This window comes from Pelecanus crispus, chromosome W (genome assembly GCF_030463565.1).
Source record: "Pelecanus crispus isolate bPelCri1 chromosome W, bPelCri1.pri, whole genome shotgun sequence".
NCBI lineage: Eukaryota > Metazoa > Chordata > Aves > Pelecaniformes > Pelecanidae > Pelecanus > Pelecanus crispus.
This window is the reverse complement of record NC_134675.1, coordinates 12,770,570-12,842,658: the sequence shown is the minus strand read 5'-3', so window position 1 is coordinate 12,842,658 and position 72,089 is coordinate 12,770,570. Positions and strand designations below refer to the sequence as shown.

Genomic DNA, 72,089 nt, shown 5'->3' with positions numbered 1-72,089 from the left:
CACTCAACAACTTCTTTGCCTCAGTCTTCACCGGCAACTTCTCTCCTCACCCCTCCCGAATCGATGGACCGCAAGATGGGGACCAGGGGGGTAAAGCCCCTCCCACTGTAAGGGAAGATCAGGTTCGAGACCACCTGAGGAACCTCAATGTACACAAGTCTATGGGACCTGACGAGATGCACCCCAGAGTCCTGAGGGAATTGGCTGATGTAGTTGCCAAGGCACTCTCCATGATATTTGAAAAGTCATGGCAGTCAGGTGAAGTCCCTGCTCACTGGAAGAAGGGGAATGTTGTGCCCATTATTAAAAAGGGAAGAAAGGAGGACCCTGGGAACTACCGACCTGTCAGCCTCACCTCTGTGCCTGGGAAGATCATGGAACAGATCCCCCTAGAAGCTATGCTCAAGCACATGGAGGACAGGGAGGTGGTTCGAGACAGCCAGCACGGCTTCACCAAGGGCAAGTCCTGCCTGACCACCCTAGTGGCTTTCTATGAAGGAGTGACTGCATCAGTGGACAAGGGAAAAGCAATGGATGTCATCTACTTGGATTTCTGTAAAGCGTTCGACACAGTCCCCCACAACATCCTTCTCTCTAAATTGGAGAGATATGGGTTTGATGGGTGGACTGTTTGATGGATAAGGAATTGGCTGGATGGTCGCATCCAGAGGGTCGTGGTCAATGGCTCGATGTCCACATGGAGACCGGTGACAAGTGGGGTCCCTCAGGGGTCCGTACTGGGACCGGTGCTATTTAACATCTTCATCAATGACATAGACAGTGGGATCGAGTGCACCCTCAGCAAGTTTGCAGATGACACCAAGCTGAGTGGTGCCGTTGACACACCAGGAGGACAAGATGTCATCCAGAGGGACCTGGACAAGCTGGAGAGGTGGGCCTCTGTGAACCTCATGAGGTTCAACAAGGCCAAGTGTAAGGTCCTGCACCTGGGATGGGGCAACCCCCGATATCAGTACAGGTTGGGGGATGAAGGGATTGCGAGCAGCCCTGTGGAGAAGGACTTGGGGTTACTGGTGGATGAAAAGCTGGACATGAGCTGGCAATGTGTGCTTGCAGCCCAGAAAGCCAACTGTATCCTGGGCTGCATCAAAAGAAGCATGGACAGCAGGTCGAGGGAGGTGATTCTGCCCCTCTACTCTGCTCTGGTAACACCTCATCTGGACTACTGCGTCCAGCTCTGGGGCCCTCAGCACAAGAAGGACATGGACCTGCTGGAGCGGGTCCAGAAGAGGGCCACCAAAATGATCCGAGGGCTGGAACACCTGTCCTATGAGGCCAGGCTGAGAGAGTTGGGGTTGTTCAGCCTGGAGAAGAGAAGCCTGTGAGGAGACCTTATTGTGACCTTCCAGTACTTTAAGGGGGCCTACAGGAAAGATGGGGAGAATCTTTTTAACAAGGCCTGTTGTGACAGGACAAGGAATAACGGATTTAAACTAAAGAAGAATAGATGTAGACTAGACATTAGAAAGAAGTTTTTTACAATGAGGGTGGTCAAGCATTGGAACAGGTTGCCCAGAGAGGTGGTAGAGGCCCCATCCCCGGCAACATTCAAGGTCAGGTTGGATGGGGCTCTGAGCAACCTGATCTAGTTAAAGCTGTCCCTGCTCACTGCAGGGGGGTTGGGCTAGATGACCTCTAAAGGTCCCTTCCAACCCAAACCATTCTATGATTCTATGATTCTGTGATTGAATTTTTTGTCACAGGTAACACATCCATGGATGTGCAGTATGCACATAAATGCAAAGTAGCAGTGAACTTCATTTCTGTCCCCCACATCACATGGATTCTGTGATTATTTTAAGAGCACCATTTGTTTTTCCTTATTTCCATTGTTTAATTGGAACAAAAACAACCTGCAGCCTCATCACAAAAATCATAAATCTCCCAGTTCAGTAGTCTGTTCAGTCAAATTGTGTTTGAGCTCCTGGGCAGTATGAGAACTCAGGCAGTCCAGGAAGTGTTTATACAGATAAGAGATTTGCAGAGAGAGGGGGGAAAAAAAGTGCATGATTCATGTGGGATTTCAGTTATTCAGCAGCTCAGAGGGACAACAAGCACAGTGGGGATTGCAAAGAAGGCTGTGGGTATGATAGCACCATGTAACCTCAGCCCTCTTTTACGGGCTTTCTCCTGCTCGATATACCAGGCAGATACACTGAGTAACAGGCTGGGAAGGTTTGGTCTCATGTGCATGTCCAGACTTGAGACTGAGAGGCTCACTGCAGAGCCATTCACCTGCAGGCAGATTAACAGCAGCTGTAGTGAGCATCACATCAAAAATGATGAACAGGCAATTTGAGCAAACATGAGCACCTTTCACTTTGCCCAGAAAGCTTGTGATGAAAGAGTTAAAGAAATGCGCAGCGCATCGCATGGCTTACAAACAAAAGCCAAAATAAACAAAAAGCAATAACTTATCCATCAGAAGTCATCGATTTCCCCTATTCTCACACCGAGCACTGCAGCACCAGGAATCTGTGTCTGCAGCCAACACCAGGAAATCCTGACTCCCGGGGTCTAAAGCTCAAAGGGATTATTGAAAGCAGCAGAATAGCACATAGGCAGGAGCATGGCTGGGAACGAGACACACAGGAACCTCATGTGGACAGAAGGAACCCTATAAAACGGACAATAAATAAAAGAGGGCATCAAGCTATTCCTCTGCTGCTTTCACACTAGGAAAGTGAGCCACAGCTTCAGAGGGCAACAGGCAGAGGTGTCAGGAGAGAAATGTGAAATAATGCATCAAGGTGCTGAGAGCTTGAATTTTGGGGCATTGGTTTTATGTAGTTATATGCAGCAGAGAAAAAAGGACACTTTTTAAACTGCTAAAATATAGAAGGAAAACTTAAAGGATTCTTAACTAATTAAAGGAATAATCCACCAAAGTCTCTAAATGAAGTTGCTCTGTAAAGCTTTTTGAAGTTGCTGAATCCTATGTAAGAGCACAGGAGTCCGGTGACAGGGGCTGCCTTCCTACTTGCATGCGATGAGCAAGTAATTTAATTAAATGCAAGTAATTTAATTAAATGCAAGTAATACAGGAAGTTTCCTTAACCCAGCCAGGGGACACGTGATCCTGAAAAGGAAGGTGCTGAAGGAGAACAAAAATTGCATAAATTCTTGATTTCATTGTTCCTGTAAAAGTTGTTAAGAGCTAGGTAAACAAACTTATTTTTCCAGTAGCATGAATATAGTGGGAAGTAAAAGGATTAGTTTGATTTAACTTGTGACAAAACACTTACAAACCATGCTAAGGGCTTAGGCCATGCAGATGGGGTGTTTTTCAAAGCATAGCTCCTGTAGCCATGTTGCCTTGGCTGATCAAAACTGAAAGTTTTTAAGGGCATTGCAGGATATGTGGTTGAAACGCCTGCCTGGAGATTTGCAGCTGTCACACAAGTAAAGCTGCCTGATGCCTTTCAAGAGTGAAGGCTGAAGTCAGTGTTGGTTGAATTATGTAGATTAACAGAGAGGATGTGGAGATGAAATGAGAGTACCAAAGGACAGAACAGAATCACTAGGAAGTCCTGGCCTCTTGATTTGTGTAACTAAATAGCACAAATGCAAAAGCAAGTTTTCCAGGTCTGCTATTTAGACTTAGCAAATCTCTACTCAGATACAAAAGAATGCAAGAGTCTATCCAAGTATTTGGACCAAGCAGCTATCAAACATAGTCTAGAAGAGATAACTGGGGGACAATAAGGCTAGAAGCAAAAATCCACAATAGAAAATAGAAAATACACATTTAAAATGCAGGTGCTGTATCTGATTGACCAGGGACATAGATTGACTTACTATAGACAAAGTCCTTAATTAAATGTACAGCTGCAGACAAGAGCTGCTTTTGAGCTGATATCAAAATATTACAATTTTATAGTTAAAGAGACAGGTTTCAAATTGATCAATTTAAAATATGCTTTTAGGGGTCCTCATGCTGTGAATCCCATGTTATGGCTTTCCCAGATCTGCCTCACTATAGTTGGCTCCTTTATTTATACAGCTCAAATGAAATGTCCTGGTCATCCAGGACACCCTCCCAAGGTCCACCATGAGCTCCTGGATTGCTTCGGATCTGCCTGTGACTTTGAGGTGACAGCTTGCAGAGCTGTCTATGCACAGACAGGCCCCATTTTGCATGGCCAGAAAAAGGGGTGATAAAAAGCCAGGCTCTTAATCAGAGTTTATAGTAGACCCTCATCTTCTCTAGACTGGCTACAGGGACAAGGGCAAATGCACACAGATCATTAGACTACGTGCATATAGGTTCTGCATATGCCCCAAGAGCAAGGCAGAGTGCTGGTGGTTATACTCCACCACCAGATTTTCCCAGCCTTTGCCTTGCCTTGTGGAGGAACCAGATGCACTGGGAATTAGCAGACATGATTCCCTATCCCCTTCATGCTGCTCCTCTCTACTAGCTGTGTGCAACAGGGCACCCAAACCCTGCCCTCACCTTCATCCGTTTCTCCTACTTCAGTTCAAGTTGGTATCTTCCTTCCAAACTCTCCCAGGTAGGTCCTGATGAAGCTAGGAGTCAGCTCCTTGCTCCTCAGCTGAACTGCAGCTACATCTAATGTACAGATCACCTAGGGCCATGTTTCCTCTTCTGCTTTCTGTTTTTGAAAGTCTCCAACTCGGAGCAGCGAGCGTTACAAGACACTATCAGACACACATACCTACGCTTGAGGTCCCACAGCCTGTGACCTGCTGTGGCAGAGTTGCTGACTCCTTGCTGCTGTCTCTGGCTACTTTTCTCTGTGTCCACCTTAGAGCTGGGGTGGGGAGGGGGGTGTTTGCTTTGCTCTGTTTACAGAGCAGCCAGCATAGCTGTGCTTCCTTACCCCACTTGCAGAACAGGAAATCACACAGCGTCTCACTGCAGTGGAGACAGAAGTCAGTGTTTGTCCAGTGCTTAGAGAGGCTGGAGAGGATTGACAGCAATGCCACAGCACTTCCATGGTGCTCTCGATAAACCAGAGTCTGGCAGCTGAGCCCAGCAGAACAAGTCATGTCATTTGTGTGTTAAAGAGCCTTCAGCCTGAATATCCAGGCAGCAACATGCTACTCCTACCACTAACATCACCCTGCAAACGACTGTGTTCATTGGCATGCTTGCCTGTTTATTTAGGTGTGTGATGGGCTTACGTTGTTATTTGGAACAGACCTGCCTCATTATGTTCATTCCAAGCATTGCTTGCGTGCTGTTTTGTAGACATCTCCTAGACATGCAGGGCACCAAGGGGATTAATAACATTCATCCAAATGTTCTCCCAGAGGTTGGTGCGAGAAAGAAATATTCATATTGACCTTGCAGACTTGGGATACAGATAAAGATGCATTCAGAATGTGGATGGACTTAAGGCTTGATGCGACGGAGGGAGAATATTACACTCCACAGGATTTCAAGCTGGTTTTCTTTTCTCAAAACTTGATATTATTCCCTCTAATGCAGAACCTCAGGAGAGAACTGCTCTGTGCAGTTTGCAGCTTACAAAGAAGGATGGTTGAGCACTGCAGAAAAGCAGCCTATGTGCGATGAGTCTCTTCAGAATATTACCTTACCATCATCTCTGATATGCAGACTGTCCAGTTCTGCTTATCTTTAATCTATGCTTAGCATCTGCGACACCCTGGGTAATAATACTGACACAGCTCTCTTTGGGAACTCAGTGTTCAAGAGCTTGCAGCAGCTATAGTAGGAACAGCAACAACAGGTCTTAATTATCTGGAACCAAAAAGGACATCACTTAGTTGCTCACTAATAAGAACCTGTGTTGGCACTCATAATAATGTCAAGTCTTTAATAAAAATAGTAAACTAACTTTGGAGGTTAGAACTGAAGAAAGAGGAAGATGTATCTGCAAGGCTTCAGCTGGGCTTCCAAGCACCATCAGGACCTTCCAGGAGCTGCTGTATTTCAGGACAAATCTTTTAAAAGGGCAGTTACATTTACTGGTGATTGGGTTCCCAACACATGAACACATTTCAGGCTAGTGTTTGTATTCTCAAACATCAGCCCTTTCATTGCCACTATTCCCAAATGCTAAAGGCAGTCAGTCTTCCTGACCCTGAGCATTACACAGCATGGTGCTCATAGAACAGAGATGCCTCCGATTGACCCCATGAAGCCCACCTTTGGGGAGTTCCTGAGGGAAAAGTCTAGGTTTTGCACAGCTCCATAGCTGTCTCAAGAAGTGACCCGCTGATGGGGACATGGGCAGACCTGCTGGCTCCCTGCCTCCTGCAGCTGGGGACTACTGCCTCATGGACAAGCCACCACTCATTTAGAGCCACTTGTGGCTTCAGAGCCATGGAATTGCCACAATGTGTGCCACAGAGGCCATTCCCAAGCAATGACTCAGTTATAGCCAAACTCCCTTTTCCTGACCTGCTTCCCCTTTTCAGACCTAATCAGCTGCTTTGCTTTGCCTAAGTTCCTTTCTCTCCCTCCCAAATAAACAACCTACCCTGCTTTAAACTTTCCCCTTTGGTCCTAGCTTTACTTATTTTACACTCTTATTTTTAATTTTGGCCTTGGTCAGCAACTCCACTCTGCTTTTACCATCTTTCAGCATTCTTTACCTAAGTGAGCTCCCAATGCCTCCTTTCACATCTTTTGTCTAAAAGTTTCACCCACTATTGTTTTATTAATTTAACCCCAGGTTGGGTTGGTTAAGTGCTTGCCCTCATGTCCAGCAGTTTCCCTCATTGCTACCTTGTTATTTACCCTCCTGTGGATTCTCCATCCATGGAGGTTTTCAAGATTCACCTAGACAGATACATAGAAATAAGATTTATTGTTGGCAATAGTCCTGATCTAAGCAGGAGGCTGGGCTAGATCTTTGAATTGCAGGACCTCCATAGGTCTCTCCCCACCACTGTTTCTGTGATACCTGCATGACATAGCATCTGTAAGGATGCTTTCTGTCTGTTGCTCTGCATTTGGGACCTCTGAACTATAACTTCATATAGTCTTTGAACTATAACTTTGTATAGCCTTTCTGCTGTCTTAGGCGTACTTGTTCATGCTCGGAACAAGACTGCACAGGGACTAAAAAAATCTAAGATTTTAATGAAAAAAGAAGTTCTATAAAAATTGGTAGCTCCACCAGTCTAATGCAAATATGACATGCCTTCAGATTAAGCTGCTCCTTACACTGACAACCTGTCTGCCAGGGAATAGACTTAACAACATTCTTCAATCATTGTATCACACGATTCAAAACTTCCAACAGGCTGTGTCCCTTCCTGCCACCACATACTTATTTTGTTGTCGGTTCCAGGCTGGAGAGCTGGTGGAAAGCATTCTTGCAAAGCCTAATCTTAAAACCATTGAGATTTGTACAAAGTATTGGATCAGTCCTGCATTCCAGAACCAGACAGATGGCAGAAAGTGAAGTGTATTCTAAGAGAACATATTGGAATGTCATAAGAAGCAATAATGAGTAAAATTTGTTTTCATAGTGAAACATTTAATATGCATGACATACACTATACAATTACTCACATTCTTAAAATGAAATGGATAAATGTTTCCAGCAGGTGTCATCTTCTAACAATTCTTTCAAGTTGATGCCAAAGGAAAAAAAATAGCAGCTAGTAAAATTTCTGTACAGAACATACCAATATTGTCTCCAAAGCTATCAGACATGTTTTCAAGAAAATTAAAGTCAGGTTAAAAGAGAGGCATCCAAAATATATTTTTCCTAAGGGTGGGGATAAGTGAATCACGTAAGACCACTGTTTCACATGAGACATTCTGTTTCCATTAGAGAAGGGCTGTGGATGAGAGCTTCCAAACCATATTTATCTGTATTTACAATTCCAATAAATATTTAGCTTAGGCTAGTTTCAGATCTGATCAAATGTCCCATAAGATGTGATCCCAAATGGCTGACTGCTTGCAGAGGAGTGTAAAAGCTTGAATGGTGTATCCTATTAGTGTAGCTGGCAACACCAAAATCTGTCCACATTTAGAAAATGTGCTTACCTCCCAGCTTTATAGAACCAAACGCAAAAAAGCTGACCATCTCCTTTCTGATCATATTTATATTGCTGGTCACATCCTTCTTACAGACATCACACTTGAAGCCATCCCCAACACTCTGTAATCCGTTAGCCTCCCCATCTTTCCAGGCTCCTTTGTCTGTCTCTTCAGCCACTACCTCTGCACCTCTTTTCATGTAGTTTTAGAAAATTCACTCCAATCTTTCTGCTTTAAGAGGCTTGTGCTAACTTTACACTGAAATAATCTGTTGTTATTCTCCCACCCTTGCAGCTGTCTGCTGCTCTGTCTAACCATGCAAAAAAATTTATCATTTCTTGCTTGTCTATAAAATGCCTGGCATGTGGCAGACACTGACACAAATTAATAATAATGTTCTGTTTGCAGGCTGGGAGCATATCTAGGTTTTACAAGTGAAAACAAGTCTTTAGCTATCACCCACTATTACTACATCTATTTCTGAGCAGCAGCAGTGATGCACCTTGGCTATATTTCAAATGCCTGGACCAGGAACCTTCAAAACGTGGGCATGCAATTGACAAAGCGGTAACTGCAGGTAGGGCACAACTGAGCAGCAGTTAGCAGCCAAGAGAAAAACAGACCATCTAACGAACCAGCTGCCTTGAACACACACACAACTATGCAAAACTAGGTAGTGATGTGCAATCCCATCCCCTGGGCAGGTCTTGGGAAGCTGGAGACTGCAGGACTTGCTGCAGATTCAACCCTTACATTCATGTATCCAAAGTGTTCACAGGTTCTTTGTTCTCCTCACTTTTATAGGTTTTTTTGAGACTTCTGTTTGAGGCTGGTAATGTTTTTGTTTACTTCAGCAGTTGTTTTTCCTCCCCCAACTGCTATATCACTGTGTATTTTTCCAAAGATGCTTTCCTCTCCTTTTCTGTCTTTTCCATTTACATAGTCTTAATTTACTCAGTCTTTCCATCATTTGGGGTATCAGTTGTGGTTGCTACCTATTGATCGCGGCAGTGATAAGTTGCTTGCCTATGCTTCTAAGTGAACACAAGTAATGTGGAATTAAACCATCTTTGCTCCATCCACTGGCTTTTCCATGTGGAAGAGATGGACACTGAAATGGCTGCAGTTTCAATTGCTTTGTCCTACATTTCTTCCCTTGAGGGAGCACCTCTCATGGGTAGCAGCAAGTTTACAGCTTGCCATGGAGGTCAAGTGTAAGCGATCTGGACAGATGTAGTGACACGTCTGGTTCTGCCACACACAAGTGAATACTAAAGCTATTAGCATGTGTCATACATGGGGCCTCGTATGATACCTCAAACCCTATTTAGGAGCAATTAGTAGGATAGTATGTTGCTGGGGTCAATAATTAGAAAGTGTTGTGGTTTAACCCAGCAAGCAGCTAAACACCACACAGCCGTTCGCTCACTCCCCACCCTCCCCAGTGGGATGGGGGAGAGAATCGGGGGGAAAAAAAAAGCAAAATTCATGGGTTAATGTCGCAAATACAGATTTGTGGATCTTGCCGACTACGCCAATTTGTTGCGAATATGATTTTTTTACATGGCTTTGGTTTAGCAGCAATTTAAGATTTATTAATATTTTTGAGATAGATCACAGTATTAGGTTGTATAATTCTTAACAGCACTTAAGCATCAGCCAATTTAAAACAGCAATTTGATAGAATTTGTTACAATCAAGATAGCGACTTAGTTAAAGATTCGAGAATGGCAAGGTTCACTCTATTACTTACATGGAAGAAGTGCACAAAGGAAAATTCAGTTACACTCAAGTTAGAATGATTCACAGAGAGATCATGGGTGCAGGGGATAAGGAGGACCCTCCTGTTGAGTCATGAGATTCAGAATAGACCCCCTTGCTTTCTAAACTCCTTTCAGAGAGGAATCTAGGTGCAGCTAGGTCCAATCTTAGTCTCAGACTTGGACAACAGTTTATGTGAATAAGGATAATATATATGTATATATAGTCAAATTGCACACACACACCCCAAGGTTAACCTGTGATTAAAATTTCCCCTTTTGTGAGTTTCATGAATTACTCACTTTTATGTGCTGGCATTCATCAACGCATGGTTGGTGAACCTCGCAAAATTAGTCCTTTAAGTCCTCGCGAAATTGTCGATGGACAATCCTTCAGTCCTCGCAAAATCTACCCTGAGAGGCGTCCCAGCTCAGGGGGAGATACTGGGTCACATAGCCCACTGCAGTCCCAGAGAGCTCAAAAAGGTCTCCCTCTTGGATCACTATTTATAGGATCTCGAGATGATTGGCTTTGGTCAGTATTTTACATTCTGGCCACAATTCGTGCTGTCATTCTGGTACACAATTCAGGGAGCAGATGGCCCAGGTGTGGACAGGGAGTGCTTGACGCCCAAGTTGTTATGACCAAGATAACAGCACAATAGGGCTTATCCTGGGATCTCAGAGTGGCCTGGGGGGGGGGGGGGGGGGGGGGGGCTGCACCACCACAGATAATAATAATAACAATGATGATAAAAGAACATGGAAAATAAGTGATGCACAATGCAATTGCTCACCACCTGCTGACCGATACCCAGCCAGTTCCCAAGCAGCAGTGTCCCCCCGCGGACAACTCCCCCCAGTTTATATACTGAGCATGATGTCATATGATATGGAATATCCCTTTGGCCAGGGATATTCTAACTGAAACATCAGTGTGTTACAAACATTCTTCTCATACTAAATCCAAAACACAGCACTATGCCAGCTACTAGGAAAAAAAAATTAACTCTATCCCAGCCGAAACCAGGACAGAAGGAGACATCGTCCTTGATACTAAATCATGGTAAAAGAGCATTATCTCATGCGATTGATAGGACAAGAGGAAATGGCCTCAAGCTGCGCCAGGGGAGGTTTAGATTGGATATTAGGAAAAATTTCTTTACTGAAAGAGTGGTCAAGCATTGGAACAGGCTGCCCAGAGAGGTGGTGGAGTCACCATCCCTGGAAGTGTTCAAGAAACAGGTAGATGTGGCACTTTGGGACATGGTTTAGTAGGCATGGTGGTGTTGGGTTGACGGCTGGACTGATGATCTTAGAGGTCCTTTCCAACCTTAATGATTCTATTCTAGTTTCACTTTCATTAAAAAATAATCCAGCCACCAAGCCAGGAAACATGAAATTAATTATTACTGCCCTTAATTGGTTTAGTGGTAGACTTGGTAGTGTTAGGTTAATGGTTGGACTGGATGATCTTAAAGGTCTTTTCCAACCTAAACAATTCTATGATTCTATAAACAATTGGGCCAGACAATCCACCAGACTGGGCCTTTCTAGCCTTGTTAGTACAATTCTCAGTGTGGCTAATGACATGCCAACAATGTTGGAGGAATGAAGTGTCTATAATTTCCCTTCAGCTTTTCTCACTGTAAAAATGTCACATAACATTTCTGCAGTGTTTTCTGTTGCTGAGATGACTTGTTATACACTAAATTGCCATGTAAGTAACTGTCTGTGAAACGCTGACCCACTCTGTTTTTACTGCATGTCATCCAGTCATGTTACCTACAAAGGATTATAATTGTAACATCTCCCTGACCTACACTGTTCATTAAGACAAATGGTCTGAGCTGCTGCAGTTCATCCCTAATTGCTCACAGAAAGAGCAGCAAAATGTCTAGAATCAAATAGTAATTGACAGTCTCTGCTGAAAACCAGCTCACTAGTTCATCGTTAAAAGGTTCAGAGTTAATTTTAAAAAATACATGCAAAAAAGCTGGTAAAGCAGAAACTATCTAGTAAAGGTTGCCAAGTGGTAAGAGGCAAAATAATTGGAAATAGTTAAACTCACCGAATTTTAGATCACTTTGATTATAACCCAATGCAGAAGGGTGTTATAAAAGAAAATGTCCCCCCATTGCCATCCAGCTGAGGTGTGCAAAGCCAGTGCAGACTTCAATTTAGTCTTTGAAACTCTGTTCCCAAACACAGCCATATAGGTCACAATTAATACAAGGGTTTGTGATTGTTTATTAGTTATGGTGTGCATTCATAGATCCATACGTGTGCCCTTGGTCTTGAGAATGCATTTATGGCAGGGATGGGCAAATTAGTATTCAGGTTTCCCTCCTCAGGAAAACTGCCTGTTTGTGAAGAAAACTAGAGAAATAAGAAAAAAAGAGGGTTATAACACAGTTCATTTAACACCTGCAGATCCTCTTCACATCCTTTCTGGATCACATTGATGTCCCTTAGCCATGCTGGCCAAGAGAGTGTGTGCAGGGTGGCCAGGCTCCCTCATCCCTCTGCATGCAAGCATTTGAATCCATCCTCCCTGATAGAGATTTGGCTGGAACAAGGGGCAAAGGGAGGAACACTCTCCTTGCTGAATCTGTGACTGGTATCAAAGGACACTTCCAGGTCACATATGGCAGTGCCTGATAATTTTAGGCACTTGCAGAGTCAAGCAACTACTAAAAAAGGCTTTTGGGGATTTGAACTTTTCTCTTAGGCACCTATGGTCAACCTGTTTCAGACCTCTGCATCTTTTTCTGGATCCTTAACTCTTCTTCCCTGCATGTTCTCTCCTTTACTCAGTCCAAAATTCTTCAGACAGGGACTGTCTTTTATTTCATGTAAGGAATGTGTCCACTGTGCCCTCAGCCCACCATCTAGCTTGAGGCCTCTAGACATAAAGAAATAAAAATATTATTACTACTACTAATAATGAGTTGTCCTTAGAAACCTCATTAATGCCATATGACCCACTGTGTGTCCTGCTTTTGTCCCCTCCTTTTGACCGATGACTGGGCATATGAGAGAAGATGCTTGATTCAGGGTTACCCTGCAGAGACTGGTTTGCTATTCTAACCAAGTTCTGGGAATACCAGTACATTTTTCAACTTGGAGAAATGAGATACAATAATAAAGAATATTAATCAAATATTGTATTGTGTTCTCATCTTTGTTGAGTCTGAAACCATTTTCCACACTAAAAGAAAAAAATTAATAAAGATTTTTTTTTGTAAAGGAACACAAGCTGAAAAGCATCCTATAAAGTTAGAAAGTAAAATGCAGTGAATTTTTATAACGACCCATAAAATTTTTATAAATATTGTTTATTTTCAGTACCATGGACCACTGAACATGCAATAGATGGCAAGGCAGTATCTGATTCATTTTTATAGACAGATGTATATATATTTATTAGATATTCATCCAAGCATGCCACATGCCAGTTCTTCTCTGTTTGTCATAGTAACTACAGCTGAATGCCATCTCAGCTGAAGCGGTGTCCTACAAAGACTGGAATGTATCATTCAACTCAAAACATAAGGGATTGTATCATTCAACTCAAAACATAAGGGTTGGCAGTGATGAGGTTGCAGAGAGAAGTCCTAAAGCGATCAAAAGAGACTTCAGGGCACTGGGGTGACTGGTTGCAGGATCGGGAGCACAGGTAGTGTTTTCCTCAATCCTGTCAGTAGCAGGGAAGAATGCTAAATGGAACGGGAAAACTCACCTGGTTAAGAAGTGGCTCAGAGGCTGGTGCCGTCAGTGGAATTTTGTGTTTTTTTGATCATGGGGAGGTTTACATGGCACCAGGCCTGCTGGCAGCAGATGGAGATCAGCTGTCTCGAAAGGGGAAAAGGATCCTCGCCCATGAGTTGGCAGGGCTCATCGAGAGGGCTTTAAACTAGGTTTGAAGGGGGAAGGGGATATAACCAGGCTCACTAGAGAGGAGCCCATGGGCGGCATGGCAACGTTGGGGGTGAAATCGATAGCCCGGCTCAAGTGCATCTACACCAATGCACGCAGCATGGGCAACAAACAGGAGGAGCTGGAAACCCTTGTGCAGCAGGATGGCTATGACATAGTCGCCATCACAGAAACGTGGTGGGACGACTCTCATGACTGGAGTGCTGCACTGGATGGCTATAAGCTCTTCAGAAGGGATTGGCAAGGAAGGAGAGGCAGTGGGGTGGCTCTGTATGTTAGGGAGTGTTTTGACTGTATGGAGCTCGACAGTGGAGATGACAAGGTCAAGTGCTTATGGGTAAGGATGAGGGGGAAGGCCAGCAAGGCGGATGTCCTGTTGGGAGTCTGCTACAGACCACCCAACCAGGATGTAGAGATAGATGAAGCGTTCTACAAGCGGCTGGCAGAAGTCTTGCAATCGCCAGCCCTTGTTCTCATGGGGGACTTCAATTTGCCAGACATCTGCTGGAAATACAACACAGCAGAGAGGAAACAGTCTAGGAAGTTCCTAGAGTGTGTGGAGGATAACTTTCTGACGCAGCTTGTAAGGGAGCCTACCAGGGGAGGTGCCTCACTTGACCTGCTGTTTCCAAACAGAGAAGGGCTTGTGGGAGATGTCGTGGTCGGAGTCAGTCTTGGGCTTAGAGACCACGATATGATAGCGTTCTCAATTCTGGGCGATGCCAAGCGGAGGGGCAGCAAAACTGTTACCATGGACTTCCGGAGGGCAGACTTTGGCCTCTTCAGGACCCTGGTTGGGAAAGTCCCTTGGGAGGCAGTCCTGAAAGGCAAAGGGGTCCAGGAAGGCTGGGCCTTCTTCAAGAAGGAAGTCTTAAGGGCGCAGGAGCGGGCTGTCCCCATGTGCTGTAAGACGAACCAGCGGAGAAGATGACCGGCCTGGCTGAACAGGGAGCTTTTGCTGAGACTCAGGGAAAAAAGGAGAGTCTACCACCTTTGGAAGAAGGGGCAGGCAAATCCAGAAGAGTACAGGGATCTCGTTAGGTCATGCAGAGAGGAAATTAGAAAGGCAAAAGCCCAGCAAGAACTCAATCTGGCCACTGTTGTAAGAGATAATAAAAAATATTTTTACAAGCACATTGACAACAAAAAGAGAGGCTAGGAGAATCTCCATCCTTTGCTGGATGTGGGGGGGAACATTGTCACCGAGGACAAGGAAAAGGCTGAGGTACTTAACGCCTTCTTTGCCTCTGTCTTTAATAGCCACACCAGTTATCCCCAGGGTACTCAGCCCCCTGAGCTGGAAGACAGGGACAGGGAGCAGAATGGAGCCCACATAATCCAGGAGGAAGCAGTTAATGACCTGCTATGCCACCTGGATGCTCACAAGTCTATGGGGCCAGATGGGATCCACCCGAGAGTACTGAGGGAGCTGGCGGAGGAGCTTGCCAAGCCACTTTCCATCATCTATCAGCAGTCCTGGTTAACAGGGTTAACAGGTCCCTGATGACTGGAGGCTTGCCAATGTGACGCCCATCTACAAGAAGGGCCGGAAGGAGGACCCGGGGAACTATAGGCCTGTCAGCCTGACCTCGGTGCTGGGAAAGATTATGGAGAGGTTCATCTTGAGTGCACTCAACAGGCAAGTGCAGATCAACCAGGGGATCAGGCCCAGCCAGCATGGGTTCATGAAAGGCAGGTCCTGCTTGACCAACCTGATCTCCTTCTATGACCTGGTGACCCGCCTGGTGGATGAAGGAAAGGCTGTGGACGTCATCTACCTGGTCTTCAGCAAAGCCTTTGACACAGTCTCCCATAATATTCTCCTAGGGAAGCTGGCAGCTCATGGCTTGGACGGGCGTACTCTTCGTTGGGTAAAAAACTGGCTGGGAGGCCGAGCCCAGAGAGTAGTGGTGAATGGAGTTAAGTCCAGTTGGCAGCCGGTCATGAGCGGTGTTCCCCAGGGCTCCATTTTGGGGCCAGCCTTGTTTAATATCTTTATCGATGATCTGGATGAGGGGATTGAGTGCACCCTCAGTAAGTTTGCAGATGACACCAAACTGGGTGGGAGTGTCGATCTGCTCGAGGGTAGGATGGCCCTGCAGAGGGACCTGGACAGGCTGGATCGATGGGCCAAGGCCAACTGTATGAGGTTTAACAAGGCCAAGTGCCAGGTCCTGCACTTGGGTCACAACAACCCCATGCAATGCTACAGGCTTGGGGAAGCTGGAAAAGCTGGCCGGCAGAAAAGGACCTGGGGGTGCGGTGGTTGACAGCTGGCTGAACATGAGCCAGCAGTGTGCCCAGGTGGCCAAGAAGGCCAACAGCATCCTGGCTTGTATCAGGAATAGTGTGGCCAGCAGGAGCAGGGAGGTGATTGTCCCCCTGTACTCGGCACTGGTGAGGCCGCACCTGGAATACTGTGTCCAGTTTTGGGCCCCTCAATACAAGAAAGACATTGAGGTGCTGGAGCGTGTCCAGAGAAGGGCAACGAAGCTGGTGAAGGGTCTGGAGCACAGGTCTTATGAGGAGTGGCTGAGGGAACTGGGATTGTTTAGCCTAGAGAAGAGGAGGCTGAGGGGAGACCTTATCGCTCTCTACAACTACCTGAAAGGAGGTTGTAGTGAGGTGGGTATTGGTCTCTTCTCCCAAGTAGTCAGTGATAGGACGAGAGGAAATGGGCTCAAGCTGCACCAGGGGAGATTTAGAGGGAGAGGGTAGTCAAGCATTGGAACAGGCTGCCCAGAGAGGTGGTGGAGTCACCATCCCTGGAAGTGTTCGAAAAACAGGTAGACGTGGCACTTTGGAACATGGTTTAGTGGGCATGGTGGTGTTGGGTTGATGGTTGGACTGATGGTCTTAGAGATCCTTTCCAACCTTAATGATTCCTAGCTTTTACTTTCATTAAAAAAATAATCCAGCCACCAACCCAGGAAACATGAAATTGCTACTCTGCCCTTACTGGTTTAGTGGTAGACTTGGTAGTGTTAGGTTAATGGTTGGACTGGATGATCTTAAAGGTCTTGTTTTAGAGTGGTTTCGAGGATTCCTGGGGAAAGAATGGCACGCACACACAGACTATCTAGCAGCACAAAACTCTTTATTAACTACACTACAAGCGTCCAGCAAAGCAATAGTCTTACCGACCCGAGGACTGAGAGGAAGATGGTCCATCCGTACAATCTAGTGCCGTCTTGCACTGCAAGCTCAGCCCAGCGGTCAGTAGGTGCCAGCTTTATGTGGGCGTCCACACGGATGCAAGGGTGACCTCACCATCCACCTGCCTCTTCAGGAAATCCCAGTATTTATATGGCAGAAGAAACAGGTTTCGACACACGTGCCCAGCGAGTGCCGAAAACACGCTTTGGTTGCAACAAAGGGAGCCTATGGCGCATGCGCCTGCTGGCCAGGCACGCTGCACATGACATAGTCATCACGTCTAAAGGTCCCTTCCAACCCAAACCATTCTATGATTCTATGAAATACAGAAAAAAGAAATGTTTATATATAATTATAATATACAAAGCAAGTGATGCACAATGCAATTCCTCACCACCCGCCGACCGATACCCAGACAGTTCCCGAGCAGCAATTGCTGCCCCCTGGCCAACTCCCCCCAGTTTATATACTGAGCATGACATCATACGGTGTGGAATAGCCCTTTGGTCAGTTTGGACCAACTATTCTGGCTGTGCCCCCTCCCGGGTCCTTGTGCACTCTATCCCAGCCGAAACCAGGACAGCGATATATAACATCCTCCTTGAAGGGATACATTTCCTTCACGCTTGACAGAAGTCGCCTCCAGAGGCTGAGGGCTTTTGCCCCTTTTCCAATTGCTTTGTCAATGCCCCCTTCCCTGGAAAGGGATCCCAGCTGCTTGGCTTCCTTACCCTCTAAATCCAGGCTACTGGCCCCATTATCCCAGCATCGGAGCAGCCAGGTGATGATGTGCTCACCTGGATGACGACTGAAATCTTTTCGCATATCTCGCACCTCACCCAGGGATAGGGATCGGGTGGTTACCATCTCATTTATGGGTTCTTCCTCCTCTGGTTCTCGTGATGGCCCTGGTTCACCTTCATCCCTTACTAAACGAGCTGATTTCCTTGTGTATTTTTTCTTGCGTATAGGGGCAACTGATACTGGCATGGGTTGGTTTTCTGGTTTAGCCACGCTGCCTGTCACTGGGGTTGGAGTGGCCGCAGTGCCTGTCATCTTGTCATCAGATCCAGAGACCTTCTCTTTCTTTTGAGGGTACTGATTAGTGTTGACCACGGCTCGTGGCATGTGCCAGCCCCCAGCATGTTGCAATGATTTGTGTCTCTCTGGAGTTGCCAGGGTGACAACATACTTTTTCCAAATACTTTACTAGTTCTTCAGGATTCTGCACTTGTTCAGGGGTGAAGTTCCAAAACACTGGAGGTGCCCACTGCCCCAGGTACTTGCGCATACGATCCCACACACCCTGCCACTCATAACTATCCAGCCTTGGGGCAGATCTCCGGAAGATATTCTTTAATTGATTGCTGACCTTTATCAAGTCCGAAACAATACTCCCAAGAAGTACCAATAGAAGTATCTTAACTACCCAGGGGTGTTCAAAATACTGAAAAGTTGTTGTAACGAAGGAGGAAACATCATAGAAGAAAGCAGCAAAGGTGCCATTCTGTACTTCCTCCACAACAAGCCTCTCGGAGTAAAAAGTATAATTGCTAACTCTCTCCATGAGGTAGTACCCGAAGTACAGTAATAACTTCTGTATGAAACCCAAGTACCAAAGAATGCTCAAGGTCAGGGTTTTGATAAGGAATCTCCCAAGCAAAATATCATGAATCACTGCAGAGCATAGCACACTGCACAAACCACCACCAAGCTTTAACATGTGCTGCAAAAAAAAGAACATGGTGCAGATCAGATGAACTAATATTGTGACCGGCAACTGTTAACAGATTCCTTAATACACTCTGGTTAATCTGTTATTATCTCAAACCCTTCATGCCCCACGTTGGGCGCCACAAAGACTGTCGTGGTTTAGCCCCAGCCAGTAACTAAGCACCACGCAGCCGCTCGCTCACTCCCCCTGCCCCAGTGGGATGGGGGAGATAATCAGAAGAGTAAGAATGAGAAAACTCCTGGGTTGAGATAAGAACAGTTTAATAATTGAAATAAAATAAACTAAAAGAGAAGGAGTAGTAATAATAGCAATATAATAATAATAATAATATGCAAAGCAAATTATGCACAATGTAATTGCTCACCACCCACCAACCGATACCCAGACAGTTCCCAAGCAGCGATCGCAGCTCCCTGGCCAACCCCCCCCCAGTTTATATACTGAGCATGACGTCATATGGTATGGAATAGTCCTTTGGGCACTTTGGATCAACTATTCTGGCTGTGCCCCTCCCAGTTTCCTGTGCACCTGGCAGAGCATGGGAAGCTGAAAAGTCCTTGACTAGCATAAGCAGTACTTAGCAACAACTAAAACATCAGCGTGTTATCAGCATTCTTCTTCTACTAAATCCAAAACACAGCACTATGCCTGCTACTAGGAAGGAAATTAACTCTATCCCAGCCGAAACCAGGACAAATATACCAAAAAGGAAGAGAACGGAAGTTTATACATCCTTTGCAAGTCAGCAGAGTTAGTTTCAATGCTGATATGAAGCAGAGCCCAAGATGAGTTATTATCATGTTATCGTTTATTAGTTGTAAGCACTGATGTTGCATTCAGTCTTTTGCCAGAGAGCCCTTGTCCTAATGGATTTACAGTTGCAGGCCCTCTGCCATTTGTTCCAGCCAACTCTTAAGTCCTCTCAGACTCCTAACATGACGATGGATAAAGAGAGCTTCCAACACAAACCCAATGACGGCATGAAAAAACACAATGAAGAAATGATAGAGGCTAGAAATACAGAAAGAGTTAATTGCACTTTTACAAATTATTTACTGTGGGAAATAGTAAGCCCTCACCGGCTGGGGGGTCTGTGTCATCTACCCCAGCGGTGGCTGATGCCTCCACCCAGATGGAGCTGCTGAAGGGAGAGGCTGCAGTGCAGACCTCAGACTGCAGGAAGCACCTAGACCTTTCTCCTGGGGCAGGGACAGGTGGCAGACCTGCCTGCAAAAGGTGTGCCCAGGTGGAGGACCTCCTGCAGCAGGTGGCTGAGCTACAGGAGGCGGTGAGAAGGCTGCATAACATCAGGGAGGCTGAGAAGGAGTTAGATAGCTGGTTCCAAGTGCAGTCTGCAGTGGACCCACAGCCCATGGCCAAACAGCCAAAAATTCCCCCACTGGCACACACAGAAGGGAGGGGGGCCAATAACACAGAAGAATGGATGGTTGCAACAGCAAGGACCAGCAGGAGGAAGAGACTTCCCCCGAAGCCTGAGATGCCCTTGCAGAACCGCTTCACCACTCTGCAGACTGAAAAGACCCATCACACCAGGAGAGGCACTGGAGCTGAGTAAGGCAGCCGGATCTGGTCCCTATATAACAACCAGCACAACTAACAAAAGGCAACGGGTGATAGTAGTAGGCGACTCTTTTCTGAGAGGTACAGAGGCACCCATTTGCTGACCTGATGCACTCTCTAGAGAGGCGTGCTGCTTACTGTGGGCTCGTATCAGGGATGTCACCAAGAGTCTACCAAGCATCATACAGTCCACTGACTATTATCCGCTGATGTTGTTTCATGTAGGTACCAGTGATACAGCCAGGAGCAGTCTGAGGAGTATCAAGAAGGATTAGAGCCCTGGGAGCAGCAGTAAGGGACTCTGGAGCGCAGGTAGTTTTTTCATCAATCCTTCCAGTCAAAGGGAGGGGGTTTGAAAGGGCCAGTCGAATCTGACGAATCAACAAATGGTTACAGGACTGGTGCCACAGCCAGGGGTTCGGCTACTTACACCATAGGACTCGCTTTGAGAAACCTGGTCTATTAGGGGCTGATGGGGTCCATCTGTCAGAGAAGGGGAAGAGCATCTTCGGTCATAGGCTTGCCAAGCTGGTGAAGAGGGCTTTAAACTAAAGTTGCTGGGGGAGGGGAACCTCAGTCCATCCCACTCTTACCAGTTAGATGCCCAGAGCCTGGAGAAGGATCACAGGTCAGCAGGAGACCACCTGAAGAGCAGCACAAAGGAATTCCAGCCACTCCAGTCAGTTTCATCGGGGGCCCAACTTAAATGCCTCTATGCAAACACACCTAGCATGGGGAATAAACAAGAGGAGTTAGAGACATGTGCACGCCTGCAGGGCTATGATCTTATTGGCATCACAGAGACATGGTGGGATGGTTCCTATGACTGGAGTGTTGGAATGGAAGGATACAGGCTCTTTAGGAAGGACAGGCAGGGGAGATGAGGAGGGGGTGTTGCCCTCTGTGTCAATGACCAGCTGGAGGGCATGGAGCTCCGCCTGGGGATGGATGAGGAGCCGACCGAGAGCTTATGGGTCAGAATTAAAAGGAGGGCAGGGACAGGTGACATTATAGTGGGGATCTGCTACAGGCTACCCGACCAGGAAGACCAAGCAGATGAGGCCCTCTATAGACAGATAGGAGCAGCCTCACATTCACAAGCCCTGGTCCTCATGGGGGACTTCAACCACCCCAATGTCTGTTGGAGGGACAACACAGTAGGGCATATGCAATCCGGGAGGTTCCTGGAATGCATTGATGATAACTTCCTTCTCCAAGTGATAAAGGAGCCAACAAGGAGAGGTGCTATGCTGGACCTTGTTCTCACCAACAAGGAGGGGCTGGTGGGGAATGTGAAGCTCAAGGGCAGCCTTGGCTGCAGTGACCATGAAACGGCAGAGTTCAAGATCCTTAGGGCACCGAGGAGGGCACACAGCAAGCTCACTACCCTGGACTTCAGGAGAGCAGACTTTGGCCTCTTCAGGGATCTGCTTGGTAGAGTACCATGGGATAAAGCCCTGGAGGGAAGAGGGGCCCAAGAAAGCTGGTTAATATTCAAGGATCACCTCCTCCAAGCTCAGGAGCAATGCATCCCAACAAAGAGGAAGTCAGGCAAAAACACCAGGAGGCCTGCATGGATGAACAAGGAGCTCCTGGACAAACTCAAACACAAAAAAAGAAGCCTACAGAGGGTGGAAGCAAGGACAGGTAGCCTGGGAGGAATACAGAGAAATTGTCCAAGCAGCCAGGGATCAGGTTAGGAAAGCTAAAGCCCCGATAGAATTATATTGTCAAGGGACATCAAGGGCAACAAGAAAAGCTTCTATAGGTACATCAGTGGTAAAAGGAAGACTAGGGAAAATGTGGGCCCTCTCCGGAAGGAAACAGGAGACCTGGTTACCCGGGATATAGGGAAGGCTGAGGTACTCAACGATTTTTTTGCCTCAGTCTTCACTGGCAAGTGCTCAAGCCACACCGCCCAAGTCGCAGAAGGCAAAGGCAGGGACTGGGAGAATGAAGAACCACCCACTGTAGAAGATCAGGTTTGAGACCATCTAAGGAACCTGAAGGTGCACAAGTACATGGGACCTGATGAGATGCATCCCAGAGTCCGGAGGGAACTGGCGGATGAAATTGCTAAGCCACTATCCATCATATTTGAGAAATCGTGGCAGTCCGGTGAAGTTCCCGCTGACTGGAAAAGGAGAAACATAATGCCCATTTTTAAAAAGGGAAAAAAGGAAGACCCGGGGAACTACAGGCCAGTCAGTCTTACCTCTGTGGCCGGCAAGATCATGGAGCAGATCCTCCTGGAAAATATGCTAAGGCACATGGAAAAAAAGGAGGTCATTGGTGACAGTCAACATGGCTTCACTAAGGGCAAATTATGCCTGAACAAATTTGGTGGCCTTCTACGACAGGGTTACAGCGTTGGTGGATAAGGGAAGAGCAACTGATGTCATCTAGCTGGACTTGTACAAAGCATTTGACACTGTCTCGCACAACATCCTTGTCTCTAAATTGGAGAGATAAGGTTTTGACAGATAGACCACTTGATGGATAAAGAATTGGCTGGATGGTTGCACTCAAAAAGTTGTGGTCAATGGCTCAATGTACAAGTGGAGACAAGTGGCATTCCTCAGGGGTCGGTATTGGGACTGCCACTGTTTAACATCTTTGTTGGGGACATAGACCATGGGATTGAGTGCACCCTCAGCAATTTTGCTGATGACACTAAGCTGACTGGTGCGGTCGACACGCTGGAGGGACGGGATGCCATCCATGGGGACCTTGACAGGCTAGAGAGGTGGTCCTGTGTGAGCCTCATGAAGTTCAACAAGGCCAAGTGCAAGGTCCTGCACCGGGATCGGGGCAACCCCCGGTATCAATACAGGCTGGGGGATGAAGGGGTTGAGGAGCAGCCCTGCGGAGAAGGACTTGGGGGTACTGGTGGATGAAAAGCTGGACATGAGCCGGCAATGTGCGCTCGCAGCCCAGAAAGCCAACCGTATCCTGGGCTGCATCAAAAGAAGCATGGCCAGCAGGTCAAGGGAGGTGATTCTGCCCCTCTATTCCGCTCTCGTGAGACCTCACCTGGAGTACCGCGTCCAGCTCTGGAGCCCTCAGCACAAGAAGGACATGGACCTGTTGGAGCGGGTCCAGAGGAGGGCCACAAAAATGATCCGAGGGCTGGAGCACCTCTCCTACGAGGCCAGGCTGAGAGAGTTGGGGTTGTTCAGCCTGGAGAAGAGAAGGCTCCAGGGAGACCTTATTGCAGCCTTTCAGTACTTAAAGGGGGCTTATAAGAAAGATGGGGACAAACTTTTTAATAGGGCCTGTTGCGATAGGACAAAGGGCTAATGGTTTTAAACTAAAAGAGGGTAGATTCAGACTAGATATAAGGAAGAAATTTTTTACAGTGAGGGTGGTCAAGCACTGGAACAGGTTGCCCAGAGAGGTGGTAGATGCCCCATCCCTAGAAACATTCAAGGTCAGGCTGGATGGGGCTCTGAGCAACCTGATCTAGTTGAAGATGTCCCTGCTCATTGTAGGGGGGTTGGACTAGATGACCTTTAAAGGTCCCTTCCAACCCAAAACATTCTATGATTCTGTGAAATACAGAAAAAGGAAATGTTTAAGAGTGATTTGAATGGGAAGAGATGGATTAGTGAAACAATGGATTAGTCCTCTCTTGAGGACAAGAAAACTGGCACAGAGTAGAGAACTGCAGAAAACACTTGTAGATCTCTACCCAGCATCTTTGATAAGGCAGAAAAGGGCAGGAATAGCCATGAAAAGCAAAAGGAGCAAGGGAGTGTAGAAATTGAGTCTCATACAGGAAAGGTAGATATTGTGCCTCTTGGGCAAAGAGAGCAAACAGAAATTAGGAAAAACCTAATGACTCACATTTGTCAAAAAGAGTTGCCCCTCTGTCTTTCTCTGCCCTCAGCTGCACAGTCTCACCCTTGGTGCTGACGCGTCTGATCAGAGAGGAGTTGTATTCTCCCCAAAAGAAAACTACTTGCTTGTTCCTGCTGGGTTATTTTTCTGTCAAATTAGCCACTTGAAGAGCAATGGAGAGAGGAGTGGGACTGTATCTTTTCTGCATCAGTGAGCCATTAAATTGGTTTAGCCAATTCCTCCCCTAGATGCAGCCCTAATCTGCACACAAAAGGTCTTTCAGCTTTGCTGAGGGGCTCTGTGATGCAAAATAATTTTTGCTGGCAGGGAGCTGCTCGGGAGGTGTCTGCAGTCTCCCTCACCTCTCTGATGGATCCATGCTTGAATGCAAGTACTACTGAACTTCAAAACTGTTATAATTAAATCTCACTTTGTTCTTAGACATTTTAGCAGGTAGCAATGTCTTTCTCATGAGGACTAAAACATGGGGAATTATTAGGAAAATTCACCCTGGTATGCTGCTAACAACATGGGTTTCACTGAGCATTTCACAAATTCAGAAGCCTCTTACTACTAGTTACCAAGTCTCATGTTGTCAGAAATCAACTTCACTTGAACACATTTTAAACAGGAATGGCCAAGTGGTATATCTCAGCTGTTAATATTTAAAATAACGCTGACATCTATTGGCTGGCTGCACTCATACATGTCTGTGCAGATCTTAAGGCTATGTCTGTCTGCATTCAGCATCATTTCTTACCCTTTGGAGGCAAGAGGCTCCAGCTGGAAGTGTCACATCCCTCCCAGTCGTGCACTATTCAAACAAAGAAAATGCATCCTGGTTCTGCAGCAACCATAAATTAAATAAAAAAGGAAGGGCAAAAAAAGGAGAGGAAGAAAATATTATTCTTCCCCTTTTGTAGATGGAAATCACCATGGGATAAAAGAAATTAGAAACCAGATGATTAAAAGCTGATGGGGTCAAGACTGCAGCCAACTGGAGCTGAAGAAAACTAAAGAAGGGTCCAGACTTCCCCAGAAATATCAGGTGCTTGAAAATTGTAAGATTTGATGAGCTGGAGTGAGGCACATCAAATACTAACCCTACCCCAATTACTCCTCAGTGCCAGCTAACAGGCCCCCTCGCAGCATATGGCCGCTGGCTGGCTCTGCACTACAGCACTGCTGCTCCTGATTTGAGTGGGGAGGAGACTTTCTGGATTGAAATATCTTAAGTGACGCATATACTAAGAGAACACACCCTGAAAAAGCCAGGACCTTGAGAGACCCCAAAGATAGCCAAAGAGGAGCCTGAAACCCATCCAGGGAAATTAAGATTAACAATGCCTTGTCCTGTCTTATCTGGACAGTGAGATTTTTGTTGATACACCTATAAGCTATAACTCAAATATAGCTTTATGAGGATGACCCTATTTATAAGAAAGTTCTGCAAAGGCATTTGCATGGATCTCATGTTGGCCCAGGACTGCAACTCTGCTCACTTTAGCTGCCAGAAAACTGGAAAAATCTAAATAGATATATCTCCAACAAATTAACATTACTGCCCATACACCACTCCCACACTTCATTTGCCTCCTGATGTATTAAAAAGCAAAAATAGAACCTTTAACTTATGCAGTGCACTTAAATTTTCCAGCACAACCTAAATGTGAGGCCCTTGAAGATGAGACTGGAAAGCTACCTATATATATATACACATGCTGACTAAACTGTGAGATGGTTCCCTCTCTTCAGAGTTATGCAAAGCGAACCTGAAATTTTCTCAAAATGTTGGTTGTTAGAAGAGCATTTGGCAGTAGAAAAGCATAAGCTGATCCTGCATCTTATCTGGTACAGGAGTAAAACAGATAATCCAGAGACAAGCAACTCAGCCTTCCTGCTGGAAATTGAGTTGTGCTGTTTTCTAGTGAGATGAGAATCACAAAATGCTTTGGGTTGGAAGGGACCTTTAAAGGTCATCTAGTCCAACCCCCCTACAATGAGCAGGGACATCTTCAACTAGATCAGGTTGCTCAGAGCCCCATCCAGCCTGACCTTGAATGTTTCTAGGGATGGGGCATCTACCACCTCTCTGGGCAACCTGTTCCAGTGCTTGACCACCCTCACTGTAAAAAATTTCTTCCTTATATCTAGTCTGAATCTACCCTCTTTTAGTTTAAAACCATTAGCCCTTTGTCCTATCGCAACAGGCCCTATTAAAAAGTTTGTCCCCATCTTTCTTATAAGCCCCCTTTAAGTACTGAAAGGCTGCAATAAGGTCTCCCTGGAGCCTTCTCTTCTCCAGGCTGAACAACCCCAACTCTCTCAGCCTGGCCTCGTAGGAGAGGTGCTCCAGCCCTCGGATCATTTTTGTGGCCCTCCTCTGGACCCGCTCCAACAGGTCCATGTCCTTCTTGTGCTGAGGGCTCCAGAGCTGGACGCGGTACTCCAGGTGAGGTCTCACGAGAGCGGAATAGAGGGGCAGAATCACCTCCCTTGACCTGCTGGCCATGCTTCTTTTGATGCAGCCCAGGATACGGTTGGCTTTCTGGGCTGCGAGCGCACATTGCCGGCTCATGTCCAGCTTTTCATCCACCAGTACCCCCAAGTCCTTCTCCGCAGGGCTGCTCCTCAACCCCTTCATCCCCCAGCCTGTATTGATACCGGGGGTTGCCCCGATCCCGGTGCAGGACCTTGCACTTGGCCTTGTTGAACTTCATGAGGCTCACACAGGACCACCTCTCTAGCCTGTCAAGGTCCCCATGGATGGCATCCCGTCCCTCCAGCGTGTCGACCGCACCAGTCAGCTTAGTGTCATCAGCAAAATTGCTGAGGGTGCACTCAATCCCATGGTCTATGTCCCCAACAAAGATGTTAAACAGTGGCAGTCCCAATACTCACCCCTGACGAACACCACTCGTCACCGGTCTTCATCTGGACATTGAGCTGCTGACCACTACCCTCTGGATGCGACCATCCAGGCAATTTCTCATTGACCAAACAGTCCATCCGTCAAAACCTTATCTCTCCAATTTAGAGACAAGAATATTGCGGGGGACCGTGTCAAAGGCCTTACAGAAGTCCAAATAGATTACATTTGTAACTCTTCCCTTACCGACTGATGTACTCACTGTATCATAGAACGCCACTAGGTTGGTGTCGTGGTTTAGCCCCAGCCAGCAACTAGAGCACCACACAGCCACTCGCTCACTCCCCCTACTCCGATGGGATGGGGGAGAGAATCGGAAGAGTAAGAGTGAGAAACACTTCGGGGTTGAGATAAGAACAGTTTAATAATTGAAATAAAGTAAAAAAGTAGTGATAATAACAACAATATAATAAAGATAATAATGATACACGAAGCAAGTGATGCACAATGCAATTGCTCACCACCCACCGACCAATACCCAGACAGTTCCCAAGCAGCGATCGCTGCTCCCTGGCCAACTCCCCCCAGTTTATATGCTGAGCATCATGTCATATGGTACATAAGAGCCCTTTGGTCAGTTTGGATCAACTATTCTGGCTGTGCCCCCTCCCAGCTTCTTGTGCACCTGGCAGAGCATGGGAAGCTGAAAAGTCTTTGATTAGCATAAGTATTACTTAGCAACAACTAAAACATCAGTGTGTTATCAGCATTCTTCTCATCCTAAATCCAAAACACAGCACTATGCCAGCTACTAGGAAGAAAATTAACTCCATCCCAGCTGAAACCAGGACAGTATCCACCCCTTATTCAATACCATCTACGTCATGCACAGGTCCTACACCTTTCCAATGCATTCTAATTAATCACCACCACTTTCCCTATTTTGATATATACACACAGATATCATTCCCTTTGTCTATGGGCCATCCCTCTAAAATGTCCATTGAGCTCATTTAGTCCATGACTTTGGTTCCATCTGTCATCACAGTCTTTCAGAGCAGGAGAGGTGGTGTGCAGTGTTGGATTGTTGCATGCTGAAGCTAGTTCTCATTCCAACACGGTTTCATCAAAGTTCATTTTCATTAAGCTGGGCAATTCTTACTGCAATACCATTGATATGGCATATAGCAACCATAGAAGAGAAAACATACAGTATTATAGAGTAATTAACATCATACCATTCAGTTTATTGGCTATTTTCACCCAAAATCAAATTCCCTTGAGGTACACATTGGACTTCCCCATCCTCTCACATCACCCACCAAGTGCACCCAGATCCTTCAGAAAAAGAAATCCCACGAATGGGTTTGCCTTTGCCAGAGGGGGAAGTAACCCAGACTGTCTTCCCCAACATATTTTTCATGTGCACTACAGGAACTTTATCTCCTTCTACAGTACGTAAAAGTTTTGATTGGGCAGGGCCAGCTCGATTGGCAGATCCCCTGGTGTTCACTAACCAGGTGGCTTTTGCTAAATGTGTATCCCAATGTTTGAATATCCCACCACCCATTGCTCTCAGGGTATTCTATAACAATCCATTGTATCACTCGATTTTCCCAGAGGCTGGTGCATGACAGGGGATGTGATATACCCACTCAATGCCGTGCTCTTTGGCCCAGGTGTCTATGAGGTTGTTTCGGAAATGAGTCCCGTTGTCTGACTCGATTCTTTCTGGGGTGCCATGTTGCCACAGGACTTGCTTTTCAAGGCCCAGGATGGTGTTCCGGGCGGTGGCATGGGGCACGGGATATGATTCCAGCCATCCGGTGGTTGCTTCCACCATGCTGAGCACATAGCGCTTGCCTTGGTGGGTTTGTGGGAGTGTGATATAATCAATCTGCCAGGCCTCCCCATATTTATATTTCAGCCATCACCCTCCATACCAGAGAGGCTTGAACCGCTTGGCTTGCTTGATTGCAGCACGTTTCACATTCATGTCTAACTATGGACAGTATTGCACAGGTTAAGTCCACCCCTCGATCACAAGCCCATCTATATGTTGCATCTCTTCCTTGATGGCCTGAGGTGTCATGGGCCCACAGAGCTATAAATAATTCACTCTGATGTTGCCAGTCCAAATCCACCTGAGCCACTTCAATCTTAGCAGCCTGATCCACCTGCTGGCTGTTTTAATGTTCTTCAGGGGCCTGACTCTTGGGTACGTGAGCATCTACATGACGAACTTTTACAACCAGGTTCTCTACCTGGGCAGCAATATCTTGACGCAGTGCAGCAGCCCAGATGGGTTTGCCTCTGCGCTGCAAGTTGCTCTGCTTCCATTGCTGCAACCATCCCCACAGGGCATTTGCCACAATCCATGAGTCAGTATAGAGATAAAGGACTGGCCACTTTTCTGGTTCAGCAATATCTAAAGCCAGCTGGATGGCTTTCATATTGTATAGGACTCCATACAGCAGATTTCCACCTCTGATGCTTTCCCACAAGACGACAGGACCCATCAGTGAACAGCGCATATTGCTCCTCATTTTCTGGCAGTTTATTATTCAGTGGGGGCTGCTCAGCACGTCACCTCCTCCTCTGGTGAGAATATAAAATTATTGCCTTCTGGTCAGTCCATGATCATTTCCAAGATTCCTGGGCGACTGGGGTTTCCTATTCGAGACCACTGTGTGATTAGTGCAACCCACTTACTCCACGTAGCATCAGTTGCATGATGTGGAGAGGGGACCCTCCCTTTGAACATCCAGCCCAGCACCAGCAGTCGGGGGGCCAGCAGGAGCTGTGCTTCATTACCAACCACTTCTGAAGCAGCTCGAACCCCTTCATATGCTGCCAATATCTCTTTCTCAGTCGGAGTATAGCGGGCCTCGGATCCTCTGTATCCCTGACTCCAAAACCCTAGGGGTCGACCTCGAGTCTCCTCTGGTGCTTTCTGCCAGAGGCTCCAGGTAGGGCCATTCTCCCCGGCTGCGGTGTAGAGCACATTTTTAATATCATGCCCTGCCCGGACTGGCCCAAGGGCTACTGCATGAACTATCTCACGTTTAATTTGTTCAAAGGCTTGTCGTTGCTCAGAATCCCATTTGTAATTCTTCTTCTTCCGGGTCACTTGATAGAGAGGGCTTACGATCTGGCTGTAATTTGGAATATGCATTCTCCAAAACCCCAGAACGCCTAAGAAAGCTTGTGTTTCCTTTTTGCTAGCTGATGGGGACATAGCTGTTATTTTGTGGATCACATCCATTGGGATCTGACGACGTCCATCTTGCCATTTTATTCCTAAAAACTGGATCTCCTGTGCAGGTCCCTTGACCTTACTTTGTTTTATGGCAAAACCAGCCTTCAGAAGGATTTGGACTATTTTCTTCGCCTTTTCAAAAACTTCTGCTGTATTGCCCCACACAATGATGTCATCAGTGTACTGCAGATGTTCTGGAGCTTCACCCTGTTCCAGTGCTGTCTGGATCAGTCCATGGCAAATGGTGGGGCTGTGCTTCCACCCCTGGGGCAGTCGATTCCAGGTGTACTAAACACCCCTCCAAGTAAAAGCAAACTGGGGCCTGCACTCTGCTGCCAAGGGGATTGAGAAAAACGCATTAGCGATGTCACTTGTGGCATACCACTTGGCTGCCTTTGACTCCAATTCATATTGAAGTTCTAGCATGTCCGGTACGGCAGCACTCTGGTGGTGTGAATTCATTCAGACCACAATAGTCCACTGTTAGCCTCCACTCCCCATTAGACTTTCGCACTGGCCGTATGGGACTGTTAAAGGGTGAGCGAGTATTGCTGATCTCTCCATGGCTCTCCAGTCGATGAATCAGGTTATGGATGGGAATCAGGGAGTCTCGGTTGGTGCGATATTGCCGCCGGTGCACTGTTGTGGTAGCCATCAGCACCTGTTGTTCTTCGACCCTGTCGTGGTTTAGCCCCAGCCAGCAACTAAGCACCACGCAGCCGCTCGCTCGCTCCCCCTACCCCGATGGGATGGGGGAGAGAATTGAAGGAGTAAGAGTGAGAAACACTCCTGGGTTGAGATAAAAACAGTTTAATAATTGAAATAAAGTAAAATAGTAATGCTAATAGTAACAGTATAATAATGATAATAATAATCATGATATACGAAGCAAGTGATGCACAATGCAATTGCTCACCACCCGCCAACCAATACCCAGACAGTTCCTGAGCAGCAATCGCTGCTCCCTGGCCAACCCCCCCCCCCAGTTTATATACTGAGCATGACGTCATATGGTATGGAATAGCCCTTTGGTCAGTTTGGATCAACTATTCTGGCTGTGCCCCCTCCCAGCTTCTTGTGCACCTGGCAGAGCATGGGAAGCTGAAAAGTCCTTGACTAGCATAAGCAGTACTTAGCAACAACTAAAAACATCAGTGTGTTATCAACATTCTTCTCCTACTGAATCCAAAACACAGCACTATGCCTGCTACTAGGAAGAAAATTAACTCTATCCCAGCCGAAACCAGGACAGACCCTCAGCAACCCCACAATAGAAGGGTCCTCCAAGAGACCAGGCAAGGTGGACAACTGTTTAATTTCCTCTGTCTCCAAGGCAGGTATACCAAAAGCCCCCCAGTACCCTTTTGGGTCCTTGAAATACCCTCTCCTGAGGTAGTCTATGCCAAGGATGCATAATAATAATAATATACAAAGCAAGTGATGCACAATGCAATTGCTCACCACCCGACGACCGATACCCAGACAGTTCCCGAGCAGCGATCACTGCCCCCCAGCCAACTCCCCCCAGCTTATATAGCGAGCATGACATCATATGGTATGGAATAGCCCTTTGGTCAGTTTGGATCAACTATTCTGGCTGTCCCCCCTCCCAGCTTCTTGTGCACCTGGCAGAGCATGGGAAGCTGAAAAGTCCTTGACTAGCATAAGCAGTACTTAGCAACAACTAAAACATCAGTGTGTTATCAGCATTATTCTCCTACTAAATCCAAAACACAGCACTATGCCTGCTACTAGGAAGAAAATTAACTCTATCCCAGCCAAAACCAGGACAGTTGGTCAGGCAAGACTTGCCCTTGGTGAAGCCATGCTGGCTGTCTCGAATCACCTCCCTTGTCCTCCATGTGCCTTAATATAGCTTCTAGGAGAATCTATTCCATGATCTTCCCCAGGCACAAAGGTGAGGCTGACAGGTCAGTAGTTCCCAGGGTCCTCCTTTCTTCCCTTTTTAAAAATGGGTGTGCAATGTTTCCCTTTTTCCACTTGCTGGGGACTTCACCTGACTGCCATGACTTTTCAAATATCATGGAGAGTGGCTTGGCAACTACATCAGCCAGTTCCCTCAGGACTCTGGGATCTCTCGTCAGATCTCATAGACTTATCTATGTTCAGGTTCCTCAGGTGGTCTTGAACCTGATCTTCTCTTACAGTGGGAGGAACTTTACTCCCCCAGTCCCTGCCTTTTGGTCCATCCACTCGAGAGGTGTGGGAAGAGAGATTGCCAGTGAAGACTGAGGCAAAAAAGTTGTTGAGTACCTCAGCCTTCTCCTCTCCCATTGTTACCAGTTTGCCAATCGTGTTCATCAGGTGGGGTACACTTTGTTTGACCTTCCTTTTCTGGCTGACATACCTATAGAAGCCCTTCTTGTTATTCTTTGCATCCCTTGCCAAGTTCAGCTCCAGCCACACCTTGGCCTTCCTCACCCCATCCCTACACAACCAGGCAGTGTCCCTATACTCTTCCCAGGATACCTGTCCCTGCTTCCACTGCCTGTGCATTTCCTTCTTGCCCTTTAGTTTGACCAGCAGGTCTTGACTCAGCCATGCCAGTCTCTTCCCTTCCTTTCCTGATTTCTTACACATGGGTATTGAGAGCTCTTGCGCTCTATGGAAAGCGTCCTTAAAGATCTGCCAGCTCTGTTCTGCTCCCTTTTCCCTGAGGGCAGTTTCCCAGCAGGTCATACTGACTAAGTCCTTGAACAGCTGGAAGTTTGCCTTCCTAAAATTCAGGGTCCTGACTTTACTCTTCACCTGACCCATATCCCTCAGGACTGTGAACTCCACCAGTGTATGATCACTGCAGCTCAGGCTGCCTCCAGTCTTGACATCACTGATTAGCTCGCTTGTGTTGGTGACCATCAGGTCCCATATCTAATCCCCTCTGGTAGGGCTGTCTATTACCTGGCTTAAGGAGTTATCCTTGATGCACTCCAGGAGTCTCCTGGATTGCCTGCAGCTCTCCATGTTACTTTTCCAGCAGATGTCGGGGTGGTTGAAGTCCCCCAGCAGGCCGAGAGCCTGTGAGCGTGATGCCTCCTGTAGCTGGAGTAAGAAGGCTTCGTCAATAGGCTCCCCTTGATGGGGCAGCCTGTAGTAGACACCAACCACAAGGTTCCCTTTGTTGCCTCAGTCTCTGATTCTTACCCATAAGCTTTCAACCTGCTCGTGGCTATTCTTCAGAGATAGCTCTTCACAATCTATCTATTCCTTGACGAAGGGGGCAACCCCTCTACCTCTCCTTCCTCTCCTGTCCCTCCTGAACAGCCTGTAGCCATCGATAGCTGCACTCTAGTCATGGGATTCGTCCCACCAAGTTTCAGTAATGGCAACTAGGTCATAGCTTTCTAGCAGCACGGTGGCTTCCAACTCCTCCTGTTTGTTGCCCATGCTGTGTGCATTGGTGTAGAGGCACTTCAGCTGGGCTGTCAGCCATGTCACTTTTTTAGAGAAAAACACCTTAATTCCTTTGAGGTATTTCACTGGTGTTTCCCTGTTGGCTCCTATTACCTCAGGAGCCCCGGCTCATCTCTGTAAGACATGTTGTCTAGAAACAAGTTATTGGACTAGAGACACCATACAGCTGGTTTTTTCCCCTACTAAGAAGAGTCCAAAGAGACCGTTGCTGTACTTTGCAGCAGTACCTTGCCTCGTTTTGTAGCACTTTGGTGGAGGAAGGCTATTCTCCTTTTTCCAAGTGCCAAGGAGTGCTGGAGATAACAGGTATCAAAGCAGACAGCAAGATCTCATAGGTGCCATTGCTGCTGAGGTATGCCCACTGGCACTGAGAAAATGACAGGGTGAAAGATACTTTAGGGAGAATTACAAAAGGTAGGACCATAGTAAGATTGCTGATCATTCAAGAAAACCTGTACGCAGTAGAGAGATGAATTCACACTTCATGTCACAAAAAAATACCATATTTCAGTACCAGAACAACAGATATGAGCAAAGCCCACCTCATCAGAGGACAAGCCAAGAAGCCCACATGCAGTAACCCATTTTCACAAATTTTGCAAAGGACTCCTCAAATTTTCATATATTTTACAGCAGTAAATGCTCAGGTGCTGTCTGAAATAGCAAAGTCCCAAGGCAATAGAGGCACTATGTGGCCAGTGTGATTGTGCTGGTTTTCATCTCATTGCTCTGGCAACTTTCCTACAGGCTGAAACAAAATTCTTAGCAACAAGTAAACACGTATGTTATTCTAAATGTCTTGAACAGTGAACATTGTCTTGTTTGAACATATTGCTCAATGTAGTCACAAAAACGTATCTGCAAAACATTGGCCAATTGAGTCATCAAATGGAATTGACACAGGAATGTTTTTCCTGTGGGCTGAAGACAACCATTTTCTAATATCCCCAGTCCCATCATTAACACAATAAGAGGGTGTTATTCAAGACAACGCTTTTAATTTCAGCTCTCATTACTTTGAAAACAATGACTCAAATCCTTGTCCCACTGAAGTCAAAGTATTGACCAAAGGTTCACGTGTTAAGAAGTGGAGGAAAGCACTCCAACAGACGTTTAATTTCTAAATGCTGCAAGTGCCTCGGCACTATTGGCAGCCAGCAGTACAGAACACTCAAACAAGCTTTATTTAAAACTATTTGCCATCATAACCTAATACTCCCTCTGAGCTAGCTGCAGACTTTACTCTTTTCACAGCAGAGTCCTCCATAAAACATGGAGGAGGTTGACGACCTCTAAAGATCAAGCAAAGTACAGAAAGTATCTAGGAGGTTTAGAAATACTTTCAAGTGAAGGATTCCAATCCAATAATGGAGTGTTGTTATGGACTGCACGCAATGTAGATTTTCAGTTTTTCTACAACAAATACTTGCCATGACCTTTCTACTCTATAACATCCAAGAAATCCAAGTGCATAGATTGAGACTTAGTACCACTTACAAATTTATAGTTGCAGTACACACATACATTGCACTAACCTATACTGAATTATTACTTAAGCGTTGTTGTCAGCACAGAACTTGCATTTAGTAGCCACTTTATATAGAGATTTGTATGAATATTTGTTAGAGAAAATATAACAGTTATGAAAAAGTAATTATCAAGGTTTACCCAAAAAAAAAAAAATCCTACCTCTCTGAAATATCACGCACACTGTTGGAGATTTACCAACAGGTTGACAAACTGTTTTATACAAAGATTTTCAATTCAGATCTTGTATACTTTTAATGTGAAAAGCAGTGATTTGAATTCTTCTATTCCACTTTTTACGCCTTCCATACATGTTGCATTTGAAAGATCCATAATGAAAAAAGATCTGCTTAGCAACAGAACAGTATTACCTTACCTTGCACCATGACTCCCATCCTTAATGCTGTACCAATGATGCCTATGGAAGTACATCAGCAATGCCTCAAGCAGAAATGTAACCAGATGCAAAATAGAACTGGAAAATTATCTAAACTATGTATCAATTAGCAGAATTATAAATTTCTTGACTATGTGCTAATCTCAATTCTCTTGAAGACAAAAACCACACAAAATAGAATGTGTAATTAAAAAAGCTAAATATCCAAAGTTGAATTCAATAGAATAAATACACCAAAAACTAAAAATGTGAGTTGTGTCCTTCATTAATATAGCAGATTGCTAATACCAAGGCTTTGAGGCAATACTGACCTAAAGCAGATCAAAGTCATTGCCCAAAGCACACAGCAGCCCAACAACTTCCATACAAGAAGTTAACAGGTCTCTTCCTTCAGCCAAGGATGCGACCACCATCTATGGAAGGCTCCAAAGTTCTCACAAAGCTTCATAGAAATTTACCTACTCAGTCAAGATGAATGCTTCAAAGTATCAAAAGCACAAATAAAACCACTTAAAAACTATATATTGTTATAGACTCAATTAGCTTTAAAAATGTTGTGGTGCTAAACATAGTGTTATCTAGGCAGATTTTTTTAGAAAAATTCATTGCTATAACTTTTTCAAAAATATTGCATTAAAAAAGGGCATATTTGATGAACTCACATTTGAGTAGAAGCTTAGCATTTTTTAAACAGTTTTGGATTTAGTTTTTGCCTTCAAAATGAGAAAAATATTGTTTCTGGAACATGTCCTGAAAAAGTTCTGAAAATAACTCATTTCTTTAGCTGCACATGTCCCTCTCACCTTTTCACAAGGCATATCACAAGCTTGCAATTTTATAGTCCTGACAGTCACTTCTATCTCTTTTCAACAGGTGCTCAGACTACAGAGCAAACAGTCTCAGTCAGATAATCTAGGAATCTAACAAAATCTAGTAAGAAATGCATCCAAGCATGACCTTTGCAAGTCCATTTTCAAAAGCTACAACTGGAGCACGTTAAAAAATAAGGAGTTGCAAAACTCCTTAGTGATCACAGAAAAAAAAAAAAATTCAGTTTCCTGCAAAACAATGCCACAAAATTAAAATACCAAGGCATGAACAAATTTATAGGAGGTGCAGGGGAAAGAGCTAGATAACTTATTTACAAAGAATTGTCCCCAAAACCCAAAATGTCTGTCCCCAAACATTTTCCACAGGTTACTACAAATTGTTTTGATAGATAAAAGGCGCATTACTGTGAAATAGTAATATAATAGATGCTGTGTGAAAATGAGAAAAAGATATGCACTTTCCTTATAGCAATCTCAGAGTAAATCAGGCTGACTAGTTCTACTACTGAAACAGGACTACACAACGTATGCTGACAAATCTCTAAAAATAAAAATTAAAATTAATCATGGATTAAAAAAGTAGGGTATATGTAGGGACAAGCATGCAGCAAGTCAACATTGATCAAAGCTTCCTTTGAACAGACAGGAGAGCAGTCTTTACATCATAAATGTTCTACATCGCACTTTAGGAACTTCTTTCAGGCTACCCAAGCAACTGAGTTTTCTTTCCGTTAAACAAACCATTGCAATTACAGATACCCTTGCTTATGGCAAGCGGATGTCTAGGTGACAACTCCATTCATTTTTACCCCAGAAACTGTCTCTTTGTAGCATTTTCCAAGTTGTTAATAATCACTTCAGGGGAAAAAACATTTGTCCAGTACTTTTACTGCAGAGAATAATCCAAGCTAGTATGAAGAAAATTATTTCCTTTGGGAAGTATGCATGTTGGCAAAAGTAACCCAACTATTTTAAGCATACTTTATCACAATGTTAAAAAAAAAGATATATGACCATTAATTTGCCTGTGTTAGCAATAGTAGCTATATCTGCCAACTATCATTAGGATCCAATTGTTAAGATATTCCTTGTCTTGTGATAAAATGAGTGTAGCCAGAGATGCTTGTGTTCCAAGAGATGGAAAGATGCTTCCAATCAGAATACAAATAATAGAGGAAACGCAAAGGGAGCTGTAGGTCTCGGGTAAGGGATGGCAAATGGAAAGCAGAGGAAACAGCAGAGCTCTGCGAGGCCATTTCACATTGAGATAGCTAGCAAAAAGCTTCAAAGATTACATAAAACCAACACCACGAGCAGACTGCAAAGTTTTATTGCTATATGCAACCTAAGTTTCAATTTCAAGTAGTTAATTGTTAGGGTTGCCTCAATCTCCAGTTTGTTCTTAATATATACAGTGTTATTCATCTCTCCCTCAGATATATTGTGTGATGATATTTTAGTGACTAGAACAACTCAGGTCTTTTCATTCCTAAGATGAAATGGGCTTTATTTTCAACAGTCTGAAAATTATTCTGACACATTAGCCTATTAGTGAAAGCAGGAAACATTTAAATTCTTAAGGTGTGAAACAGTTGTTCTTTAGATAGCTATTTTCTATGCAACAGAAGTAACAGGGTTATATAAAAATCTTACCATTTCTTTACTTCAGCAATTTTTACCTCATTAACTTCTGCCCAAGCGAACTCATATCTAACAACAGTCTACTAGGCATGCTGGCCAAGGAGGCATAAAATGTTTTTCTTGTTTAGCCTTATCAAATACACCTAGATATTCCCAAGAACATAGTCTGTGCATTGCACCAACTTTTGCAGCTTTACAGCAAACTATTCACCTTTAGGATTATGGAGAGCCCACCTCCTTCCAAAGGACAATAATGTTTTTAAAAACTTGACTCCTCAACCCAACCTCAGTTCCTACCTCATTTGCCATCCCATCAATGACAAGCACATGGATTCATTCAAAGCAAAAAGTACAGATCTTACAAAAAATTGTAACATTTTTGTTCAATGAAGTGCCATACCAAGGGAACAGCTGCGTTACCAAGTTCTCAGCCTTTAAGTTATCCCCATGACTAATGGCATGTCCCTCTTCTCACAAGATGGCACAATTTAAGCTTCCCTGACAAACCATCACTGAGCCAAGGAACATTTATTTCAGTTCTTCAGCAGGTGTCTTCACATTTTTAGATAACAATATTAAGTTCAGAGCAGGGGACAATAACTTGATTCACAACAAGAAAAACATTGCCTATCAGATTTCTCTTCCATATGTAGTCACCAGAGCTATAGTCAAAGATTAATCCTATCAATAAGTGGATGGCAGCAAATGAGAAATAGGTAGGACACGATGACCCTCCATCAACCCCAAACTGCATTTCTTCCCTCCTTTGAGCCAAGGTAACTTCTGATTCCATGGCTATAAATTGCTAAATTAATCAAAATTACTTGAAGAAAAAACTGGCTACAATCAGTTAATCCACTCCCTACAGATCAGTCACAGCAAGCATGTGAAAAACAAATATCCTTCCTAACGAAGCCTACACTAATCTATGACCAATGATAAATAAATGGGTGAGCTTTTTTTTCTGTCTAATCTATGGTTACATTTATTGTCAGATCAAAAAGAAATTCCACTCAAAAGATAATCAGCCATTTTCTTAACAGTAGCAACTTATCAGGCACTTTCCTTCTGTTTGGTGTTTGAAAGTGTTTATACCTGCTGCTTCCATATTCACATGACACTTGTTGTTCTATCATAATGAAAAACTTCTATGCCTCTGGGCTAACACAAGCAACCACCCACCCGCAAACACAGACCAAGTATAAGATGATTAAGTTTTCAAATTTCCAAATTATAACAGTTGCAAGAAACAAATTGTTATGAAAACAGCTATTTAAGAAAAAATAAGTTTTAGTGCAGCTAAATTTCTATTAAAAATAACACTATGACAATGGAAGTCTTCATTTATTTCCAAGTGTTCAAATTGTTATTACATATATGCCATTTAACTACTTTTTATTTGAACATTAAGATAATTACAGTTGGAGGGCGCATATTTCCAGTGGCCTCTCTGCAGTAGATACCACCAGAACAAAACATAAAACATGAAACATTCCACATGGTTAACAATATGACATTTGAGTTACCAAAATTACAATCATCAATTTTTTGCTAACAGATCACATAAGTAGTACATAACTGGGGCATTTCCTTTAACAGAAATATCAAACTTAGTACTGCATTTGTTTAACTTCAATATGAACATCTCTACATAAAGAGCAACATTGTACATGAGTTTGATTTAGCACACATATGGTACTTTGGCAGCTCTAACTGTGATGTATTTTTCCTCCTAAGCTCCATAGTAGGTTTAATTTATAAAACATATTGCTAATATGCCCAGCATAAATACCAAGAATCAAATGCATCTTTCTTTTGCCACTTCAATGGGAAAGGGAGCAGTGTTTTTATCTCTTATTACACAGTCTTTTCATACATGCACAATTTTCTTCCATGGACACTTCTACATGTATCCTAACTACCATTCTGTCTGCAAGAAAATAATATTTATTGAAAAAAAAATCTGAATTTTCTTCTCAAATTAGAAAGACTACAGCCATAGACAATTACATGACAAATCACTACCAACTATTTATTTCAAAATAACATTGAATGTGTCAAATTTTTATCAAGTAACCAGCACATGAGTCATCTGAGGTGCAATGAATTCCCTCACAATTAAACATGTCCCATTTTGAGTTCATTTGTGAAACTGACTAGTTTATTAGTTACCTTTTTTGTAGAACAGTCATGCAGACATTAAGACTGGCTCAGGTAAAATATATATTTTATCATTATTACAGGTAGAAATATAACTGGCAGGTAGAAAACTAATTTTTTATTTTACTTAGCTTGTGTGTTTAAACTGCCCCAAGTTTTCTTGAGTAAAATGGGATAAACATCTCGAGTAATTATCACCACAAATTCAACAAAGATGTTATCTATAAGAGGAACTAATAGTTCTTGGTTAACAAATACTAATTTCTTTGAACATCTCTACCATCAGTTTCCACAAGAGAACTAATCACTATATTAAAACTTTTTCACTTACTCCCCCAAAATGAACGAATTTAATTCTCCACCTTCCTGAACACAATTATATTGTACTCTGATACACAACTGCCATCCAATGACCTACTACCACAGTAGTCTAAGTGAGGACAATGTTCCCTCTGTTATGATAATCATGCACTTTAAAGTAGCCACATGAAAGTTTTGAGGTAAAATGGGTGAAATCTGGTTGCAAAATTTCAGATTTAAAGGAAAAAAAAAAATCATATACATATATACTGCAAATAAAAAAACCCCACCTAGAATCTGTTGACAGTCATCTGAAGCAATTTATTTCATTCACTCATCTGTGAAATTTTAGCAGATATTTTGTATTTATTCTATTTGGTCTAAATACCCCTACATGCCATTAAGAGTCACTCAAAAAAGAATGTTGTGCCCAAAAACACAGCTGCTACCACAAAACATCTCTTCAACCTTTTATTCACCCTCAAGCAGTTCTTAAGAACTCAGACTTCCTGAGCTATACAAAAACAGATCTTAACTTTATTTGAAATATGTCAACGATGGATAAGTTAAAAAGCAGGTGGAGGTATCTGACATAATATTTAAATTAAATAATAATTATTTAATTTGATGAAGTCACCCTTCCTCACCCTTTAATACCCATTTGTATTGAATTATAAACTCTGCAGCACAGGAACAGTTTGTGTATGGCACTTAGCAGAACAGGACTTCCATGCATGTCTGCAATATAAACAATTATATTAAGATATTCCAAAATTAAACAAATAGTAAATCATGTTTACATATACAAAATTTTAAAAATACATTAAGTTTAACATCAAATGGGAAAATTACAGCTGAACCAATAAGTTGTACATTCACTACATAGTATTGAAATGTCAATTTTTATGAAGTTGTTTCATCATCTTCCTTCATTTAACTGAATTAAGTCAGAAAATAAGCTCTTCTCCAATTCCGCTAACATATATTTCTTTACTGTAGTTATGTGTCATCTATCTTTGATCTTTCACCATTAACTTCTGTACCGGCACGCCCCTTATCTCTCCAAGGTCTACTCAAACATCACATTCTCCCTTCTTCATTCCATAGTTTGTGACACCTACCAAGAAGCCCTTCAACTGGGGCAGCATCTAGTCTAATAGAGCTTCCACTGGACAGAAGCTTCTCTTACCAGAATAGTACACTGGTAGACAAGTGAAGTTCGCTAGAATCATGATCCACTATGTACCAGTGCTCCATTGTAAGTGCTAAGTATCTTCTGTACAAAAGATAAAACAGTTGTGCGCATGTAAGCCACATAAGGCAAGCCAAGTTAAATGGTTTGGGCAGGCAGTGTAGACAGGGCAGAAGCATGATAGCCAGATGTTTTGGCTGGAGCAATTTTAACCTTGTTTGACTGTTTAACCTGTGTTACAGCCTAGTTTAAGCATCATTGTTTACACAATACTCTCAAATGAACAAAAGCCCTACAAAGACAGGTTAACTGTTTTTTTTTCTATAGAATAGTCAGTATGTGTTCAAGAATGAATGTAATGCAAAGCTTGAAAAGGGTACCTAACTAATAACCACATTTGGAGCTTTTAAATACTATCTTACTCTGAGGTATATGTCTATTACTGTAAAAGTTTATGCATCACATTCTAAAATCTAGGGTCCAAGAATAAAGGTTAATTGTATTTTCTAAGTCAAGCAAGCTATAGAAAAACAGGAAGAAATAGTGTGTGGCTTGTGTTCAAGTGCTATTGTTTAGCATAGCACTTCATGCAAGTAATGCAAAAAAGTCTATATACTCAGGACTGTTTACATCTGAATAAATACAGTAAATTAGCAAATACAGTATTTAAAATTATCTACGAAAATGTGTTTTTCCAGGTATTCACTGTTTGTATCAAGTCTTAAAGAAGAAAGCTGTCAGGGCAATACCAAAGAATATGAAATAAAAGAAAAAAATTAAATGGAGACATTTTAAGAAATCTCCTCAGAAAACAAATTCATATTATCAGTTAACTAAACTGAAACTAAACCAAAGACTAAAGCTATTAGGTGGCCTTATCAGCAAACACCTTCAATCAAAAGGCCATAAACAACTATGCTTTACATATTATTTGATTTGTTTATTTTATACCATGAGGTGAAAGCAACACATTTCCTTTTAGTAAAGTATACACAAATAGTCTCACTCAGAATACACTTTTAATGCACATTAAAAAAAGTATTCATCTTACAAATCGTTTTGCAATCCAAATATACAACAACTTGAAAACAATATTTTAGAAAACAAAAGCCAATGTAAAAAGACCACTTAAAACAACTAAAACGATAAGGTTTCTGTATGGCTCTGTATTTACAGTTTTCTTACTGCATCATCAATATCAGAAATCTGTTCCTTCAGCTGGTTCCACTGTTCTGGATTTAAAGAAATACCTGAAATGCATTAAAAATAAATACTTAGGACAAAAAGAAAATTGTAGTGCAAGACCTTGCATAATTATCGTCAAGGCTGGTTTCATACACAAAGTCTATGTCACAACTATTAGTGCTTAAGCTACCTCAAGTGTAACCATCTTGGTTATAAACTACTCATTTGGAACACTTCAGTTTAACTTTAGACCTTGGCTTATCTCTGGACAAGTTTAACTTACAAAGAAAGTGAGTGCAGTATAACAAATCCATTCACAAGCATTAGCCTAAACACAGGAAGTGAAATACAGCTCTGGCCTTGATAGAAGGCAGCACAAGAGAAATGTAGGAAATCAATCATATTCCTGTTTGCTCCTAAAAGCCATACATCTGTGGTCTGAACTTCTACGCACTTTTAAAGTACCATAATTCTGGGGTTTTTTTTTTCCTCCTGTTTCTTAAAGCACTGTGAATAACATATACTATAAGTAACATTTTGGAGAGACTCTGTTCCACTCCCTAGCACTCACAAACCAACACAGAAGTTATTTTTTCACTTCAAGTTCACTATAGCTTCTAGTGACATTCAATCAGTAATTATTCAGTGCCCCATAACCCATCTCCTCAGTTCTAAATTTGTACTTCCTCAAGTTCAAGTCCAGGCACATGTTTCCTTTGTGCTTTAGTCTCCTCATACCCCTAAAATCTCTATGCCAACTCTATGCAAGTACAGACTCACAGGCCTACCTCTCATACTCTCTCTAGCAAGGCTCTTCTACTATTTACCCCCACTCTCCCCCCTCAGTGATCAGGCTTCCTTCATTGCTTTCTCCCTGTAGGTGGAGCAGGACCTGAAAACAGGTGAAATTTGGAATTCCATTTGGGGCTCATCACCTTTTTTTTTTCTTCTACCATCACTGTCTTATCAGAGCACCACTTATCAGAACAACGAGCAGTCTGCATGGAGCTATTCTAAGCAGTTTTCCACCAGTCTTTAGAGTGCAGATTTCTTTTGAAAACAGTTAGGCCAGGTGTGCTAAACCATTATTAGGGGACCAAACATCATCAAGATGCCCCCGAACAACATATCAGATAAACTGCATGCAGTTCAGACCTGCTGCTGGAAACAATCTGATATAACAATTATAAAATGTTGGATTCCCCCCCCTATATTTTATTACACAATTTCAACTGTTCATACTGGTTTTAGGATAGCTAGATAAGGGGCTCATAAGTGCATCAATGGATCATTAGACTCACATACTGTATCAGATTATTATTAGTTTTATCCTAATAAAATTCAGATCCTTTTGCCACATTGATAAACATTTATATCTACATCATGTAATTTTTGTCACTTGGCATACCCATCAAGTTTCATTGTAGTTTACCACTCAGACTGCATATACTTTTGATTTCCACCTCAAAACACAGACAGCAGTTTAAAGTCCTTAGAAGTTGGAGCAATCTTTTTTGTTAAGTAGCAGCAACGCATCCCAACTGAGAAATTTTCCTGTACAGTACTGGTACACCTGTTTATACAAACCTATTCTCAGTAATTATTTAAGAGCTGTTGAAAATGTTTCTCAAGCTTTCCAAACGTCTATTTGCTCCTGGACACACTAGGAGAATGTAGCAAACCTTATGCTGATTCTACATTAAATGTCTTCAATCTCCAGGACAGGGTGCTTCATACTTACCTCTTTCCTTGGCACAATATGAAAAAATATTAAAAGTAAGCTTTTCTAACAGAAGCAACATGACATTAAGGAAAGCACTACTACTGCAACTATCCTCACATCCCCATCTTGCAGGTGGTAAAGTTCTGAAAATGGTTCAGTGAAGGCATGCCATAAAAAGTAAGTATGGGAGTAGCAATTAAAGGTACAATGGCTTATGCTGTGTTGCAGATTAGAAGTACAGTACCAAAACTTGAACACTTAAGGTATTTTCACCTGAACTAAAATCTTGAAATATTTTTTACAAAATTAGTCACATTAAATATTTTAATTATTTTAATCTAAAATTTGATAGAAAGTGAAGATAATTGTTTTAAAGAAATTAACATCTTATTACAAATGAATAACAAATCTTTTCAGTGACTTTTGATATAAGAAATCTAATTGTAATAAAAGCAAGAAATGGAGTTAAGTTAATCAATGGGAAAATGTATGGCTATGTATATAATTCCCATAAAAAAATTTGCTTGTATTTGATGCCTTGTTTTCCATAAATCATGGGGGGTCCATTTAGGAAAACAGACTCAGGCCAACGAAACCACTTTGCTTTTGTTTATAATCTACAGATAAAACTAATCATTTGTTAAAATATAAATTATAAAAGAGTAAAAATATTACTCTAAAAATACCATGTAGTAACAAAGTATAAAAATCTGATACACAAAGTTCTCCAGCAAACTGCAGACAATGTTTTAATACAAAATAACATGAAGCAGAACAATACCTTTTCTGCCAGGCTTCATTTCACCTTCTTGATCCATCCAATATTCTCTAATATCAATTAAGACTTTCCCTTTAAAGTCACGAACACTGACATACCTCATTTTGCCAATCTGTCAAAACACATAAGAGGATATCTTTTAGATATTTTACGTATTACAGCATTCACTTTTACCAGCAGTATCAGACTTGGACATGTGACGTTGCACATTGCAGCTTATTTTAGACACCAGAAAAACAACTAGATCAAGAGCTTAATCCAGAGTAGTCAGTAGGCAAATAAGTAATGACAATATAAATGGATGAATGACTTAAAACCAGTTGAGCATTCAATGCTCAATGCAAAAGTGGCTCTCCTAGAATAAAAATACCTATATTCTTAACAAGCTTACTTCTTACAAAACCCTCTAATTTACTGTTTTCTAAAATAAAATTTTGCCTCTATTATAACCATCTTTGTTAGTAGCAATTGTAAACAAACAGAGAAGAGGGAGCTCTACTCCCAAATCTAAATTTTAGTCCATGCCATATGTACAGAAAACAAATTAGATATTCACATGAGATAAGCACAATTTCTAGAGATTTTTTTTCCCCCTCCCCCCCTTTTTTCTTTTTTTAAGCACAGTAAATACAGATGGAAACAAAAGCCACCAACTGTCCCATGCCTGCTCCCAAGTCCTCATGGCACTTCATTAGAACTGTGGTTAAAAGACTACTGCACTGTACCAGATGTTCCAAAAAAAAAAAAAAACAAAAACAAAAAAAAAACCCCACCAAACCACCACCAAAACACAACCCTCATCCAAATCCTTTAAGTTTACCAGCATGTAGCACAGTATGAAATGACTTTGGAATTTCATAATTTCACACCACAGTGGCTTAACTGAATTATGAGGACTTCTTTTTTCTTAGGACAAAAAAAAAAGGGGGGGGGGGGGGGGGGGGGGGGAGACAAACAACAGGCACACTGACAATTCTGCATTACACTACATATTTAGGCTTTATCAAATTTTTCCAGATTTGATAAAAAACTATTCATTCACATAAATTCAAAGTATAATGTGAATTTGAGAATCAGAAATTAGATAATAAAAACACAATCAAATACAATTCATGTAAAAAATTCTTAGTATTCTATATGCACCTTCTGGATACACTTTATGAAGAAAGAACACATTCTAAAGTAAGAAATTTTAAAAATACAATATTCCTTCCTGACAAACCATTAGTTTTAGTTTTCAACTTCCTTAACTTATGCATCTTGCACTTTGACATAGTTTAATGGGGGGCCAAACACATCTTACTAGCATTAAGTCTGACCAGAAAGCATGAACAACTCTCCAATCAATTAAAATCATCCACAGATGTTTAAGTCATAAAAGCTGTTATTTCACAAAATACATATAAACAAATATGCTTTATGTTTGCTTAAAGTAATTTTTCTTCTTATGCAGATCATGCTAAATTAACTCTAAAATGTATTTTAAAACAATTGGGACATCTTTAGATGCCATAAGCCTGAAGCAGTTGTTTTCCTAATTCAAAGCATCCTTTAAAATGAACAAGTTTATAAGATAGTATTTTGTGATTAATTTATTAAATACTTTCACAGTACTACAAATTAACATTCAAAAATAAGGTATGATGTCATGGTAGCTGAGTTTTCAGACCAAAATTGTTACCATGCCCAAGTCCGTCAGCACTGCTGGCAAAAGATATCTAAATAGCCTACATGAACAACATCTCTTGGTTTTACCCTATAACGCTTCAGTGACTTTTAAGGTCACCTCTAAAACCAGCTTCACATAGTAGTACTCCATAACATTATATCAAAGAATATTAGTGCATTGCCAAGTAATTCCAGATTTGCTCTAAGAAATAAAATCTGATACAATATAGCAGATTATAGCTGCAAATACAGTAAAAGGTTATAGGATTTGAATATTAGACATAAGACTACATGTCTTAATTCAGCTACAGTAAGGCAAGGGGCAATAATACAAAGTACACATCATTTACTTAGTCAGTAAGCCTACCTTAAATGTAAACAGTCTCATTTAAAAAAGCTGAAATTAAGTTAGGTTCTATGCCACTGTCTAGATTTCAGCTGAATGCTTACATTAAATTTCAAATGTTTAGCTGAACTCTATGCAAAACAACTGCTGCTGCTAAAAGCTTTAAATAGGCTTCTAAAGTACAGTTTAAAAAACTCAACCAAAATATAGATTTATTTAAGTAAACTGATCTTTCTTGAAGTTCAGTTACCTGCAATTCTGGCACCGAGTCATTCCTGAACAATTCTTTGTTCACATAGCAGCTGATAGTCCTAGAATAATTTCACTGATCTAAGACACCTTTATATCTCTGTAACCACATTAGTGTTCCAAGGACTGTATCGATTTATAGCAGGGTAGTTACTGCAGTTCAACATTCACAGAAAAGTTCATATGCTTTTTATTAAATATCACAACTCCTTAGATATACTACTCTAATTAAATAAATCAGAAGACATTAAAAACCACTATTTCCAGATTTCTGTTTCTTAAAATGCACTGAACTGTGCCTAGGTTTCTTTCACAGCCATGCAACTGACTTCCTGTATGAGTTTCAGCAACTACCTTCTTCACCATTTTTCCTCCTATTTCCAGTTTGCCTTGATTAAACTATATACATGTTGTAGAAGTAGAAACAGCAAAAATAGCATCGTTCTTTCTTAGCTGATAACTATACATATAGCATTACAAGAAGCACAAAAAGCTAATGTAAACTCCTAGAATACAGTATTGTAAACAGCTGAGATGTGCAACACAGCAAATTGGTTTAACACATTGTCCTGGTTTCGGCTAGGGATAGAGTTAATTTTCTTCCTAGTAGCTGGCATAGTGCTGTGTTTTGGATTTAGTAGGAGAAGAATGTTGATAACACACTGATGTTTTAGTTGTTGCTAAGTACTGCTTATGCAAGTCAAGGACTTTTCAGCTTCCCATGCTCTGCCAGGTGCACAAGACACCAGCGGGAATGAAAGCACAGCCAGAATAGTTGATCCAAACTGACCAAAGGGCTACTCCATACCATATGACATCATGCTCAGTATATAAACTGGGGGGAGTTGGCTGGGGAACTGTCTGGGTATCGGTTGGCGGGTGGTGAGCAATTGCATTGTGCATCACTTGCTTTGCATATCATTCTTATTACTACTATTTTACTTTATTTTATTTCAGTTATTAAACTGTTCTTATCTCAACCCAGGAGTGTTTCTCACTCTTACTCCTCTGATTCTCTCCCCCATCCCATCAGGGCAGGGGGAGTGAGCAAGCGGCTGCGTAGTGCTTAGTTGCTGGCTGGGCTTAAACCACAACAGTCCTTTTTGGCGCCCAACATGGGGCTCAAAGGGTTTGAGATAATAACAGATTAACCAGAGTGTATTAAGGAATCTGTTAACAGTTGCCGGTCACAATATTAGTTCATCTGATCTGCACCATGCTCCTTTTTTTGCTGTACATGTTAAAGATTGGTGTTTGTTTGTGCAATGTGCCATGCTCTACAGTGATTCATGATCTTTTGCTTGGGAGATTCCTTATCAAAACCCTGACCTTGAGCATTCTTTGGTATTTGGGTTTCATACAGAAGTCATTACTGTACTTCAGGTACCACCTCATGGAGAGAGTTAGCAATTATACTTCTTCCTCCGAGAGATCTGTTGTGGAGGAAATACAGAATGGCACCTTTGCTACCTTCTTCTATGATGTTTCCTCCTTCATTACAACAACTTTCCAGTATCTTGAACACCCCTGGGCAGTTAAGATACTTCTATTGATACTTCTTGGGAATGTTGTTTCCATTTTGATAAAGGTCAGTAAGCAGTTTAAGAATATCATCCAGAGATCTACCCCAAGGCTGGATAGTTATGAGTGGCAGGGTGTGTGGAATAGTATGGGCAAGTACCTAGGGCAGTGGGGACCTCCAGTGTTTTGGAACTTCACCCCTGAACAAGTGCAGAATCCTGAAGAATTAGTAAAGTATTTGGAAAAAGTATGTTGTCACCCTGGTAGCTCCAGAGAGACACAAATCATTGCAACATGCTGGGGACTGCCCCTTGCCTATTGAGCCGTGGTCAACACTAATCAGTACCCTCAAGGGAAAGAGAAGGTCTCTGGATCTGATGACAAAACGACAAGCACTACAGCTACTAAAACCCCAGCCACAGGCAGCGTGGCTAAACCAGAGAACCAACCCGTGCCAGTATCATTACAAGAAAAAATACACAAGGAAATCAGCTCGTTTAGTAAGGGATGAAGATGAACCAGGGCCATCACAAGAACCAGAGGAGGAAGAGGCAGAACCCATAAATGAGTTGGTAACCACCTGATCACTATATCTGAGTGAGCTGAAAGATATGCAAAAAGATTTCAGTCATCATCCAGGCGAGCACATCATCACCTGGCTGCCCCGATGCTGGGATAATGGGGCCAGTAGCCTGGAATTAGAGGGTAAGGAAGCCAAGCAGCTGGGATCCCTTTCCAGGGAAGGGGGCATTGACAAAGCAATTGGAAAAGGGGCAAAAACGCTCAGCCTCTGGAGGCAACTGCTGTCAAGCATGAATGAAAAGTATCCCCCTTCAAGGAAGATATTATATACTGCCCAGGCAAACGGACCACCATGGAGAGAGGTATCCAGTTCCTCAGGGAATTAGGCGTGCTGGAGGTGATTTACAGTGACCTGAATGATGAGCAGTTACCCAAAGACCCAGATGAAGTCAGGTGCACATGACCCATGTGGCGGAAGGTGGTACAGAGCGCACCAGCATCGTATCCCAACTCATTGGCAATACTGGCCTGGAAAGACGATGAGGCACCAGTGGCAAGCAGCCTCCAGGAATACAAAGAAAGTATCTCTTCCTCCCTACAGGCCTGTGTCTCGGCTGTGGAAAAACTGTCTGAAAAAAACTGTCCTGGGAGGTCCAGCAACTCAGAGAGGATATGTCCTACTCCCCACCTGTACGGACCACTATCTCTGCCATTAGGAGTCAATGTCCTTATGCTCAAGAGAGAGGATATAGAGGATACACACCACGGGGCACCCTGTGGTTTTACCTGCGTGACCACGGAGAGGACATGACAAAGTGGGATGGAAAACCCACCTCAACCTTAGAGGCACAGGTACCTGAGTTGCAAGGAAAAACTATTACAAAAGGCGGTTCTCCCAGGAAAATTGCAGCTCCAGTTTCCAGTGAGCAGATCCCCAGACAGAGTAAGAGGGCTAATTTTACTTCCGATATTAATCGAGGGACCCTTAATGCACATTTACAAGAAGTTAACAATTAATACTAAAACCAGGGCTAGAGGGACCCTGCCTCCAGCCAGGTGGAGGAAAGAGACAACCAGGTTTACTGGCCTGTGTGGATTCGATGGCCTGGCACGTCAGACCCACAGGAGTAGAAGGCTCTAGTTGACACCAGTGCACAGTTTACCCTAATGCCATCAAACTATAGAGGGACAGAACCCATCTGTATTTCTGGAGTGACAGGGGGATCCCAACAGCTAACCGTATTGGAGGCTGAAGCGAGCCTAACCAGGAATGGGTGGCAGAAGCACCCCATTGTGACTGGCCCAGAGGGTCCATGCATCCTCGGCATAGATTACCTTAGGAGAGGGTATTTCAAGGACCCAAAAGGGTACTGGTGGGCTTTTGGTATAGCTTCTACTGTGGGGTTGCTGAGGGTCAAAGAACAACAGGTGCCAATCGCTACCACAACAGTGCACCAGTGGCAATATCACACCAACCGAGACTCCCTGATTCCCATCCATAACCTGATTCGTCAACTGGAGAGCCAGGGAGTGATCAGCAATACTCGCTCACCCTTTAACAGTCCCATATGGCCAGTGCGAAAGTGTAATGCCCTGTGGGGACAGTTGCAGCAATGGAAGCAAAGCAACTGGCAGCACATAGGCAAACCCATCTGGGTTGCTGCATTGTGTCAAGATATTGCTGCCCAGGTATAGAACCTGGTTGTAAAGGTACGTCATGTAGATGCTCATGTACCCAAGAGTCAGGCCACTGAAGAACATCAAAACAACCAGCAGGTGGATCAGGCTGCTAAGATTGAAGCGGCTCAGGTGGATCTGGACTGGCAACATAAGGGTGAATTATTTATAGCCTGGTGGGCCCATGACACCTCAGGCCTTAACATACTGATGTTTTAGCTGTTGCTAAGTACTGCTTATGCTAGTCAAGGACTTTTCAGCTTCCCATGCTCTGCCAGGTGCACAAGAAGCTGGGAGGGGGCACAGCCAGGATAGTTGATCCAAACTGACCAAAGGGCTATTCCATACCATATGACATCATGCTCAGTATATAAACTGGGGGGGGGGGGGGGGGGGTTGGCCGGGGGGCAGCGACTGCTGCTCAGGAACTGTCTGGGTATCGGTCGGCGGGTGGTGAGCAATTGCATTGTGCATCACTTGCTTTGTATATTATTATCACTATTATTATATTGTTATTACTACTACTACTGTTTTATTTTATTTCAATTATTAAACTGTTCTTATCTCAACCCAGGAGTGTTTCCCACTCTTACTCCTCCAATTCTCTCCCCCATCCTACTGGGGCAGGGGGAGTGAGCGAGCGGCTGCGTGGTGCTTAGTTGCTGGCTGGGGCTAAACCACACCACATATTAATTCTGAAACTTAGGCGGTCACCAATGCATTTCTCCATCAATCACCTTCCAGATCATCACAAACTGAAATATTTATCTACTTTCAGGAGCCTACAATAGGTAAAGACATTACACTGGGAAACTGAAGAACAGGCAAACTACTTTTCAAGTAAGAATTTCTGTGAAATACCTGATCACGTCATGTGGTTCCACTCTGTGTAGTCATTAATACCATATCCTGACAGCATTAACAATCCTTATCCAAATCAGGCATAGGTAGATGACAGTATTTGTCAAACCAACCAAAGCACATGGAGAACTCACATTGGCTCGAAGCCACAGTCATCTAATGTATCAACACTAAACCCTTCCACATTAACATGAATAATGCTTGTCCTTAGGGCCTCTAGTAATACACCACAAATAAGAGTAAGAAATTTCTGCACCCCAACTGCACCCAAATCCTTTAACAAATTCCAAAGTATACTAGGCTACCTATAAAACCTAAAAAGGCTGAGATGTAAATAAATAAAATGCACTTGGTCTCTTATACTGAATTAATTCCCTTCTACTTACAGTTATTCTATTCTTCATAATTAGTTTCAAGAATACCATTACACCAACTGTAGTTTCAAACAAAAATAACAACGTAGATCTTTATATGACTGCTGTATTCAGAAGATTCAGCATTTTCAATGAGCTCAATATCAAGGGAAGCTGTATACTTTAAAAACACAGCCCAAAGGTGTAGAACAGCAAACCATCAAGTTTCACATCATTTGCTGCCACTCCCACACACAATATGGACACCACAGAGCTTCTGACTATGAATGCTTTACAGCCTGATTTCCATCAACTGAAGCCGCGCTTGTAAGTTATACTGCAGAGTCACTTGCCAGAGATCATTTTACTACCATGGGGAAGCAGAAAGGAGAGTTTCTAGTATTACTAATAGTCCTAGAAGAAACAAAACCATACTTAAAAATTAACACGCAACTAGATCTTCTAAGCATGCTCTCCTGGGTAGGGGGGAGAGGGGGGGAAGTATCCTCAGACCTCCAGTGCTATTTCTACACTGAAACAGTTGCATCTTAGTTTATGCACATAAGCTGATGTAGCATGAAAAAACCCACAATGCTTCACATAACACAATAAGCAATCTAAAAAACCACTTTTGTTATTGAGTACTAAAAGGCATGCAGAGACTAAGGAACACTGATGGTTTAGGTCAAGGTGATATTGAAATATTTTTTCTATATTTTACTCAACACTGGAAGAATCCTGCTCTTATCAGACTAATACAAGTCCTCTACTGTCTGGTTTCAGTAACTTTTTATTATTTTGGGTCAAAAAGGTTGAAAGAAATCAGAGCACACAAAAACTTTTGCTTTTATTTGAAGGGGGGGTGCTTTGGGGTTGGGGGGGGGGGGGGGGGGTGTTTGTTTTGGGTTGTGGTTTTTTTTTTCACCAGGAGATCATTAAAAATTTTAACCATTTTCCCCAAGGCTGGAATTTCTGAACCTATTACAAACATAGCATAAAGCTTATACATAGAGTTTTTTTGAGTTCTAACTGCAGTTCACCTCATTAGGTGTAGAAGATACTATCTCATTTTTCCTACATGGATCAAAGCATGCCCCAACAGAACTAAAAATATTATATTCTTCCTTCAATGGGGAAGTCCAGACATTGATGCCCAGTGTCTTTAATTAAAGCTCTCCCTCCAGTTATACATGAAGAGGAAAGTGAGAATTGATACATTAAAAATAAATGCCCTGTATTACAGTATCAGTTAAGCAGGTCTTCTCTCTAGAAAAGATTTTTTTTTTTGCCATATTACTTTGCACGGCTACAGCCCAAACCCATTTCTTTTGCCTTACTCAGTGTTGGGACCATCTTATAAGGCACCTCTCCCATACCCTTTCACAAACTTAAGAATCAAAGTCTCTAAGAATTTAAGTTCCTTTCCTATCCCCTCCCCTTTCAAGGCAGCTAGTCACAGACATTTAATAAGTCTTGATCCACACCCCTAAAACAGGTAATTCTGAGCTTACATATATTCTTGCACAGCTTTCAGTATACATTGCTACTGCCCTGGCTAACCCCAGAACTGCAATACCCTCAATTCACAAATACTTCTTGCTACTGAAAAAAAATATACATTCATACCATCTTAAAAATAAGGACAACGTCAAAAATTACAATTTTTTTGGATGTTCAGTGATAATCCTGCATCATAAAGGAACAAGCAAAGCTTATTCCAAGACACTGTCTTATAAGACAGAAGCCAAGTTGCCCTTGATCTAGTTAATAGGAATGAAGAGTCCATACTTTGGTTTCCAAGAACCTTTCTTTCAAGAGCACCAATTAAAAAACATTTCCATGTAGAGACAGTCCCGATTTAATATTTACAGTATACTCATGGTAAGTGCTGTATTTACAGACAAAATGACTACCCAGAGTTACCATGGGCAAAGACATGAAGGTTAGAATCAATTGCCAGATTCTATTACTCTGCTGAAACCTGACAATGCTTTTTCTGAGCATCTCATCTGCACGCTAGCATTGTAATCCCCTTTGGCCAAGGCTTCAGGAGATCAAGCACTATGCTATCAAGATATTCAGATCGCCTCATAAGATTTATACTGAATATGATGTAAATGGTTACCTTAACCAGGCTGTAAGAGACACATCAATTTTACCTGAAACATATTCTCATCTCTGTTACTGCTTTGCTTAGAAGAAGCTGCACCTTTTGAACTTTCACCAGTCTTTTGTTTCTTTACAGGCTTTTCTGGAGCTGCTTGCTTTTTCCGCTTTGCCTTGGAACAAGAATAAAAAGAAAGAAATGCATGAACTACAACTCATTTCATAAGTTACAAAAAAGTTTACGTTAGAGGTCACAAACTACTACTATGCAATACGCATTATCACCTTCCTTCTGTGAAGGCAGGAATCCAATACTGTACATTTAGACTGCAATTTCAAAAAAAAAAAATCTTCAAATGACCCTAATTCGGTTCCCAGTGAAGTTTACCATAACACTTTGACTTTAAAGAATTGAATTAGATCAAAATACATTTTGAAAAGCCTACTCTTTTTGTGCAGTAATATTGTCAGTTCAGTAGTTTTAATTAAAATTCTGATGGAAGTTTCACCTTCCTTTCCACCAAGTAAAATGAAAAATGTAGGACAGCTAACAACTCTTCTAAAAAAGAAAAAATAATAGATGAGATAATGAAAAAAGGATCTGGAAATCAAATCCAGCAGAGGAGGTTTTTTTGTTTTTTGATTTTTTTTTTTAAATCAGAGTCCAATCTCTGTCCATAGCATGATAAAACATGTTTTTAAAACATTCAGACAATATCACCTGTAAATCAGATTACTTTGCTAGCGGATGCTACAAAGTTACTATTTCTAATTACTAATGGTTATATAGTAATCATTCCTGCCCCAAGGAAAGAGTAATACAAAGACACCAAAAATTAGTCTCACCTGCTCAAATCATATTGTAGATAATCTCTTTTAAAGACAAACAGTTCCAACAAATATGGGAGATTGTCATGGGGGAAAAAAAAACACCTTACTGCCCACTGAAGCAGACTGTCAGACTATGTCTTTTCAGGAATACATTTCCCTAACAACAAAAAACCACACCCCACACCTGACCATTTTCTCTTATATTAATATTTGTCAAAACACCCAATTTGCTAAGTGCAACCAAGTCACATTTGAACCAATTCAGTAAAGCAGACCAAGTCTCTTCACATACTGCACTATAAGACCTGATGTCTGTATTACCACCTAGCATTTCTTAAAAAGATAAATTCACTGTTGTATTCAGTTTTTGTTTGTAATGACTGGTACATCTATACAAACTTATAAATTAAATAACTATTAAAAATAAATGAGAACACTAAATTTATATGTTTAAAACAGTTAACGTTAAAATTATCTACTCAAAGACATTCAGATTGGCTCAGCTTTTAAGTGAGAAACTAGCAGTGGTATTACAGTAAACGTAAGAATCTGAAACAGAGAAAAAGAACATGTGAACAAGATAAGCAAGTGGCACATGGATGACAGGGCAAGTGTAGGCTTTTGTTTTGGACTTGCAAGTAATCCAGATACCAAAATGAAGGGGGGTGGGGGGTCCTCAAAATTAGTCCAAATTCTTGCCACCAGGGGCAGCTTATACAGAAGCCTTCTATCACTTGCCACAAAGCAGTAAAGAATTCCAGGAAGCTTGTGGCTAGATATACCATACAGAAAATCCTGAAGAAAGCAAAATGCAACTTAAGAAAAAAAGTTTACTGCAAAGCAAAAAGCATCCACCCAAACCCTAATCATGGGGGGTGGGTTTTGTTTTGTTGTTTTGGGGTTGGAAGGGATGTTTTGGTTTTTGGGGGGTTTTCGGGGGGTTTTGTGGTTGGTTTGTTTGTTTTTTAAGTGTCTGATAAATCACATGGAATGACATGCATTTTTGTGACATAATGCTCACCTAATTCCTTAAACCCAGCCTGAAATATAAGAGTTAATACAGTAGTTATAAACTGCATATAATGTTCACCTTTTTGTCAACTTCACTATCTGAATCACTGGCAGATGAGCTTGAAGACACAAGTTCCTTTGACTTAGGCATTCTAGGAAGAAAAAGATAACATGAGAACACTATATAACGAATACGTCCCATTATGACTAGAAAGCCATCTTCAAACCTCTTTGTAAAGGCTCATCTTATTCATCTTATTCAAAACCCTCCTTTCCTGCCTTTTCATATAAGCTTTAATACACTTTGTACATGTGATCTACAATGTGAACACCCTTCCCTCTTATATCTCTTCCCCTTTTTTGCTGCAACTGCCTTAAATGCAATGTTTTAGATTCTGAACTGTTTACAAAGGGACAATTTTTCACCAGTTTCATATACCCCCAGGTATGGTAGAAACCATAATATAAAAAAAATACAATACAATACTGTCCTCCAGTTGAATTCTCAATATTACATTCATAAATATAAACTATTAAGGCCCCAGCATTATCTATCTTCTTACATGGGCATTTCACCTAGTTGAATTTGCAAGCAACAGCTCCATAATTGTCATACATGAAGCTAAAGTTCCTATCAATAATACAAAAGTTTGAAAAAGCATCTTAGTTACAGTGAACTACAGTACTGCACTTAATATTTCCACTGCAGCTTTACCACATCAGTCACTAGAGTCTATTCATTTGCCAGACAAGCAGACATTCAACTTTCCTTGAATGCATGCTGCCAGGTGTGCTTCTACGTGTCTCTAGTATGCAAACATGTGGTTAGATATAACAGTTGAACATCTTGCCTGCTACTAGAAACTCTTTGTAGCAAAAAAATAGCTCATTTGTTCTTTCAGAATAAAAATAAGCATCACAGGGAGAAACTGTATAAAATAAACTACAGCTAGGAAAGGCTAATAAAAGATTAAAGAAGCATATCTCAGGAAAGAAAAAGGAACAGCAGTATTTTTAAACTGACAATGAAACCACGTGCAAAGGGAAAAAAAAAAAAAAAGAGTCTGAATAATGCTAATGGATCAATGTGGTTCTAAAGTAGGGCAAATTCTGTTATAATAGTTTGGAACACAACGATGGAAGCTGTAGCACTGAAAATGAAACAGAGTATGGGAAGCACACATAAGCCACGCTGCAGAATGAAGGCAGAGGAGAGCTGGAATGGGACAATGCAAAAATAAGCACAGCGATAACATGAAATCAGGAAGCTGAACAAGAGTCTGATACGCGGGGGCACCAGCAGAGGATAACCCCAGAAACCACATCAGGATGAGGGAGTAATATGGAGGAAGGTGGGGGCGGAAACTGGAGGAAAAAGAAGGGGGGGTGGGGGGGTGCCCCTCGGGAGAAGCTGACAGGCAGAGCGTGAGGAGACACCGAAGCACCGGGGAGAGCGACGGTGGAATGAGACGGGCCAAGCGAGGATAAGGGAAAGGAAGATGAGAAAGACAAGCGCGTACGAACTAGGAACACCAGGTAGGCGGATCCCAGCCGCCATTTTCCTCCCCTCTTCCTCTTTTCTACGGCTCGTGTTGCCCCCCCCAGGGGAAAGGAGCGAGGGCCCAATAGGGGGGCGCGGGCAAGGACGCTCAGGTCCTCCCGGGGCAGGGTGGCAGCAAAAAGGGTGCAGGTTACCGGCAGCGAAGGAGAGAAAAGGCAACAAAAAACAAAACAAAAAGTCGGGGATCGTCAGCAGGCAGGATCAGATCCCGGCGTAGAGGGAACGGAGCGGGGCGGATCCCCACCGCCATTTTCTCCCTCACTCAAATTCTCTTTGCCCCCCCAACATGGCAGCAGTTCCTCCTCCCGCCCCAGGCACGCTCCACGGCGGGGCATTCCTCCCACAGGGCACAGCGGGTACTCGAGGAAATGGGGAAGCCTCGCCACACAGCTGCCCGGCGCGCCTCTCCTGCGCCGGCCGGAAGGTGCCGAGCCCCCAACAGCCGAGAATGGGGGATGGAGAAAATAGCGGCGGGCCCAACTGCGCCCGAGAGAGAACCCCAACACTCACATCCTACTCCGCGCGCGGCTCCTCTACACCACGACAGAAACAGAAGTGATGTATCGTGGAATCCCCGCCCTTTGCCCTGCACCACGTGGGAGGGGCGGGGGGAGGTGTTTAAAGAGGACGCGTCCCTTTGTTATTCGTTCCCAATTCCCCCACCTTGGCTGGGTCAATAGCAAAAAAAAAAAAAATTAAAAAAAAAAATCTCCCGCGGGGCTAATCCCTGTATCTGCCGCTTCACACCAACCGAGGAAGGCCTGTGGGGCTGACGGTAGGGCCCTGCCCGCCCCCGCAGCCCAGCCTGGAGCCAGGTCCCGTCGGGGCTGCGACTCCGCTGAGGGGCTGTGAGAGGGGGCCGGGAGGAGGGCCCTTAATACCTAAAAGGAACCCTTAAAAAAAAAAAAAATCTGTAAATTGTTGTTTTCTTTTGCATGCTGCAGCGGTTCCTCCTCATTTAGAGTCACCCCACCAGCAGCCGTGCCCGAAGGAAGGAGAGGAAACGTTGTGAGGTGGTGTAGCTGCGTTGACTTTGCATACTGAAACCTCGGTATCTGAGGCGCTGTTCAGGAAAGTGCCAGTTCCCCTTTCTTTCACCGGGTGACTTGCGTTTTTTCTTCCTGATGGGCTTTGCGGTTGGGGGGCGGGTGAACCTTATGGCACCCACCTTGGCAGTCACCTTGGGTCAAGTGCAGGTCTGAAGCGCTGGGGACAGAAAGTTTAAAAAAAAAAAAATCTCAGCTTCTGCTCTAAACACTTACTTTTTAAAAGCCCTCCAAGCAAAAAAAAAAAAACTTAAAAATATAATCTGACAATCTTGCCTATTTCTGTAGCATGTTTACACCAGAACACTACATAAGTGCCCTGCTGATGCTGTTTCCTGTGTCAGGATTTGAAGAAGGGCAGTAAGTTTAGTTCATCTAAACAAGTATGCAACAGCTTCTGAGATAAACCAAAATGACACCTCTTTGGAGGGGAGGTGGGGAAAGGGTCCCCTGCCCTCATCTTTGTGAAAGGAGAGGACTTTTAGCAGTCTTTACAAACTGCAGTAGGCCAAACATGCTGTTTGAGCATGAGTGGTTTCATGTTCTGTCTTTCCGTGTTGCATATTTGAGCCTGTACTTTCTTTCAGTTTATGATGAGATTTATTAACATTAAAATATTATCGTAGTCAATACAACTTCACACAAAACTAATGACTGTCATTGTTTGCTTATCACTGCACCAATAGATCATGTAGTTGTGCTGTAAGCCTGGCAGGATGCAAGTGCTTCAGATGCCCATTATCAGTCTAGTTTAGTCCTTTTCTCGTTATTATCTCTAGACCTGTGCTTTTGCTACCATGACAATGCAAGCTTTTTGTAAAGTGTAAACAAACTGTCAGAAATAGGAAGTGGACTCTAGTACCAATCCTAGCTTCCAGATAAAGCTATTGTTAGTACAGATGGTAGCGGGGTGGTGGGTGGTCGGCCTCTGTAGTTCCAAAAACAAACACCTCTTAATAAAGTGTTTAAAATCAGAAGTCTTGGGCTTTCTAAATTACAAATATCATTAACATGGGCCAGGAAGATAAACATTATGTTTGAAGTGGGGATAATCCCCAAAAGTCAGCATGAGCAGTCCTAAGCAGTTTCTGAAAAAATAAGTGGAAGTGGAAGATGTTTTTAGAAGGGATCCATGAGATCTGCATACTCCTCACTATGAGTTGAGGTAAACTGGCTCTCAGTATGACCCTTTTTCACTTTAGTAACAGGAAAACAGGAAGTTAATACCAGAAATTAAAAGTGCACTCTTTTGACTAATTCTTGGAAATTGGCTGTTTCATAATCTTATTGTATATCTTGCAAAACAAAAAGAAAAATATACAGTTCTTACTACATGCCTGGCCTTTGGAAAATAAAACTATGGTTGTTTACTCAGAATCAAAGGACAGTAAATCATATGTATGTAAATATAGTAATTATCACCACTGTGCAAATATCAATCTTGTCAAGCCACATAATTGTGGAAGATGAACAGATGATCTTTTAATATTTAATGCTTAATTAAAAAAAAAAAAACCACAAAACCAAACCTGTTCCACACAAGATAGTCTCCAGATATGGAATACACGTATGGAATATTAATTTGAAAAAGCATAGCTATTCTTTTCAAGGCTTTTACTAACTTTTCATATTAGAATAGCAATGGCAGTTCAGGTCTTTCTAATCCCTATCTGCTTTGCTTTCTTATAGGTCACTTCCTGGTACACAAAGAATGCTAAGGTTTTAGGAGTATCACATTCAAATCAACAATTCTTTATGCATTTTTAATCAAGTCCTTCAGCCTTGAAATAAATCAAAATGACTAAAGAGATTTTTCTGCTGGATCTTAATGAGTTAACCTCTCCCACCTGCAGTGTTTCCTCCAAAGCAAGCACCAAGTTTATTTTTTACAGTTGAATTCCTAAATAACAGGTCAGTGAGGGAAGGGAGTGTTTGCTAGGACTGGGGGTTTCATGTTATGTTTTTCTGTAATGATGGGTTTCTTTTAAGAATTATTCTGGTAGTTGAGTTTAGTGGCTGTTTGAGCTTTTTGGTAAATTACTAAGAGAAGATGCTGGCTTTAGAAAAGTGGGGAAGGAGCCTTAATTTTCTAAGGTAAATTTCTTCTGTTACCTTCCAAGTCATCTGTCCACCCAAGGGTTATAGTTTACTTTCTGAGCTCTTAAAATAGATTTTTGTAATGGGTTTGTTCCCTCATCACTTTCCTTCTGTAGCTGCCTTAAAAGGACTTAAATTCTTCTAGTTACAGCCCGATTGCCTCATTTCCTATCACGCATGTCTTTGGCCAAGAAGAATGTTGAAGTATTAGCTTTTTCTTTAAAGAGAAATTTTAGCATGCAGATTTGAATGGGAATGCTCAAAAATGCAAGCTCATGCTTCTGATCACATAGCAATTGTTAACTGCAGTTGTTCACTTCTCTTGTTACAAATAGAGCTGGTAGGAAACACATTTTGGGGCAGGCAGAATGAGGGACAGCTCTTTAAGATAAAGTTTTAGTATTCAGTGCTTACTGGTTTAAAAGGTGGGTGAAGAAACCAGCTGAGCAAGGGAAGGTTAGCCTATAATACAGACACTAATTTTATTAAAGTGTCAGGGAATAAAGTGTAAGGGATATTGCTAGGCAGTATTTTTGCTTGTGTACTGTAACCAGTTCAATTATTGTGTGCCTATGACATGTAATTTGAGATTGCATTAACACTTGCATAGTTTTGTATTATGCTTGAGTGTTGGGACATTGTTTTTGGGGGTTTTGTTGTTTTGTTTTTTTCCTGTTGCAATTTGGTATTGTAAACACTGAGTTCTGTGTACGATTTAATAAATTATTTTGTTTACACTTCTGTTGATATTGTCACTGCTCAACGTCTAAACCCTGTTGTTAAAAGGTAACACTTTTTTGCTTTAATCACTTAAAACCTTGGTGAAAATATCTGGTCTTTGTCTTCACTGCTTAAAAAAACATAATTTTACCTTAAAACAGGTTGATAAGGTGATGAATGTCTTGTCTCTGTGTAGCTATGTGAAATAATTTCCAGGTGAGAAGATAGCATTGGACTCCTTATACTGATTTTAAAAACCCCTCCTATCTAGGGCTTTTACAAAGAGAGCACTAAGTATTAAATTACCTTTTCAGGAAATAAAAGTGCAGCTTTTGTTAACATGTTCTGTACTTACTGTGTAGGAAAGCTTTAATCTTCTGCTGCATCTCCCCTGCCCTCTGGTGGTCACACAAAGGCCAGCTGAGAGTCTGGTTTTTAAATAAACTGGAAGGTTGCCTCTAAGAAATCTTACCTATATCTGCTACAAAAAAAAAAAAAAAAAATTGTGTTTGCTCAGTTTTAGTGGCTTACAGAGAAGGTACAAAAGATTTAGAGTTTTCCTCGTGTTTTAACTACAGTCTTGCATTCCTGTGGTAGCAGCTGAGACGTGCGTCTTGGACATTAAAGTAAACTAGTAGGATTGATGACACTGCATATTATTTGGTACTTTCTTCTCACCATATTTGGGAGATTTCCTTTCATACAGATGAAATGAAGGTCAAAGATTTGTTTTTCTGAATGCTAGCTTGCCACTCTTGTCTGTGATAATTTTTAGATGCATTGAATTTTGGACAGAGTAGCTGTACTATTTAATCCCAAATTAAAGTTTTGTGTTCCAGTATATTTTTCCATTCTGGAAATTCTTGGCTATTCTTCTGTAATCTTAATAGGAACAGAGAAGGAAAATTTTTTTCCTATTTAAAAAAAAAATTTTTTTGAACATTTCACTAAAGCTTTTCTGCCTTTCTCTCTCTGCTACGATTTGTACTTTATTACTTACTCCATTTATTTTCCTTACAGTTATGGATACAGAAATAGGTTAAGTTAAATGCCCTAAAGGATCTAATCTGAATGTATTATGATTTCATTTTGAAGCAAATCTGATACATATCTTACAGAGATGCAATCTTGTTTTATAACCCACTGAAGTTTTTTAAGTATAGACTATGAATCTGATCCTGTGAGCTAGTAGTAACATAAACAGATGTTATGTAATGGTTCACAAAGTCACCAGGAAGCATCAGGTTCTTATTAGGAAAGTGCTGAGGGAAAGACTTGCATAACACCACTGGTTTTGGGGTGGGGTTTTTTTTGGTGTGTTTATTTGGGGTTTTGTTTGTTTGTTTGTTTTTTAAGAAAATGGGAAACCTTAATTTTTTTTTTGGTCACACTTAAGTGTGAATTCTCATAAAGTATGTTGTAATCTTTTTAAAGTAATATATGCACTGAAGACTCAATATGCAAAATTCAACTGGAAAAGTAATCTGAAACTTCTGAAATTGCAGCTGAATCGGACTGCCAAACAGGGCCTTATGCGCAGACATATGCAGGGCTGAAATTGCAAGATATAGGGTGGAATATTTGAATTAGAACGACTAGAAATTATTTGGATGAAAGAAGTTATGAAACTTAAGACAGAAATCTGTATTGTGAAAAAGAAAGCTTTTTTTTTTTCCCCCCTCAGTTTTTGGAGCCAAAGACTGAAAAATTGTCAATCCAGAAGGAATAGGCAATTGCAGGTCTACCCACTTGGAAAATATAACTTTAGTGGTACAGTGTTAAAAGGTGTGTGAATGTCTGTGTGTGTATATAGATGCTTATATTTTTAATGAACTGTGTATTGAATATGTATATTGGAAGGTTTATAACTGAAAAAACTTGAAAGACAGTGGAACAAAGAAAACTTCCGTTTCCTTTTTGTCCAAGTACTATGATCCAGTGGTCCAATTATGAACAATTTTTCATAAAAGCAAGGAGAGGAAAGTATAGATATCTCTCATTTATGTATCCCGAATCCACTGAGGTTCTTGTGGCAGAGGTCATGCCCTGTAAGTTATTCTATAGAAGATTGGTATAGAGCCCTCTGTGGAGTAATTGCTGGAGGTGACTTAGACATTAGACTTAGATTTACAATTTCAAGAAAAACACAGCATTGAAGAAGCTGTCCAGATGAAATGCAGCTGGATGCAAGGAATCTATCCCACAGGGAGTTCCCTAAGCCTACAACCTTGGATGTCGGCAACATCAGGGGAGCCTGGTGCGCTGGCTCTAAGGGGAGTTGCCCAGAGGGAGGAGTGGTGTGGAGACACCACGGCCAAGCTCTGTGATAAGGGACTCAGAAGAGGACCATGGCACCGATAAGCTGCATAATTGATACCCTGAGCCAACAAGCTGTCATGATTTTGACAAAATGCTGTCCTTTTGGTAAACTTTGCTCATTATAATATCATTATAATACCAAAACACACCTCCATCCCAAAACCTACCTGCCTCTAAGGTGAGACCACTCCTCACTGAGCCTGCGCTCTGAATTTTTTCCGAGCCTGTACCGTTAAAACGAAGTGAGAAAGTATTACACCAATCGTAACAAAAATATGTATGACTAGAGTCCTTCAAGCTCCACCTGAAAGATAAAAGTACTATAAATTGGCCTAAGAGAGAGGGGATGTTAGGGAAGATACCATCGTGTACTACTCTGACCTCTGGGATCAGTCGACGGGCTGAGCCTCTCTTCCCCCCCATCGGGACGCCTTTGGGTAAGAATCTAACACTTGGTTATACCAAGTGCATATTCCCCCCCCCCCCCCCCCCCCCATCGTGCGAAACTTAGAAACCTCTATAGAGTCGCTTTAGGTCCTTTGATGCATCTGTACTATCCAAAGCTTTGGTATTTGCATGTGCCTTGCAGTCAGTGAATTTATCACCGGTAATCCAAAGAACCTGTGTGTCTGTTGCTTCTCTTGACGCAACACCCTCTCCTGAAGAACTCTTTTATATAGCTTCAGGATTAGGGCTTTTGTTTTTCTAAGCAACAGCAATTAAATGTCTTCACCCAGTAGCTGCTTTCTTCACAGAAAAGCGCTCTGACTGAAAGTGCACTACAGAAGTTGGAAACTTATTCCTTTTCCCATGCATGATCCTTTTCCTGTTGTGCTTGATTAGGATAAGAAAGAACAAGAGGTACCGTACTACTTAGTTCCTATGGAAAGCTAATAATAATGACAAGTAAATTATGTTCACTGAATTGGCAAGGATGTTTGGCATCTTAAGTTGCTATACTTCATATGAAGCTGTGTGGTGGGTTTGACCTTGGTTGGCTGCCAGGTGCCCACCAAGCTGCTCTATTGCTCCCCCTTGTCCTGGTTTCAGCTGGGATAGAGTTAATTTTCTTCCTAGTAGCTGGCATAGTGCTTGCTGTGTTTTGGATTTAGGATGAGAATAATGCTGATAACACACTGACGTTTTAGTTGTTGCTAAGTACTGCTTATGCTAGTCAAGGACTTTTCAGCTTCCCATGCTCTGCCAGGTGCACAAGAAGCTGGGAGGGGGCACATCCAAGACAGTTGATCCAAACTGACCAAAGGGCTATTCCATACCATATGATGTCATGCTCAGTATATAAACTGGGGGGGGTTGGACAGGGAGCAGTGATCGCTGCTCAGGAACTGTCTGGGTATCGGTCGGCGGGTGGTGAGCAATTGCATTGTGCATCACTTGTTTTATATATTATTATTATTTTCCCTTCCTTTTCTGTCCTATTAAGCTGCCTTTATCTCAACCCATGAATTTTATGGGTTTTTTTCTGATTCTCTCCCCCATCCCACTAGGGAGGGGGAGAGTGAGCGAACGACTGTGTGGTGTTTAGCTGCCTACTGGGTTAAACCACAACAGTCCTTTTTGGTGCCCAACATGGGGCATGAAGGGTTTGAGATAACAACAGATCTGACCAGAGCATGTTAAAACAAATTTGTCAGAGCTGTGCTATGTAACACCACACTTGCCATATGCATTCCCTGTGGTGCTGTTTATCACCTCTGGGAGCTGGATTAAAGTTATTGCTTTGCTGTACTGTGTAACACTGGTTTATGGTATGATAAAATTATTGGTCATGAGATTGTACTCAGCACTGCCGTCATTCCCATACTTTGGGAACTTTGGGAGCCATTTATCGGAAACTATTAATACTTAAACTTTTTGCCTCTTCTCCTCGGAGAACCGATCTATGAGGGAGGCAGAGGGGGACACTTTCCCCAGCTCCTTCACCATCCCTTTCTCCTTCAGGCTAGTTAAAACAGTTCTTGAGAATTTTGAATATCCCAAGGATATTCAAACCAGCATGCTCCTACTGCTATGTCTCCTGAATGCGGTTCAGGTCTTGTTTAGGGTTAAACAACTATTTAAGAATATCATCTAGAGATCTGTCCCCACGACAGGCACTGCGGCTGCTCCAACCCCAGCAAAAGGCAATGCGGTTACTGAAAACCCTGTGACAGGCACTGCAGCTACTCCAACCACCGCGATACGCAATGCATCTACTCAAACCTTGGCAACAGGTGCTGCAGCGACTCTAACCCTAGTGACAAAGACTGCAGCTACTCAAACTCCAGTGACAGGCACTGCGGCTGAACTAGAGAACCAACCCGTGCCGGTATCAGTCACCCCTATACACAAGAAGACATGCACAAGAAGATGGGCTCATTTAGTAAGGGATGAAGATGAACCAGGGTCATCATGAGAAAAGGAGGAAGAGGCAGAACCCATAAATGAGATGGTAACCACCTGATCCCTATCCCTGAGTGAGCTGTGAGATATACAAAAAGATTTCACTTGTCATCCAGGCGAGCACATAGTCACCTGGCTGCTCTGATGCTGGGATAACGGGGCCAGTAGCCTGGAATTAGAGGATAGAGAAGCCAAGCAGCTGGGATCCCTTTCTAGGGAAGGGGGCACTGACAAAGCGATTGGAGAAGGGCCACAAGTCCTCAGCCTCAGGAGGTGACTCCTGTCAGGCAAAAAGGAAAGGTATCCCTCCAAGGAAGATGATTTATGTCACCCAGGCAAAAGGACCACCATGGAGAGAGGTATCCAGTACCTGAGGGAATTAGCCATGCTGGAGGTGATTTATGATGACCTGAACAATGAGCAGTTACCCAAAGATCCAGATGAAGTCAGGTGCACACGACCCATGTGGCGGAAGTTTGTATGGAGCGCACCATGGTTCCATGCCAACTCGTTGGCAGTAATGACCTGGAAAGACAGAGAGGAACGAATGGTGGATGAATTGGATGGCCAGCTCCGGCAAAACAAAGAAAGTCGTCTTCCTCCCTATGGGCCTATGTCTCAGCTGTGGAAAGACTGTCCGAACAACTCTCCCGAGACGTCCAGCAACTCAAAGAGGATAGGTCCTACTCCCCACCTGAATGGACTAGTGTCCTGGTTTCGGCTGGGATAGAGTTAATTTTCTTCCTAGTAGCTGGCATAGTGCTGTGTTTTGGATTTAGGATGAGAAGAATGTTGATAACATGCTGATGTTTTTAGTTGTTGCTGAGTACTGCTTATGCTAGTCAAGGACTTTTCAGCTTCCCATGCTCTGCCAGGTGCACAAGAAACTGGGAGGGGCACAGCCAGAATAGTTGATCCAAACTGACCAAAGGGCTATTCCATACCATATGACGTCATGCTCAGTATATAAACTGGGGGGGGTTGGCCGGGGGGCAGCGATCACTGCTCGGGGACTGTCTGGGTATCGGTCGTTGGGTGGTGAGCAATTGCATTGTGCATCACTTGCTTTGTATATTATTACTACTATTATTATTATATTGTTATTATTATTATTTTACTTTATTTTATTTCAATTATTAAACTGTTCTTATCTCAACCCAGGAGTTTTTTTCCACTCTTACTCCTCCGATTCTCTCCCCCATCCCATCGGGGTAGGGGGAGTGAGTGAGCGGCTGCGTGGTGCTTAGTTGCTGGCTGGGGCTAAACCACGACAGTCCTTTTTGGCGCCCAACGTGGGGCTCGAAGGGTTTGAGACAAGAACAGATTAACTAGAGTGTATTAAGGAATCCGTTAACAGTTGCCGGTCACGATATTAGTTCATCTGATCTGTACCATGTTCTTTTCTTGGCTGTGCATGTTAAAGCTTGGTGTTGGTCTGTGCATTGCGCTATGCTCTGTAGTGATTAAGGATGTTTTGATTGGGAGGTTCCTTATCAAAATCCTGACCTTGAGCATGGTTTTGTATCTGGGTTTTATACACAAGTCATTACTGTACTTTAGGTACCACCTCATGGAGAGAGTTAGCAATTATACCTTTCCCTCGGAGACGTTTGTTGTGGAGGAACTACAGAATGGCACCTTCATTACCTTCTTCTATAATGCTTCCTCCCTCATTACAGAAAGTTTTCAGTATTTTGAACATCCCTGGGCAGTTAAGATACTTCTATTGATACTTCTTGGGAATATTGTTTTGGTTTTGACAAAGGTTAGTAAGCAATTTAAGAATATCATCCAGAGATCTGCCCCAAGGCTGGATAGTTATGAGTGGCAGGGTGTGTGGGATCGTATGGGCAAGTACCTAGGGCAGTGGGGACCTCCCGTGTTTTGGAACTTCACCCCTGAACAAGTGCAGAATCCTGAAGAACTAGTAAAGTATTTGGAAAAAGTATGTTGTCACCCTGGCAACTCCAAAGAGACACAAATCATTGCAACATGCTGGGGACTGGCCCATGCTTATAGAGCCCTGTTCAACACTATTCAGTACCCTCAAGGGAAAGAGAGGGTCTCTGGATCGGATGACAAAACAACAGGCACTGCGGCTACTGCAACCACAGCCACGAGCACTGCGGCTACTGCAACCACAGCCACGAGCACTGTGGCTACTCCAACCCCCACCACAGGTACTGCAGCCACTCCAACCTCAGTGACAGGCACCGTGGCTAAACCAGAGAACCAACCTGTGCCAGTATCAGTTGCCCCTATACACAAGAAAAAATACACAAGGAAATCAGCTCCTTTAGTAAGGGATGAAGATGAACCAGGGCCATCACGAGAACCAGAGGAGGAAGAACCCATAAATGAGATGGTAACCACCCGATCCCTATCCCTGGGTGAGGTGCGAGATATGCGAAAAGATTTCAGTCGTCATCCAGGCGAGCACATCATCACCTGGCTGCTCTGATGCTGGGATAATGGGGCCAGTAGCCTGGATTTAGAGGGTAAGGAAGCCAAGCAGCTGGGATCCCTTTCCAGGGAAGGGGGCATTGACAAAGCGTTTGGAAAAGGGGCAAAAGCGCTCAGCCTCTGGAGGCGACTTCTGTCAAGCGTGAAGGAACGGTATCCCTGTGAAGGAAAGGTATCCCTTCAAGGAGGATGTTATATACCGTCCAAGCAAATGGACCACCATAGAGAAAGGTATCCAGTACTTGAGGGAATTAGGCGTGCTGGAGGTGATTTATAGTGACCTGAACGATGAGCAGTTACCCAAAGATCCAGATGAAGTCAGGTGCACACAACCCATGTGGCGGAAGGTGGTACGGAGCGCACCAGTGTCATATTCCAACTCGTTGGCAATACTGGCCTGGAAAGATGACGAGGCACCAACGGTGGATGAAGTGGCTAGACGACTCCGGGAATATGAAGAAAGTCTCTCTTCCTCCCTATGGGCCTGTGTCTCGGCTGTGGAAAGACTGTCTGAAAAAATATGCCAGGAGTTCCAACAACTCAGAGATGATCTGTCCTACTCCCCACCTGCACGGACCAGTGTCTCAGCCATTAGGAGTCAACGTCCTTCTGCTCAAGAGAGAGGATATAGAGGATACACACCACGGGGCACCCTGTGGTTTTACCTGCGTGACCACGGAGAGGACATGAGGAAGTGGGATGGAAATCCCACCTCGACCCTAGAGGCATGGGTGCATGACTTGCAAGGAAAAACTTTTACAAAAGGTGGTTCTCCCAGGAAAATTGCAGCTCCAGTTTCCAGGGAGCAGTTCCCCAGACAGAGAAGGAGGGCTAATTCTACTCCCGATCTTAATCAAGGGACTTTGGATTCACATTTACAAGGAGTGAACAACGAATACTATGACCAGTGTTAGAGGGGCCCTGCCTCCAGCCAGGTGGAGGAAAGGGACAACCGGGTTTCCTGGACTGTGTGGATTCGATGGCCTGGAACGTCAGACCCACAGGAGTAGAAGGCTCTAGTGGACACTGGTGCACAGTGCACGCTAATGCCATCAAACTATAGAGGGGCAGAATCCATTTGTATTTCTGGAGTGACAGGGCGATCCCAACAGCTAACTGTACTGGAAGCTGAAGTGAGCCTAACTGGGAATGAGTGGCAGAAGCACCCCATTGTGACTGGCCCAGACGCTCCGTGCATTCTTGGCATAGATTACCTCAGGAGAGGGTATTTCAAGGACCCAAAAGGGTACCGGTGGGCTTTTGGTATAGCTGCCTTGGAGATGGAGGAAATTAAACAGTTGTCCACCTTGCCCGGTCTCTCAGAGGACCCTTCAATTGTGGGGTTGCTGAAGGTTGAGGAACAACAGGTGCCAATCACTACCGCAACTGTGCACAGGCGGCAATATCGCACCAACCGAGACTCCCTGATTCCCATCCATAACCGGATTCGTCGACTGGAGAGCCAGGGAGTGATCAGCAAGACTCGCTCACCCTTTAACAGTCCCATATGGCCAGTGCGAAAGGTTAACGGGGAGTGGAGACTAACAGTGGACTATCGCGGCCTGAACGAAGTTACGCCGCCGCTGACTGCTGCCGTGCCACACATGCTAGAACTTCAATACGAACTGGAGTCAAAGGCAGCCAAGTTGTATGCCACAAGTGACATCGCTAATGCATTTTTCTCCATCCCTTTGGCAGCAGAGTGCAGGCCCCAGTTTGCTTTTACCTGGAGGGGTGTTCAGTACACCTGGAATCGACTGCCCCAGGGGTGGAAGCACAGCCCCACCATTTGCCATGGACTGATTCATACGGCACTGGAACAGGGTGAAGCTCCAGAACATCTGCAGTACATTGATGACATCATTGTGTGGGGCAATACAGCAGAAGAAGTTTTTGAGAAGGGAAAGAAAATAGTCCAAATCCTTCTGAAGGCTGGTTTTGCCATAAAACAAAGTAAGGCCAAGGGACCTCCACAGGAGATCCAATTTTTAGGAATAAAATGGCAAGATGGGCATCGTCAGATCCCAATGGATGTGATCCACAAAATAACAGCTATGTCCCCACCAACTAGCAAAAAGGAAACACAAGCTTTTTTAGGCATTGTGGGTGTTTTGGAGAATGCGTATTCCAAATTACAGCCAGATCGTAAGCCCTCTCTATCAAGTGACCCGGAAGAAGAAGAATTACAAATGGGATTCTGAGCAACGACAAGCCTTTGAACAAATTAAACGTGAGATAGTTCATGCAGTAGCCCTTGGGCCAGTCCGGGCAGGGCACGATATTAAAAATGTGCTCTACACCGCAGCCGGGGAGAATGGCCCTACCTGGAGCCTCTACCAGAAAGCAGCAGAGGAGACTCGAGGTCGACCCCTAGGGTTTTGGAGTCAGGTATACAGAGGATCCGAGGCCTGCTATCCTCCAACTGAGAAAGAGATACTGGCAGCATATGAAGGGGTTTGAGCTGCTTCAGAAGTGGTTGGTACTGAAGCACAGCTCCTGCTGGCCCCCCGACTGCCGGTGCTGGGCTGGATGTTCAAAGGGAGGGTCCCCTCTCCACATCATGCATCTGATGCTACATGGAGTAAGTGGGTTGCATTGATCACACAATGGGCTCGAATAGGAAACCCCAGTCACCCAGGAATCTTGGAAGTGATCATGGACTGGCCAGAAGGAAAAAACATTAGAATATCACCAGAGGAGGAGGTGACACGTGCTGAAGAGGCCCCACTGTATAATAAACTGCCAAAAAATGAGGAGCAATATGCCCTGTTCACTGATGGGTCCTGTTGTCTTGTGGGAAAGCATCGGAGGTGGAAAGCTGCTGTATGGAGTCCTATACGACAAGTTGCAGAAAGTGCTGAAGGAGAAGGGGAGTCGAGTCAGTTTGCAGAGGTGAAAGCCATCCAGCTGGCTTTAGATATTGCTGAACCAGAAAAGTGGCCAGTCCTTTATCTCTATACTGACTCATGGATGGTGGCAAATGCCCTGTGGGGGTGGTTGCAGCAATGGAAGCAAAGCAACTG

At 43.1% G+C, this 72,089-nt stretch overlaps 1 protein-coding gene across 1 annotated transcript; it reads right to left on the bottom strand.

Moving 5' to 3' along the window:
* Window positions 1–42,796: 42,796 nt before the first annotated feature.
* Window positions 42,797–56,608, bottom strand: LOC142596526 (activated RNA polymerase II transcriptional coactivator p15). The gene is made up of 4 exons (XM_075725675.1): window positions 56,537–56,608; window positions 54,669–54,788; window positions 45,316–45,424; window positions 42,797–42,876 (listed from the first exon to the last, which is right to left on the bottom strand). Exons 1-4 carry the CDS (start codon window positions 56,606–56,608, stop codon window positions 42,797–42,799), a joined length of 381 nt encoding a protein of 126 aa, XP_075581790.1.
* Window positions 56,609–72,089: the final 15,481 nt, after the last annotated feature.

What these genes read in the sequence shown, in the direction of transcription:
- LOC142596526 (XM_075725675.1), bottom strand. Translation starts at nt 56,608, where the DNA reads ATGCCTAAGTCAAAGGAACTTGTGTCTTCAAGCTCATCTGCCAGTGAT. An exon ending in GAGATGAGAATATGTTTCAG is followed by an intron (nt 45,425 to 54,668) that starts GTAAAATTGATG and finishes GTGTTTTGACAG; the next exon opens with ATTGGCAAAATGAGGTATGT. An exon ending in AATGAAGCCTGGCAGAAAAG is followed by an intron (nt 42,877 to 45,315) that starts GTATTGTTCTGC and finishes AATGCATTTCAG; the next exon opens with GTATTTCTTTAAATCCAGAA.